At 43.9% G+C, this 70878-nt stretch overlaps 3 protein-coding genes and 2 pseudogenes across 3 annotated transcripts in view; all 5 read right to left on the reverse strand.

Annotated features, from left to right (window-relative positions):
* Positions 1–3570, reverse strand: part of LOC120049169 (fish-egg lectin-like) — a 4590-nt gene extending 1020 nt beyond the window's left edge. The window contains exons 1-5 of the mRNA XM_038995397.1: positions 3516–3570; positions 3140–3373; positions 2746–2963; positions 2496–2614; positions 1679–1844 (exon numbers count right to left, since the gene is read on the reverse strand). Of these exons, the coding sequence (XP_038851325.1) occupies positions 1679–1844; positions 2496–2614; positions 2746–2963; positions 3140–3373; positions 3516–3570 (792 nt within the window). The remainder of the gene's footprint in view (positions 1–1678; positions 1845–2495; positions 2615–2745; positions 2964–3139; positions 3374–3515) is intronic.
* A 10781-nt stretch (positions 3571–14351) lies between these two features.
* On the reverse strand, positions 14352–19854 carry LOC120049170 (fish-egg lectin-like). Its single transcript, XM_038995398.1, has 5 exons — positions 19800–19854; positions 19440–19673; positions 19047–19264; positions 18795–18913; positions 14352–14633 (listed from the first exon to the last, which is right to left on the reverse strand). Exons 1-5 carry the CDS (start codon positions 19852–19854, stop codon positions 14492–14494), a joined length of 768 nt encoding a protein of 255 aa, XP_038851326.1. The 3' UTR covers positions 14352–14491.
* A 6454-nt stretch (positions 19855–26308) lies between these two features.
* Positions 26309–37079, reverse strand: LOC120049421 (annotated as a pseudogene).
* A 17711-nt stretch (positions 37080–54790) lies between these two features.
* LOC120049422 lies at positions 54791–57068 on the reverse strand (annotated as a pseudogene).
* A 10917-nt stretch (positions 57069–67985) lies between these two features.
* Positions 67986–70744, reverse strand: LOC120049423 (fish-egg lectin-like). Its single transcript, XM_038995690.1, has 5 exons — positions 70464–70744; positions 70114–70347; positions 69720–69937; positions 69470–69588; positions 67986–68823 (listed from the first exon to the last, which is right to left on the reverse strand). The coding sequence occupies exons 1-5, from the start codon at positions 70516–70518 to the stop codon at positions 68682–68684; spliced, it is 768 nt and encodes a 255-aa protein (XP_038851618.1). The 5' UTR covers positions 70519–70744; the 3' UTR covers positions 67986–68681.
* Positions 70745–70878: the final 134 nt, after the last annotated feature.

Raw genomic sequence — 70878 nt, forward strand, 5'->3', positions numbered from 1 at the left:
CGAGCGGCTCTGGCAGCTCCTGACTGACGGACGGCTCTAGCGGCTCCTGACTGACGGACGGCTCTAGCGGCTCCTGACTGACGGACGGCTCTAGCGGCTCCTGACTGACGGACGGCTCTAGCGGCTCAGGACAGATGGGCGGCTTTGAAGGCTCAGGACAGACGGGCGGCTCAGACTGCGCTGGGCAGACGGACAGCGCAGGTGGCGCTGGGCAGACGGGCAGTGCAGGCAGCGCTGGGCAGACGGGCAGTGCAGGCGGCGCTGGGCAGACGGGCAGCGCAGGCGGCGCTGGGCAGACGGCAGACTCTGGCCGGCTGAGGCGCACAGTAGGCCTGGTGCGTGGTGCCGGAACTGGTGGTACCGGGCTAAGGACACGCACCTCAAGGCTAGTGCGGGGAGCAGCAACAGGGCGCACAGGGCTCTGGAGACGCACAGGAGGCTTGGTGCGTGGTGCCGGAACTGGTGGTACCGGGCTGGAGACACGCACCACAGGGCGAGTGCGTGGAGGTGGAACAGAGTTCTGGAGACGCACTGGAAGCCTGGTGCGTGGTGTAGGCACTGGTGGTACTGGGCTGGGGCGGGGAGGTGGCGCCGGATATACCGGACCGTGCAGGCGTACTGGCTCCCTTGAGCACCGAGCCTGCCCAACCTTACCTGGTTGAATGCTCCCCGTAGCCCGACCAGTGCGGGGAGGTGGAATAACCCGCACTGGGCTGTGTTGGCGAACCGGGGACACCATGCGTAAGGCTGGTGCCATGTATGCCGGCCCGAGGAGACGCACTGGAGACCAAACGCGTTGAGCCGGCTTCATGGCACCTGGCTCAATGCTCAATCTAGCCCGGCCGATACGTGGAGCTGGGATGTACCGCACCGGGCTAAGCACACGTACAGGAGACACCGTGCGCTTTTCCGCATAACACGGTGTCTGCCCGTACTCTCGCTCTCCACGATAAGCACGAGGAGTTGGCGCAGGTCTCCTACCTGACTTCGCCATACTCCCTTTTAGCCCTTTTTTTCTTTTTTTCCCCCCCTTTTTTAATGTTTGGGGCTGCTTCTCAGGCTTCCGTGCTAGCCGTGTACCTTGATAACGTCTCCGTTCCTCCATTCTCCTGTATCCCTCCTCGCACTGTTCCATTGAATCCCAGGCGGGCTCCGGCACTCTCTCTGGATCGATCGACCAGTGCTCTATTTCCTCCCTCTTGCGCTGCTCCTGCTGCCGCTGCCTGTTACCACGCTGCTTGGTCCTTGGTTGGTGGGTGATTCAGTAACGACTCTCGTCGTTGGTTGAAGGAGAGGAGGACCAAAGCGCAGCGTGGTATGTTTCCATATTTAATGGAAACACTTAACAACACGAACAAAAACAATAAACAGAAAATGAAACTAACGACGCTACAGACCTGAACATGTGAACATACAGACAACGAAGAACGCAATGAAGAGGAACACTCACCCACAAACAAACAGTGAGAACAGCCTACCTTAATATGGTTCCCAATCAGAGACAATGACAAACACCTGCCTCTGATTGAGAACCATACTAGAACAAACAATAAACCCAACATAGAAACACATAACATAGAATGCCCACCCAGCTCACGTCCTGACCAACTAAACAAGACTGAACAAAGGAAATAAGGTCAGGAACGTGACACAAGTGAACGTTAGTCAGATCCCGAACGGCCTTCAGATGCAGAGGAGAGGCTATCGTTGTGCACACCATGGTGACGCCAGTCTTGGAGATGACCCAAAGACGTCCCAGGTCGTAGGTCACGTGGCCCATGCGCATAGACATTGGGATATTGCTCCATCCGGTGCCCTCTGGTTTACTGGCTGTGATGCCGTCTCTGTGTTGAAGAAAGGGTTGGGGTTCATGTTTTAAAGCTTATGCAGTTTTTTTAAGTACATCCATTTTTGGACTTTAATAATTGATTATAGCCATTGATTTTTAAGAATATAACTTCTGCCTCTTGAGCTTTATTCAACCACATCAGAAGACAAAATGTAAGTTTTTACTCAATTGTTTGTAAACAATGTTATTGTAAACAAACAATGTATAGCTTTAAAAAACATGTTACATTTTTTTTTAAACAAATAATTGATGTGTCTTTGCATGCGTAGCTCCATGTATGAATTTGAGAGTAGTTACATGTCTCTAACTACATTCCTCAGCTGTTTACCAAAACAAGTGGTGGGGTGTCTGGGAAGTTGTTGTTTTTATCACAAACTGTAGCTTTACAAGACATCCCACTTTACATATTTTACCTTACACTGTCTACACATTTCTTTATAAGTCTATTATAAGTTTAGATCTGATTATATTTGACTAATTTTATTTATGTATCTACAGTATTTTAGTTTTTGTGTAAAGAGCTTCACAAAGCATGTACAGTAAGGATAAGATTTATACATAAAGATAGAATAATAATTACAAGAAATTATTACAAGTTGAGTGGGAAAAGGGTGGAACCATAGACATAGTTCAGTAGCAACCTTACCTGGTAAAAACACTACCCTCAGAGTTGACCCCAAAGACACTACCATCAGTTGCCACTTCAATCATGGAAAGCTTGCCATCAATTTGACTCCACCCCTTGTTTTGGCAGTCTAGATTCAGCTGGAAAAACAGATTCAATCAGGGTTTTAGAACAATTTTAACAGTTATAATATTAAACAGTTTTAAAATAACTGACACTCTCCATCCTCTACTACTCTGCTCCAGCTCTCACACTCTTTCCCAGATCTTACACTCATTATGTAGATATCATCATTCTTGTTGACTGCCCAGCACCCAAAGGGTCCACAACTGTAGTACTTCACAGCTCCTGGCAATCCTGTCCATGGAAGGGGTGAGCCTGGACCCTTGTAGCCAACTGTGGCACTACGTGTCAAACAGAATGGAGTATCGGCCATGTTAGCCCCCACAATAAACTGTTCACCTCCAGCATCCAACTGTTTCAGAAGGCCTGAAGACCACAAAGACAGACAGACGGACGGACAAGCAAACAAGAATTGCGTATCTGTGAGTCCTGCCAAATTACTTACAATGGCATTACGTTAAACTTGTAAAACATTAATAATTTCAGGAAAGTTAAGAAGCAGCTATCCTCTGGATACATATTGAGCAATGCTCTCCACTTACCTGCAGCTTGCACCCAGTTACCGGCCACACACTTGTGAATTGAGTCTGCCTTGTTGACACCCCAGATCCCTGCTGGTCCTACAGTGATATGCTTCAGGGAACCAGGCAGGGGGATACATTTATCACCTACCAGATAGTAGGGGATTTGACTTGTGTCCGTAGCAACCACTTGCCCCAGTCCTGCATCGATCTGCATCAGATTCTTGACATCCACTACAGTCTGACAGTTCCAGGCTATGGAGACACCAGATCAAAGACACATCAGTAGAGTACAGCAGCAAAAAGGAGGATGAAATTATGGAGCCAACTTGATGATCAATTCCAAGTTTAATGTAGAGCTGCCTGTAAAATCATTTTTCAGATGATGGTAACTTACCATGACTGATGACCAGGAGACAAAGGACCAATAGGACGGCTGCAGTGGCTCTCATGATGTCTCTGTTGATCTACAGTATAAATCCGGTTGCAGTTTGGTTGAACACATACTTTGTCCCCTCATATATACAGCCCTGCAAACAGCTTTCAACCCCCATAAAATAATTATTAATGAGCTATCTATATTTGACAAACATCCTGTTCCAAGGAAAAGTTAACAGGAGGAGGACAAACAACCTGTTCCGTTGAAAAGTTGACAGGAGGATATAACCCCACCCTCTCCCAGATAAAGACACAATAATAATATAAAAGCCTTAAAACCTGTTATGGCTAGGCGTGCCTCAAGCGACCCACCTCGACAACATCCGGTGAAATTGCAGAGCGCCAAATTCAAATTACAGATATAGAAATATTTAACATTCATGAACATACAAGTGTCATACATCAAAATAAAGCTTAACTGCTTGTTAATCCAGCCGCGGTGTCAGATTTCAAAAAGGCTTTACGGCGAAAGCACACCATGCGATTATCTGAGGACAGTGCCCCGCATACAAAATGCGGGGCAAAATTCAACCAGGCAGGTGCGCCACAAAAGTCAGAAATAGCGATATAATAAATGCCTTACCTTTGAAGATCTTCTTCTGTTGGCACTCCAAAAGGTCCCAGCTACATCACAAATGGTCCTTTTGTTCGATAATGTCCTTCTTTATATCCAAAAAAACTCACTTTAACTGGCGCGCTTCATTCAATAAACCACCGGTTTCCCTCCTTCAAAATGCATACAAAATGAGTCCCAAACGTTAGCAATAAACTTCTCCAAACAACTCAAACAACGTTTATAATCAAACCTCAGGTACCCTAATATGTAAATAAATGATAATAATGATTCTCTGTCTTAAATTTTGTCTTTACTGGAGATAAACAACAAAGAAAGTGCTCTCATCCACACACATGAAAACACTACAGCCAATGGGAACCAATTTGAAAAACGACAAATTCTAGCAAATTTTTCCAAAAACAAGCCTGAAACTCTTTCTAACGACTGTTGACATCTAGTGGAAGCCCTAGGAACTGCAATCTGGGAGGATTTAACCTCGTAATAAAAATGACAGCCATTGGAAACAGTGGTAGGCTGAATTGTTATTTTTTTTGATGGTTTGTCCTCTGGGTTTCGCCTGCCATATCAGTTCTGTTATACTCACAGACATTATTTTAACAGTTTTAGAAACTTTAGAGTTTTTTTATCCAAATCTACCAATTATATGCATATCCTAGCTTCTGGGCCTGAGTAACAGGCAGTTTACTTTGGGCACGCTTTTCATCCAGACGTCAAAATACTGCCCCCTAGCCCAAAGAGGTTTTAATGAGCAATTTATATTTGACAAACAACCTGTTCCAAGGTAAAGTTAATGGGAGGTGGATATAATCCCCCCCGCACACACACACAACCATGCGCGTACACACACACACACGCACAATATGAGATATGATCATATTGTGGCAAAATCTTGCACAGAGCCTTCAGCAGTAAGGAAGGAGGAGATAAAGACCGCTCTTTCAGCTCTCTGGGAGGAAGCTCTTGGTTGGCGCGACAGTTTGATTGTGTGTGCTATGCTGCAGAAGTCCTTGATTATTTTCAGCGTGTTTAGTTTATAAAGTGTTTAACTCAATCATCGTATGACCGCTCTAGGTCGTGGTTGTTATCGTTTGGGACCGCACCGGATATGGATCGTATGGATTAGTAGCAACATTGTTGAGAAGCTTTGACATACAAGCCAATAAACCATCAGACCATCAGACAGTACAACTGCAAGTCAACAGCTAAGATCTCTCTTTCTCTCTTTCTCTTCCCTCTATCGTTCCAGTGCTTTACACTGCAGCAGACTTTCTATTTTTCAAATGCACTTCCCGTTGATGTTCATTAGAGCTGGACTATTATTGCCCTGCCAGAACTATTTGGGTGGACATTTTAGTTAAAAGGGAGGTTGCTTGCAAGTTGTGTATTGTTAGTTGAACTGCATTGAGGTGGTGTGTACTAATGACATGTGGTCGAGAAGATTGTGGACATTTTAAGGCCTTTGTTTTGTCTATGAACACCCCCCACATTCATACCCTCTGCACTCCTCCACTGGAAGGTAATACAGATGATTGCAAATCCTCTGTTGATGACTGGGTTCTTTCTTGTAAATTGTTTCTATGAAGTTGCCGTTCAATTGCTCTGCCATTATTATTATTATTATTGTATGAGGTATTCTTGGTGGGGTTACCCCTGTGCTGTGATGTGGGTTTTATATGGTGTGTCTTCTCTTTTCTCTCCACTGGCTATCTGGTAAACATGCTATACTCTAGGCAGTCTCTTCTGCTGATGTGTGTGGGTCTGGTAGTGGTACTCTCTCTATTCTACTCTTTTCCTTTCGGCATGGTTAATACCTGCCTGGCGCCCGAACAAAACCTTTATCTTTACCCCTCTCTAATAAATACAGCTACAATATGATAGATGAGGTGTTAATCACCAGGGCCAAGCTTCCTGCCATCTAGGACCTCTATAGCAGGCGGTGTTATAGGAAGGCCCTAACAATTGTCAAAGACTGCAGCCACCCTAGTCATAGACTGTTCACTCTGCTACTGCACGGCAAGCGGTACCGAGCACCAAGTCTAGGTCCAATAGGCTTCTAAACCGCTTCTACCCCCAAGCCATAAGACTCCTGAACATCTAGTCAAATAGCTACCCAGACTTTTTGCATTGCCCCCCCCCCCCCCCACACACACACATCTTCTATGCTGCTGCTACTCTCTGTTATTATCTATGCATAGTAACTTTAATAACTCTACCTACATGTACATATTACTTCAATTACCTAGACTAACCGGTGCACCCGCACATTGACTCTGTACCGGTACCCCCTGTATATAGAACTCACTATTGTTATTTTACTGCTGCTCTTTAGTTATTTGTTACTTTGTGACACCTAACACATGTGACACAAAACATTTGATTTGATTTAATCAAGGAATAAAGATGAATGATTATTTAGATAGTCCCATATAGATGGTCATACTGTCAACAATTCATCTTGTGATCAGTAAAAGCATGCTAAGGTTACAGTTATTGTTCGTACAGACACCACCAGTCCATCTCTCATATGTGGTGGAGGGAATAACAGCCCCAGAGCTGGAATAGGTTATACAAGATGACCTCTGAAGCACAGCAAAACCAATCTGTGTTGTGAGCAACATGACCATGACCAAAAATGTTTACACCCTGATGAAAAAGCCTCCCAGAAGGCTCTATTGATGACATGTTGATATTAACACCATAACCACCACAGACTTTTGGGGGCGTTATGTAAGGGATAATCAACGAGGGGATATGCGTTCTATGGAAAATAATGAACAACGTGGAAGGAACTAGCGGCGTGAAACTGACCTTCCACGGAGTTGCATTATTTTACAGAGAACGCATAGAGCCTATAGTTGATTATCCATGTAATACCATTGCTGTAAATCAACACATTTTGCTGCTAGTAATGTGTTCATTTATAGGTAGAAATGTGTTCAACATCCACTGAAGTAGTTTACTAGATAGCTACCGTAGTTGTCTTGGTAACCAAACAGAGACTTACCAGTTTAGCTAAACAAACCATCAGTCCTAGTTTGCTATTATGAAAATCGAATTCAACAATGCCAATAATGTTTTCAATTTGACTTTTGCAGGCTCAAAAGCAGCTCAAACGTAGAACATGTAAGCATGAATTTGCCATTGAATTCTACCATGCTGATATACTATGCGCTATAGAGAAATAATGCACACTTTAGAATGCCCTTCAAGCCCTTACATTTTTTTATTCAACAATCATTAAAAAATATATATAATTTATTAGGACCCATAGCTGTTGCGAAAGCAGCAACTACTCTTCCTGAGGTCCACACAAAACATAAAACATGACATTGTCACGACGTGGCCCTTTTGGGTGTATATCGTAGCTCACCCCCTCTCTCACTCTCTCTCCCACCACAGGTTTTACAACAGTCATAAATTCTTGGGAGAAACTCTCTTCGCTGCCATGGAGTATTGAGGGAGTGAGCCTATCTCAGTCTCTCATTAGATCGCCCATTATCTCAGTCTCTCATTGGATCTCCCATTATCTTAGTCTCATTGAATCTCCCATTATCTTAGTCTCATTGGATCTCCCATTATCTCAGTCTTTTATAGTATTTACACAATGGTTTCACTTTCACACCTGCCTCTAATTTAACAAATTACAGTACTTTCTATGGATTATTATCATAACTAATGCACTGATGTGGTGAAATTATATATAGCCTGTCAAGATGTGTTGCATGAATTCACAATGGAAATATATTTACATTTAAAAATTATTTAATTATTAGGCCTATTGTCAATATTTCACAAATTTTCAGCATAGAATGGGAAAATATATGTTTGACAAGCATCTCCCTTGTCCCACCACTTGGCACCGCGCATAGGCATGGTCATGGTTGTTTGTAAGTTTACACACATTTTCTGCGTGGAAATTCATGGTTTACGCACAGATTTGTGCCTAAGCACGGTTGATAAATGAGTCCCCTGCAGCATTCCAGGACCTGGGTTGCCTACCCCTGCATTATAGTCTTTAGTCCAGCGTTTCCCAAACCCGGTCTTGGGGACCCCAAGGGGTGCATGTTTTGGTTTTTGCCCTACCCTACCAATACACAGCTGATTCAAATAATGAACTTATCATCAAGCTTTGATTATTTGAATTAGCTGTGTAGTGCTAGGGCAAAAACCAAAACGTGCACCCCTTGCATCCCCAGGACCGAGTTTGGGAAACGCTGCTTTAGTCACAGGTCGTCTAGAAGGGTGTGGTGGCAAGGATTGTTCCTATTTGAATTTTCTTCTTAAAGTTAACATGGCTGCCAAGAGTGCCCCTACCGTGCATGGTCAGATGAAACAACACCTTGAGAAAACAAAGGCGTTCCAAGGCTGTCTTCAAGTGTTTCCTTATTTATCTTGGCTGACTGTTTTTTTTCATGATTAGAGTTCTGTACAAATCCACTTTTTCCAAATCCTGGGAAAGTGTGTCTGCCAATTGAAGAAAGTGTAAAGCTCACACTGTTCATAATACCAGGTTAATGGAGAAAAACTGTATACTAAATTTAATACATAAGGAACTCCAGCCCACTGGTGATCTTGATTCTCTACACATTAATGGATTTTGTCAAACAGCATGCTGGTAGGATCTTAATGACTACAGCCTTGAAATAGGTTCAATCATGAATCAATTCATCCATACAAAAAAGGTTCCAAAAGGGTTCTTCGGCTGTCCCCATAAGAGAACCCTTTTTGAATCCACGTAGAACTGAACCAGCCGTCGCTGTATTTTGGACCCTGGTGACCAGCCTTCGCTGTGTTTTGGACCCTGGTGACCAGCCTCCGCTATGTTTTGGACCCTGGTGACCAGCCTTCGCTGTGTTTTGGACCCTGGTGACCAGCCTTCGCTGTGTTTTGGACCCTGGTGACCAGCCTTCGCTGTGTTTTGGACCCTGGTGACCAGCCTTCGCTGTGTTTTGGACCCTGGTGACCAGCCTTCGCTGTGTTTTGGACCCTGGTGACCAGCCTCCGCTATGTTTTGGACCCTGGTGAACAGCCATCGCTGTGTTTTGGACCCTGGTGACCAGCCTTCGCTGTGTTTTGGACCCTGGTGAACAGCCTTCGCTGTGTTTTGGACCCTGGTGAACAGCCTCCGCTATGTTTTGGACCCTGGTGAACAGCCTTCACTGTGTTTTGGACCCTGGTGAACAGCCTTCACTGTGTTTTGGACCCTGGTGAACAGCCTTCACTGTGTTTTGGACCCTGGTGAACAGCCTTCACTGTGTTTTGGACCCTGGTGACCAGCCTCCGCTATGTTTTGGACCCTGGTGACCAGCCTTCGCTGTGTTTTGGACCCTGGTGACCAGCCTCCGCTATGTTTTGGACCCTGGTGACCAGCCTTCGCTGTGTTTTGGACACGCATAATAATGGTGATGCTGGTATGCTGAGGACCAAGCTGGTCCATGCTCGTCCACGTTGGTCAAGCTGGTCTGACCAACATCCTCCGCTATGTTTTGGACCCTGGTGACCAGCCTTCGCTGTGTTTTGGACCCTGGTGACCAGCCTTCGCTGTGTTTTGGACCCTGGTGACCAGCCTCCGCTATGTTTTGGACCCTGGTGACCAGCCTTCGCTGAACAGCGGAGGCTGTTCACCAGGCTGTTCACCATCATTATCATATTTCCCAGCATTCTCTATTGCAGTTAATTTTTTGAATTGTTTGTTTTAATATTTTTTTTTCTTGCTGTGTTTTTGCATGTACATTGATTGATTAATTCATCTTATAAACTGAGTGGTGACAGCCGTGGTATATCAGACAGTATACCACAGGTATGACAAAACATATATTTTTACTGCTCGAAATACACTGGTAACCAGTTTATAATAACAATAAGGCACCTTAGGGGTTTATAGTGTATATGGCCATTATACCACGGTGTAACGGTTGTTCTCCTCCTCGTCTGAGGAGGAGCATGGATCGGACCAAAACGCAGCTTGTGGAGAATACATGTATGCTTTATTTTAAAGAAGACGAAACGGAGAATACTGACAAACTATACAAAACAAAAAACGACATCAGCAGACCTGAACATGTGAACTTACATATAACGAAGAACGCACGAACAGGTACAGACTAAACAAAACGAAACAGTCCCGTGTGGTACAAACACTGACACGGAAGACAATCACCCACAAACAAACGGTGTGAACGGCCTACCTTTATATGGTTCTCAATCAGAGGAAACGTCAAACACCTGTCCCTGATTGAGAACCATATAAGGCTAATTACCAATGCACCTAAACATAGAAACACATAACATAGACTGCCCACCCAGCTCACGTCCTGACCAACTAAACAAAGCTAAACAAAGGAAAATAAGGTCAGGAACGTGACACACGGTTAAGGGCTGTTCTTATGCAGGATGCAACACCATATACCACACCACCTCGGGTATTACTGCTTAAGTGACCAATTTTTGATCATGCCTGTGATAACGTTTCATTCCCTCTAAACATGTTAAATTCTCAAGAGTAAATCGTCTGTAATGCTTAAACCATATATGGTAGAAACATGGCTTCTGGAATATTGTTTTTCTGATGGAATTCTCTATTGAATGGAATTCTGTCTGCTAAAGTAAGCCCAATTTCTGTGAAGAACAGATTGAACTTGTGCGCTGTCCTCTTTTGCATCAGAAGTCAATGATTCGTCAACTAGGTATTCATTGGGGAGGGATTTGAATTGTATCCTTTTATTAAGGATTTCATTGATAGTGCCCCACATTGGTCTTGTGCTTCGATAGTTCACTAACATAGTATACTTTTTGGTTGTTTTAATATTTAGATTTAGTTTGTTTCTGTATGTTTTGAATCTCTCATGGTTGTATGGAATGCGTTTGAGAGTGGGTAGCATAATTTAGTCAGCCAGAGTTTTCTTATTTGACTATTTTAGTCATTTTTATTTTTTCAGAGAAAGCAAGAAAATACTCAAGACTGAGGATGGCTCAACAACATTGTAGTGACTCTACAATATTAACCTAAATGACAGTGAAAAGAAGAATACAAATATACAGAATATATGCAACAAGGCACTAAAGTAAAATTGCAAAAAACACGGCAAAGGAATACACGTTGTGGCCTAAATGCAAATCCTTATGTTTGGGGCAAAACAACACATCACTGAGGAACTGCCTCCTTATTTTAAAGCATGGTTGTGGCTGCATCATGGTATGGGTATGCTTGACATTGGCAAAGACTGGGAAGTTTTTCAGGATGAAAAGAAATGGGATGGAGCTAATCACAGGCAAAATCTGTTTCAGTCTGCTTTACACCAGTCAACAGAAGAGGAATTCACCTTTCAGCAGGACAATAACCTACAACACAAAGCCACATCTACACTGGAGTTGCTTACCAAGAAGACAGTTAATGTTCCTGAGTGGCCAAGCTAGAGGTTGACTTAAATCTGTTGAAAATTGCTGTCTAGCCATGATCCCCAACACCTTGACAGCACCTTTTTTTTCACAAATATGGGCAAATATTGCACAATCCAGGTGTATAAAGCTCTTATGAGACTTACCCAGAAAGACTCACATCTGTAATCACTGACAAAGGTGCTTCTAACATATATTGACTAAGAAGGTTGAATACTTATCTAATCAAGGTCATTTGTGTTTTATTTTTCATTCTGTAACGGCAGCCTTCCTCCTCTTCAAGAGAAGAGAAGGTGTAGCAGGTATCGGACCAACACGCAGCGTAGCCAGTGCTCAACATGTTTAATAGACGAAAACAGTGAACACTTACAACAATACAAAATAACACAAATGTGGCAAACCGATACAGCCCTATCTGGTGCAGAGAAAACACAAAGACAGGAAACAACCACCCACAAACCCCAACACAAAACAAGCCACCTATATATGATTCCCAATCAGACACAACACAAAACATCTGCCTCTGATTGAGAACCATATTAGGTCAAACATAGAAACAGACAAACTAGACACACAACATAGAATGCCCACCCAGCTCACGTCCTGACCAACACTAAAACACACAAGAACTATGGTCAGAACGTGACACATTCATTTACATTCATCTTCTTATTTTTTTGAAATTACAAAAATATAATTAAAAATATATATATTTTAATCCCACTTTGTAAAACAATAAAATGTGAAGAAATGCAAGGGGTGTAGACTTTCTATAGACACTGTATTTCAACATGTAAACACAGCAAACGTATTCAGAACATGTAAACACAGCAAACGTATTCAGAACATGTAAACACAGCAAACGTATTCAGAAGATGTAAACACAGAAAACGTATTCAGAAGATGTAAACACAGCAAACGTATTCAGAACATGTAAACACAGCAAACGTATTCAGAACATGTAAACACAGCAAACGTATTCAGAACATGTAAACACAGCAAACGTATTCAGAACATGTAAACACAGCAAACGTATTCAGAACATGTAAACACAGCAAACGTATTCAGAACATGTAAACACAGCAAACGTATTCAGAACATGTAAACACAGCAAACGTATTCAGAACATGTAAACACAGCAAACGTATTCAGAACATGTAAACACAGCAAACGTATTCAGAACATGTAAACACAGCAAACGTGAAAAGAAAAAAGCGCTTCATCACCAGGTGACATTACACAACCCTCCTCTCTCCCGGATACCAAGTCTTCATTGAACAGGTGGAACAGGAAGCCATCACTAGTCAAAGCTGTGTTCAGGTCTATAAAGTGCAAAGTCCTTCAAGGGGATAATTGAAGTCTAGTGTACAACCAGACTTATACTGTAGATCTACAGAGACATCATGAGAGCCACTGCAGCCGTCCTATTGGTCCTCTGTCTCCTGGTCATCAGTCATGGTAAGTTACCATCATCTGAAACATGCTTGATCAACTTGGAATTGATCATGAGTTTGGCTCCATAATTTCATCCTCCTTGTTGTTGGTGTACTCTACTCATGTATTATTCTCTTTGTGCTTTGTTTATGTGTCTTTGTGTCTGTGAGCTCTACTCATTAGGCTTTGGTGTCAAAAGAAGAAAATGACCTATATGGAGATAGCACTCCATGTAGCTGTCCATGCTGTCACTGAAACACTCCATGTAGATGTCCATGCTGTCACTGAAACAGTCCATGTAGCTGTCCATGCTGTCACTGAAACAGTCCATGTAGCTGTCCATGCTGTCACTGAAACAGTCCATGTAGATGTCCATGCTGTCACTGAAACAGTCCATGTAGCTGTCCATGCTGTCACTGAAACAGTCCATGTAGCTGTCCATGCTGTCACTGAAACAGTCCATGTAGATGTCCATGCTGTCACTGAAACAGTCCATGTAGATGTCCATGCTGTCACTGAAACAGTCCATGAAAATGATAGGATGTGTGCGCTCTAAATGCTTAGAAAGAGTAGAAATCTTTTGGGTTCCATGTAGAAACCTACAAGGAAAGGGTTCTACCTGGAAAAGGGTTATTCAACGGGTTCTCCTATGGGGACAGCCGAAGAACACTTTTAAGGCTAGTAGTAATAGTCAGGCTATTTACAGAGCAATATGGTCTGCAAAGAGTTCCACAATATGTTTACATTCTAGGAATCTAGTCATTTTTTAATAATAAATTACACATTTGCCTCAAAGAGTAGTGTAGTGATTAGTGGGTAGTTACCCATCTTTAATAGAGCACACTCTAAAAGGTGTTGTCAAATATGTACCTGACACTACATCAATAAGGCACCTGTCAATCAAACTATGCATCAGGGAACTAAAGGTTCACCAGTTCCTGCACACTGTAGCACTGTAGTACTGTAGCACTCTAGTCTTATTTCACTTTCTAAGTAAGAAGATTCACAAAACAGATCTTTCACTGGATCTTTGCAGAGCTACCTTAAATCCTCCATGTTCAATATGATTTAAAACACACTGAAATGAGTTTCAAAATTAATGCTTTATTTGCAGGAAATTATTATATAATGAGATAATGACAAGGATTCCATTCAATCCTATTGATGACCTCTGAACCACAGCAAAACCCATGTGGATCGTGACCGTGCCCAAGTTTACACTACGATCAAATAGCAGCCATGGCAAAGCTCTATTGAAGTGTTAATCAATAATACACTTTTATAACGCTGTTGCTTGTCAAATTGTGTAAGAAAACATAATTGATACATTCTTTATAATATCATTACGATCAGTGTTTATTATTGATAGAGATAAAGTACTGAAAATATAGTTAGAGCAATAGGTTTTAGAATGAAGGATTCTTGTGAATTAATGTTGAGAATTGAGATTGTTCCAGACAGAGAGATCAATGAGTTAGCAAGTGAGCTTGTCAGATTCTGAACGGCCTTCAGATGCAGAGGAGAGGCTAAGGTGTGCACACCATGGTGAAGCCAGAATTGGAGATGACCCAAAGACGGCCCAGATCGTAGGTCACGTGCTTCATTGGCATGTACATTGGGACATTGCTCCATCCAGTGCCCTCTGGTTTACTGGCTGTGATGCCGTCTCTGTGTTGAAGAAAGGGGTATGGTTTGCGTTCAAAGTTTATAAAACATTTTTGGACTTCAATAATTGAATATAGCTATTGATTTTTTAAGAATATAACTTATAACTCTTCAAGAAAGATCCAGTGTAATATATTATAAAAATAAAGCGAACTGGATGGAATATGGGGAAAAATGCACCAAATTCTTTTCAATCTTCAATATAGAAATGCTACCAAAATGTTTTATTAAAACTTGTTACAAATGATGGAGTCACGCATGATTCACCAAATGATATTTTGAAAGAGGAAGTAAAGTACTTTAAGAATATGTTTTCGTTTCAGGCTCCTCCATCTCCACTAACTGAAATTAATTGTATGGATTTTTTTCCTAATAATAATGTAAAATTAACATCTATTCAGAAAGACTCATGTGAAGACCAAATTACAGAGGAGGAAATGCTTGATGCAATTGGGGCCTTTAAGGATGGGAAAACTCCAGGGCTGGATGGCATACCAGTGGAAGTATACCATTTGTAACGGTCGTCGTAATCCTCCTCCTCGGACGAGGAGGAGAGGCGAGAAGGATCAGACCAATATGCGGAGTGGTTTGTGTCCATGATTATTTATTAACAAAATAAACGGAACACTAACGAAACAAAATGACAAAAGAGAAACGAACCGACAAACAGTCCCGTGTGGCACGAATACAGACACGAGATACAACCACCCACAACCACACACGTGAACCCCGGCTGCCTAAGTATGATTCTCAATCAGGGACAACGATTTACAGCTGCCTCTGATTGAGAATCATACCCGGCCGAACACAAACAACCCGACATAGAAAAATAACACATGGACAACCCACCCCAACTCACGCCCTGACCAACCAAATAAATACAAGATAAAGGAAAAACAGGTCAGGAACGTGACACCATTTTTTTTTATATACTCAAAGGACCATTATTAGCATGTTTTAACCACTCCTATATAAATGGTAGATTATTAGACACGCAACAAGAAGGTCTGATATCATTATTACTGAAACAGGACCCAAGTGGTATATATAAAGATCCAGTCCATTAAGAAAATTGGAGACCTCTTACACTTCAGTGTTGTGATGCAAAAATCCTAGCAAAATGCTTGGAATTAAAAAAGTATTGTCAGATATTATTCATCCTAATCAGACAGTTTTTTTTTACATGGACGATACATTGGAGATAATATAAGACAAGTACTGGAAACAATAGAATACTATGAAATATCGGGGACACCAGGCCTGGTTTTCATAGCTGATTTTGAGAAGGCTTTTGATAAAGTACAATTGGAGTTTATATATAAATGCCTAGAATATTTCCATTTTGGGGAATCTCTTATAAAATGGGTTAAAGTTATGTATAGTAACCCTAGGTGCAAAATGGTAAATAATGGCTACATCTCAGAAAGTTTTAAACTATCTAGAGGAGTAAAACAAGGTTGACCACTATCGGCATATCTATTTATTATTGCCATCGAAATGTTAGCTGTTAAGATTAGATCAAACAATAATTTTAAGGGATTAGAAATCCGTACGCTGATGATTCATGTTTTCTTTTAAAACCACAATTAGAATCTCTCCACAGCCTCTTAGAGGATCTAGATACTTTTGCTATTCTCTCTGGATTTAAAAAAAATTATGATAAGTGATTATGAATTATGATATATTACGTATTTGATCACTAAAAAATGCAAATTTTACATTTCCATGTAGTTTACCAATAAAATGGTCTGACAGAGATGTGGACATACTCGGTATACAAATTCCAAAAGAAAGAAATGATCTCACTCCAACAAATTTTTATAGAAAGTAAGCATACATAGATAAGATCTTGCTACCATGGAAAGGAAAATACCTGTCTCTTTGTGGAAAAATCACCCTGATTAACTCTTTAGTCATATCACAGTTTACCTATTTGCTTATGGTTTTGCCTACACCTGATTTTTAAATTATATGAACATAATATATTCAATTATATTTGGAACAGCAAGCCAGATAAAATTAAAAGGGCCTATTTATATAAAGAATATGAATTTGGAGGGCAGAAATTATTAAATATTAAAGCATTAGACCACTCACTAAAGGCATCAGTCATACAAAAGTTATACTTAAATCCAAACTGGTTCTCTAGTAAATTGGTACGAATGTCTCATCCTATGTTCAAGAAGGGCTTTTTTCCCTTTATTCATATTACACCTGCCCACTTTCGGTTGTTTGAAAAGGAAATTATCTCCAAAATATCTTTATTTTTTAAACAAGCCTTAGAAAGTTGGTTGCAATTTCAGTTTAATCCACCTGAAAAGAAAAGACAGAACAAATAATACAACAAATATTGTGGTTAAATTCAAATATACTAATTGATTAAAAAAAATGTATTTTTCGAAGATTTTTTTTAAAAAGGTATAATTTTTGTGAATGATATCATAAATAGGACTGGTGGAGTTATGTCACACATGCAGCTAACACAGACATATGGAAATGTCTGCTCTACCCAAAATTACAACCAATTAATTGCAGCATTACCACAAAAATGGAAGAGGCAAGTAGAAGGGGAAAAAAGTAAGGAACTTGTATGTCGGCCCTGTATTAAAGAACATAAATGGTTAAAGAAAAGTGTGATAAATAAAAACATATACCAATTTAATTTAAGGACCAAAAAACATTCCATAATACATGGTTTATGAATTGATACGCAAAACAACGCCAGATTCAAAACTTCAAATTTTTCAATTTAAATTACTATACAAAATTCTTGCAACTAATAGAATGTTATATATATGGGGGATACAATCTTCCCAGCTCTGCAGATTCTGCTGTGAGGAGGCAGAGTCATTAGATCATTTATTTTGGTATTGTCCATATCTAGCTCGTTTTTGATCACAGGTCCAGGAATGGCTGAAGAATTGCAACATTTGCCTAGAACTAACGCTGCAGATAGCAATACTGGGTGATTTGAAAAGCCATAGTCAATCAATCAATAATATAATAATTATTTTAGCAAAAATGTTTATTTTTAATTTCCAATCTGGAGAAGCTATGAGAATAGAAATGTTCAATTATTTTGTGAAGCATCACAGCACAGTTAAAATATATTGCAAATAGAAATCCAAAATGGATGATGTTGAGAGATAGATGGGAGAGGTTGAATGGAGCTGAAGGGTGGGACTAATAACAAGATAAACCATGTAAAACCTTTGGGGTCTGTAAAATGTATATAGGTTCAGAACTTTTGTGAAATAGCACAGTTACAAATAGAATAGAAATCAAACTGGATGGACATCAGAAATAGAGGAAGGACTAAAAACAAACAAAAAATAACTATTGTAAAATAGACTGTGTCTGTAAAATGTGTATAAGATGTATAAATATTAGTTTACTCCAATTGGGGGATCGGTGGTAGGGTTTGCAGGGAATAATAATAAAGGTATATTATTTTAAAAAGTATGTATGTCTATATAGGTATGTGTATGTATATATGTGTATATGTATGCATGCGTGTATGGATATATATATTTACCCCAAAAATATATGGGGGATTGGAAATGATGCAGACAATTACTTTGATGGAAGCAACATTCTTTCCTCAATATTAAGCTGATCCACCCCTTAAAAAAAACAACTTTAAAAAACATATGACTCTTGAGCATAACACAACCGCATCAGAAGCCAAAATGTAAGCTTTAATTCAATTGTTTCTTAACAATGTTATTTCAAAAAAATGTGTAGTTTAAAACATTTTTTTTCTCATGGATCCATATTGATTCAATGCGTAGCTCCATGTATGGATTTGAGAGTAGTTACATGTCTCTAACTACATTCCTCAGCTGTTTACCAAAACAAGTGGTGGGGGGTCTGGGAAGTTGTTGTTTTTATCACAAACTGTATCTTTAAAGGATACCCAACCTTTGCTAATTTTACTGTACACATTTCTTTATAAGTCTTATAAGTTTAGTTCTGATTTCTATTTACCAGATTTTATTTATGCATCTGTTTTTAATTTTTGTGTAAAGCGCTTCGAAAAGGACCAGAGCTATTAATAAAGGTATATCATTATTATTATAAGTTATCATTACAAGTCATTTTCAAGTTAATAATGTTGAGGGGTGAAAGGGTGGAACCATACACAAATTTAAGTAGCAACCTTACCTGGTATAAACATCACCCGCAGAGTTGACCCCAAAGACACTACCATCAGTTGCCACCTCAATCATGGAAAGCTTGCCATCAATGTGACTCCAGCCGTTGTTCTTGCAGTCTTGATTCAGCTGGAAACAAACAGATTCAATCAGGGTTTTAGGACCATTTCAACAGTTATAATATGAAACAGTTTTAGAATAACTGACACTCTCCATCCTCTACTACTCTACTCCAGCTCTCACACTCTTTCCCAGATCTTACACTCATTAGGTAGATATCATCATTCTTGTTGACTGCCCAGCACCCAAAAGGTCCGCAACTAGAATACTTCACAGCTCCTGGCAACCTTATCCCTCGAAGGGGTGAGTCAGCACCCATGAAGCCAAGTGAGGCACTTCTTGAAAGACACCCTGGAACATAGTCTATGTTGGCCACCACAACAAACTCGTCCCCCCCAGCATCCAGCTGCTTTACACTGGCTGAAGACCACAAAGACAGAGACAGACAAGCAAACAAGGAGTATGCATCTGTGAGTACTGCCAAATGACTTACAATGGCATAATGTTAACATGTATAATTTACCCTGATGGTAATCAGGAAAGATAAGAAGCAGGTGTTCTCTGGGTTCATCATTGAGTAATGTTCTCCACTTACTTGCAAATTGAACCCAGTTACCGGCCACATACTTGAACATGAGGTTTCCGTTGCTGACACCCCAGATCCCTGCTGGTCCTACAGTGATATGCCTCAGGGAACCAGGCAGGCGGATCCATTTATCACCTACCAGGTAGTAGGGGATTTGACTTGTGTCCGTAGCAACCACTTGCCCCAGTCCTGCATCGATCTGCATCAGATTCTTGATATCCACTACAATCTGACAGTCCCAGGCTATGGAGACACCAGATCAAAGACACATGAGTAAAGTACAGCAGCGAAAAAGGGGATGAAATTATGGAGCCAACTTGATGATTAATTCCAAGTTGATCAAGCATGTTTCAGATGATGGTAACTTACCATGACTGATGGTCAGAAGACAGAGGACCAATAGGAAGGCTGCAGTGGCTCTCATGATGTCTCTGTAGATCTACAGTATAAGTTTTGCTGAACACATACTTTGTCCCCTTATATATTGCAGCCCTGCAATCACCTTTCAACCCCCATCAAATAATTATTAATGAGCTATTTATATTTGACAAACAACCTGTTCAGAGGAAACATTAACGAGAGGAGGATATAACCCCACCCTTCCCACACAGACACACAATAATAATATATACTGAACTAAAATAAAAAACGCAACATGTAAAGTGTTGGTCCTATGTTTTATGAGTGGAAATAAAAAGATCACAGAAATGATCCATACGCACAAAAGCTTATTTCTCTCACCTACTGTACTTGGCAGGTGGCATATTTGTAGAGCTGTTTGATAAGGTTGCTAAGTGTTATAGGAGGACCGATGTAATGTTTATACTGTACAGACTGAGTGTAACACATTTATACCCCTACCATCCCCCTCATTGGAGAACAAATGTATTTTCATTTTTATTTATGGTATTTTTTATTTCATTTGTTATAATCTTTAAACACTTACACTACATGACCAAAAGTATGTGGACACCTTGCTCGTCAAACATTGCTCGTCTCATTCCAAAATCATGGGCATTAATATGGAGTTGGTCCCCTCTTTGCTGCTATAACAGCCTCTACTCTTCTGGGAAGGCTTTCCACTAGATGTTGGAACATTGCTGAGAGGACTTGCTTCCATTCAGCCACAAGAGCATTAGTGAGGTTGGGCACTGATGTTGGGCGACAAGGCCAGTCAAGTTCTTCCTCACCAATCTCAACAAACCATTTCTGTATGGGCCTCGCTCTGTGTACGGGGGCATTGCCATGATGAAACAGGAAAGGGCCTTCCCCAAACTGTTGCCACAAAGTTGGAAGCCCAGACTCGTCTAGAATGTCATTGTTTGCTGTAGTGTTAAGATTTCCCTTCACTGGAATGGGGTCTAGCCCGAACCATGAAAAACAGACCCAGACTATTATTCCTCCTCCAACAAACTTTATAGTTGGCACTATGCATTCGGACAGGTAGCGTTCTCCTGGCATCCGCCAAACCCAGATTTGCCCGTCGGACTGCCAGATGGTGAAGCGTGATTCATCACTCCAAAGAACGTGTTTCGACTACTCCAGACGATACTTGGAATTGCGCATGGTGATCTTAGGCTTGTGTGCGGCTGCTCGGCCATGGAAACCCATTTCATAAAGCTCCCGACGAACAGTTCTTGTGCTGACACTGCTTCCAGAGGCAGTTTGGAACTCATGTAGTGAGTGTTGCAACCGAGGACAGATGATTTTTGTACGTTAAGCACTTCAGTGTGGTGTGGCCTACCACTACATGGCTGAGCCGTTGTTGCTCCTAAACTTTTCCACTTCACAATAACAGCACTTACAGTTGACCGGGGAAGCTTTAGCAGTGCACAAATTTGATGAACTGACTTGTTGGTAAGGTGGCATCCTGTGATGGTGCCACATCAAAAGTCACTGAGCTCTTCAGTAAAGCCATTCTACTGCAAATGTTTGTCTATGGAGATTGCATGGCTGTGTGCTCGATTTTATACAACTGTCAGCAACAATAGCTGTAATAGCCAAATCCACTCTTTTGAAGGGGTGTCCACATAAACTGTATATAAAAGTAATTTTTATCCCCCTCTCCATCCTCGTTTCTCTGTATTTTGTCCTTCCCTCCTTAAAAGAGTATAAAACATATTGAATAGTGATACCCATTGTAAAGAACAGTTTCATCATAAAGTTAAAACAAATGTCATGACATTCAAATTACACATTGAATCACCTGCCAGTAAAAGCAAAACTATTTCATGAGGAAGTGGAAAGCACATAAACCGTAAGATGTCAAAGGCTTTTTGTAATCAACATAACAAATACCTGGGGCACATTAGTGTTGGCGGTAGCCTTGACATTAGAGAGGCAGACCAGTAACCAGAGGGGTTTCAAATGGCCAAACCAGAAGTTACTGGAGTTCTACAGCATGAAGAGGAAATCATCTCAATATTTGAATAACACAATATTTGTTTCAAACTCAATGTTTTATTTGTGGAAAATCGTGATGTAATATGAGAGATGATGAGCTATGACAAGGATTGGATTCACTGAAAAATAACTAAACCAATGTGCATTGTGAGCAACATGACGGTGCCTAAGTTTTGACACTATGATAATATCCTCTTGGAGGCTTTATTGATGACATGGTGTGAATCAGGGAATGTGAAGCAATGTTAACAGGCACCACCACGCTATCTCTCATATACGGTAACCTAACGTAGCAGGAGTAAACTAAACACCTGAAACTACTATACTGTCCTACCAAGCAAAAGAGCGGTATCTCCATATTTGGTCCAAAATTTGTTAGACATTTTTTAAACATCAAATACATGCTTTATCATGTGGACAAATATCCCGCCTCAATTATGTTGTATTATGGAGAAAATTGGGGTTCATGTTTACAGTAACTGCAAAAAGTTAAAGGGAAACCTAGGAAAAAAGGCAGAAACTGACATCACTCATGTCAGTTAGTTCCATTTACCTTGGTTTCACTGAGCTTTGGACTGTAGTGTCTATGGTAAACCTTGGTATTATTTATTATTCTTTGCTGATTCAAGTATCAAACTATATGACATTGACAGCCACATACAAATAAATATACTAACACAAGAAGGCAGTAACTGCCGTAGGGGATCATAGGTCATGTCAGAGGTCAGGGTCAATATGAATAAAAAATGACCTCATCGTAAGACAACATATAATCACATCTCCAATGATCTGCCTACAATTCACTTGGCTGGACAATAAAACAACTTTGAAGTAATTCTTCTCAGTTTCACTATGAGCGATTACTGCTCTTTTGCTTGGTAGGGCAGTATAGATCCACTACATCAAGGGGGTCAAACTCATTCCATGGACGGCCAAGTGTCTGTGTTTTTTTTGTTATTTTCTTTCAGTTAAGACCTACACAACTAGGTGAGGGGAGTTTCTTACTAATTAGTGACCTTAATTCATCAATCAAATACAAGGGAGGGGCAAAAATCTGCAGACACACTGCCCTCCATGGAATGAGTTTGACACCTTTGATGTAGGGGACCAATAGTAGTTTCAGGTGTTTCGTTCACGCCGGCTACATTAAGTGTCACGTTGTTAAACTCCAATCAACAATCTTATCACAGGCTCTTTCCATTTCCCCTGAATACCAGAACATCTGGTTGTTGGGGACTCGGCAGAGAATTTCACTTTCCTGCAGTATCAAACATTCCTGTCTCTTCTCTTGATTTTCACTACGATTTTAGCATGTAGCTTGGCATGATAAGTAGCTAGTGCATAGCTAGTGCTAGTGCACCCTGCATAGCTGCCTCCAGTACAAGAGTTGTCCCATTAATTGCCAACCTGCATTGACAAGACAGTTTCCACTAAATCAGGGGTATCAAACTCATTCCACGGAGGGCAGAGTTTCTGCAGGTTTTCGCTCCTCCCTTGTACCGGATTGATGAATTAAGGTCACTAATTAGTAAAACATCCCTCACCTGGTTGTCTAGGGCTTAATTAAAAGCAAAATCCAAAATCCAGCAGGCACTGGCCCATCCATGGAATGAGTTTGGTACCCCTGATTTAGTGGAAACTGTCTCGTCAAAGCAGGTTGGCAATTAATGGGACGACTCTTGTACTGGAGGCAGCTCAACAGGGTGGTCACTAGCTGGCACAGCCACAAAGTCATAAAATCTAATACTAACATTCATCACACTAACCTTATGACTATTCCTAACATGAAGACCAAAAAGCATTTTTTTTTTCATGAATTTTTATGATAGTAGCCAATTTTGACTTTGCATCTGGCCCAGCCAGCGAAAACCGCTCTGCCTTCAGGACAAGATTCATCCCAAGTGTCACGTTCTGACCTTTATTTCCTTTGTTTTGTCTTTATTTAGTATGGTCAGGGCGTGAGTTGGGGTGGGCAGTCTGTGTTTTTCTATGTTGGGGTTTTGTGTTCGGCCTGGTATGATTCTCAATCAGAGGCAGCTGTCAATCGTTGTCCCTGATTGAGAATCATACTTAGGTAGCCTGGGTTTCACTTTTGGTTTGTGGGTGTTTGTTTCCGTGTCAGTGTTTGTCGCCACACGGTACTGTTTCGTTTGATCATCGTTTATTGTTTTTGTTCCTGTGTTCAGTTTGGATTTATATTAAAGACATGAACACTTACCACGCTGCGCTTTGGTCCGATCCTTCTACCACCACAGACGATCGTTACACCAAGAAACGTCAACCTGTCATGCCAAATGGATATATCACAGTTATAAATTCCAAATCATGGCTATTCAACTCTTACCCTACGAGGTCCGGAGCCTGCTGGTTTTCTGTTCTACCTGATAATGAATTGCACCCACCTGGTGTCCTAGGTCTAAATAAGTCCCTGTTTAGAGGGCAACAACGAAAAAACACAGTGGAATTGGCTTCGAGGTCCAGAGGTGAGTTTGAGGGTCCTAGATGGTATGTGCCCCTTTCTACAGAAGACTGATAATGGCTTGCAAGTACTCAACCTACACCAGCTCCTATTCTAGCTTAATCTAGAGAAACTAGGCCAAATGAAGCAGTCTGTTGAAATGTAATGTAAAATGTTGAGTTAGGCAAACCGGGTGTTTTATGTATATGTTCCAAGGGGAGCTAATGTACTTACCGGAGTCTAAGGTGTGCTTGGTCAACATTCTGTTGTCAGCCAGCCCAACCAGGTTAATGATGTTCATGGTGACAAATAATATATAATTTGAGAACAAAAAGTATGCCTAACAAAAAGGATTCAAAAACATGTGGGAACCCCCTGCTGAGTTAGGAGTCTACTCTCAATCAGCTTCTCAAATTGTCAATCACCCATCAATCACTTTTCTTCTATGGTATAATGGCGTTCACAAAAGTTATGTGGATTCCGCCACCCACTGAGCAGGCAGATAATAAGGATCCCAAGAGGGAAAACATTATTTGAAAAAAAGTATAAAATCTCAAACTATCATAACAGAAAATAACTAAACAAAATCAAACTTCATCCACATCTTCATTATTGTTGACTCTTGCCCCTTCGACTCTCTTCACCGCCTCCACATAGGAGATCCGCTGACACCTCGACCTCCTTCACCCTAACAGGGTACTCAAGGAAGTACGGAGTATGATCCCCGCCACAGTTGCAACATTTTCCATTCACAGATTCTTCAATATCATACTTCTTTCGTCTGCAAACATTTGACACGTGACCATATCCTTTACAATTCCCACACTGTAATGGTTTGGACACAAATGCTCTCACCACATTCCTCCCATATCCAACCTTCACATACTCACGTAGTCTCCAACAATAATATCAACAGGCTTTTCTCCTTCCTTCCATTTACCATACGGGTCAGGCAACGTGCACTGACCACTCCTAGGATTTACTGACTAAGGTACTCGTCTTCTTTATCCAATGAGGCTCCAGCTGTAACTCCTTGGCAGGAGCCCTGCTCAGAAGATTAGTACATGTTACTTCTGACGTGGACAGTTTGACCAGATCCAGTGCACGCTTCTTCAATCACAGTCATCATTTCCTCCTCCAGCTTCCTTCCTGAGACTCCCCATCCATCACTGTCACCTGTGAGCCTTCAACCCTGTCGGCACTCAAAGCACCTGGCCTGGTTACTGCTGCTCCCTATGGGTGTGATAGGAATAGTGGAAATGGACTGTTGAACTGTGGTCCAGACACTTCCATACAGCTATTCCTAAAAGTGGGACTTCCTATGGCAGCATTTCCCAAACTAGGTCCTGATGACACCAAGGGGTGAACATTTGTTTTTTCCCCCTAGCACTACACAGCTGATTCAAATAAACAACTCCTCATCAAGCTTGGATTATTTGAATCATCCATGTGGTGCTAGGAAAAAAACATAATCACAAAACACATCTCTCAAGTTTCAGTTGGTCTTTGCAGAGTAACCTTATTCCTCTGTTCAAAACAGACATTAGTTTAAAAATGAATGCTAGATTTGTTTGTGGGAAATGATGATATAATATGAGATAATAAGCAATGCCAAGGATTACATCAACTCTATTGATGACATTGGAAGGTACATGTTTTTACACTACGATCAAAAGCAGCCACAGCAAACCTCTATTAAGTGTTAATCAAGGAGTCATCAAGAAAATAATACATCTTTTATAAGGCTGTTGGTGGTTAGTTTTGTGGGAGAAAACATCTACATTGATAAAAAAGAAATTAAACTTCAGTACAGTCAGTGATTACTATTGATAGAGATAAAGTACTAAAAATATATAGTTTTTCGAATGAAGCAAACGGTTTTTTTTTTTGAATGAAGGATTCTAATGAATTCATGTCCTCAATTCTCAAGCAGAAGACTGTTCCAGAAAGAGAGATCATTGAGTTAGCTAGTAAACTTTTGACAGATCCCGAAAGGCCTTCAGATGCAGAGGAGAGGCTAATGTGTGCACACCATGATGACGCCAGTCTTGGAGACGGCCCAAAGACGGCCTAGGTCGTAGGTCTCGTGTTTCATTGGCATGTACATTGTGATATTGCTCCATCCGGTGCCCTCTGGTTTACTGGCTGTGATGCCGTCTCTGTGTTGAAGAAAGGGTTGGGGATCATGTTTTAAAGCTTATGCATTTTTTAAAGTACATACAGTACATTTTTGGACTTTAATAATTGATTATAGCCATTGATTTTTAAGAATATAACTTCTGCCTCTTGAGCTTTATTCAACCACATCAGAAGACAAAATGTAATTTTTTTCCCAATTGTTTGAAAACAATGTTATTGTAAACAAACAATGTATAGCTTCAATAAACATGTTTCAAACAACAACAACAACTATGTGGGTCTTTCTTTGCATTCATAGCTCCATTTATACATTTGAGAGTGGTTACATTTGTCTAGCTACGTACCTCAGTTGTTTACCAAAACAAGTGGTGGGGTGTCAAACTGTAGCTTTAAAGGATATCCAACCTTTACTAATTTTACCATGAACTGTAAATTGTATTTATTTATCTGTTTTAATTTGTGTGTAAATCGCTTCACAAAGCATGTACAGTAAGGATCAGAGTTATTAATAAAGGTATATCATTATTATTATTATAAGTTATTGTTACAAGTCATTTTCAAATGAGTTAATAATATTGAGGGGAAAAGGGTGGAGCCATACACATAGTTCAGTAGCAACCTTACCTGGTATAAACACTACCCGCAGAGTTGACCCCAAAGACACTTCCATCAGTTGCCACCTCAATCATGGAGAGCTTGCCGTCAATGTGACTCCACCCCTTGTTTTGGCAGTCTAGATTCAGCTGGAAAAACAGATTCAATCAGGGTTTTAGGACCATTTCAACAGTTATAATATGAAACAGTGTTAAAATAACTGAGACTCTCCATCCTCTACTACTCTACTCCAGCTCTCACACTCTTTCCCAGATCTTACACTCATTAAGAAGATATCATCATTCTTGTTGACTGCCCAGCACCCAAAAGGTCAACAACCTCCCTCTTCCTGGCAACATTGACCCTGAATAGCTTAAGCTTCGACCCATGAAGTCAAGTGTGAAACTTCTTTTCAGACAGAATGGAATATCATCCTTGGTTGCCCCCAGAATAAACTGGTCCCCCCCAGCATCCACCTGCTTTGTACCGGCTGTAGACCACAAAGACAGAGACAGACAAGCAAACATGAAGCACATACTGTACATGTGTTAGTACTGCCAAATTGTTTACAATGGCATAATGTTGAACATTAATAATTTACCCTGATGGTAATCAGGAAAGATAAGAGCTTCTAGTCATGAAATCTATGCAGCCTACTCAATCACTTTTTATAGCTACTGTTTACAGGCCTCCTGGGCCATATACAGCGTTCCTCTCTGAGTTCCCTGAATTCTTATCAGACCTTGTAGTCATAGCAGATCATATTCTAATTTTTGGTGATTTTAATATTCATATGGAGAAGTCCACAGACCCACTCCAAAAGTCTTTCGGAGCCATCATCGACTCCGTGGGTTTTGTCCAACATGTCTCTGGACCTACTCACTGCCACAGTCATACTCTGGACCTAGTTTTGTCCCATGGAATAAATGTTGTAGATCTTAATGTTTTTCCACATAATCCTGGACTATCGGACCACCATTTTATTACGTTTGCAATCGCAACAAATAATCTGCTCAGACCCCAACCAAGGAGCATCAAAAGTCGTGCTATAAATTCTCAGACAACACAAAAATTCCTTGATGCCCTTCCAGACTCCTTCTGCCTACCCAAGGACGTCAGAGGACAAAAATCAGTTAACCACTTAACTGAGGAACTCAATTTAACCTTGCGCAATACCCTAGATGCAGTTGCACCCCTAAAAACGAAAAACATTTGTCATAAGAAACTAGCTCCCTGGTATACAGAAAATACCCGAGCTTTGAAGCAAGCTTCCAGGAAATTGGAACGGAAATGGCGCCACACCAAACTGGAAGTCTTCCGACTAGCTTGGAAAGACAGTACCGTGCAGTACCGAAGAGCCCTCACTGCTGCTCGATCATCCTACTTTTCCAACTTAATCGAGGAAAATAAGAACAATCCAAAATTTATTTTTGATACTGTTGCAAAGCCAACTAAAAAGCAGCATTCCCCAAGAGAGGATGGCTTTCACTTCAGCAGTAATAAATTCATGAACTTCTTTGAGGAAAAGATCATGACCATTAGAAAGCAAATTACGGACTCCTCTTTGAATCTGCGTATTCCTCCAGGGCTTAGCTGTCCTGGATCTGCACAGCTCTGCGAGGGCCTGGGATCGGGAGAGACACTCAAGTGTTTTAGTACTATATCTCTTGACACAATGATGAAAATGATCATGGCCTCTAAACCTTCACGCTGCATACTGGATCCTATTCCTACTAAACTACTGAAAGAGCTGCTTCCTGTGCTTGGCCCTCCTATGTTGAACATAATAAACAGCTCTCTATCCACCGGATGTGTACCAAACTCACTAAAAGTGGCAGTGATAAAGCCTCTCTTGAAAAAGCCAAACCTTGACCCGGAAAATATAAAAAACTATCGGCCTATATCGAATCTTCCATTCCTCTCAAGAATTTTAGAAAAAGCTGTTGCGCAGCAACTCACTGCCTTTCTGAAGACAAACAATGTATACGAAATGCTTCAGTCTGGTTTTAGACCCCATCATAGCACTGAGACTGCACTTGTGCACTCCTGCACTCTTTTAATGGCGTCAGACCGAGGCTCTGCATCTGTCCTCGTGCTACTAGACCTTAGTGCTGCCTTTGACACCATCGATCACCACATTCTTTTGGAGAGACTGGAAACCCAAATTGGTCTACACGGACCAGTTCTGGCCTGGTTTAGATCTTACCTGTCGGAAAGATATCAGTTTGTCTCTGTGAATGGTTTGTCCTCTGACAAATCAACTGTACATTTCGGTGTTCCTCAAGGTTCCGTTTTAGGACCACTATTGTTTTCACTATATATTTTACCTCTTGGGGATGTTATTCGAAAACATAATGTTAACTTTCACTGCTATGCGGATGACACACAGCTGTACATTTCAATGAAACATGGTGAAGCCCCAAAATTGCCCTCGCTAGAAGCCTGTGTTTCAGACATAAGGAAGTGGATGGCTGAAAACTTTCTACTTTTAAACTCGGACAAAACAGAGATGCTTGTTCTAGGTCCCAAGAAACAAAGAGATCTTCTGTTAAATCTGACAATTAATCTTGATGGTTGTAAAGTCGTCTCAAATAAAACTGTGAAGGACCTCGGCGTTACTCTTGACCCTGATCTCTCTTTTGACGAACATATCAAGACTGTTTCAAGGACAGCTTTTTTCCATCTACGTAACATTGCAAAAATCAGAAATTTTCTGTCCAAAAATGATGCAGAAAAATTAATCCATGCATTTGTTACTTCTAGGTTAGACTACTGCAATGCTCTACTTTCCGGCTACCCGAATAAAGCACTAAATAAACTTCAGTTAGTGCTAAATACGGCTGCTAGAATCCTGACTAGAACCAAGAAATTTGATCATATTACTCCAGTGCTAGCTTCCCTACACTGGCTTCCTGTTAAGGCAAGGGCTGATTTCAAGGTTTTACTGTTAACCTATAAAGCGTTACATGGGCTTGCTCCTACCTATCTTTCCGAGTTGGTCCTGCCGTACATACCAATACGTACGCTACGGTCACAAGACGCAGGCCTCCTAATTGTCCCTAGAATTTCTAAGCAAACAGCGGGAGGCAGGGCTTTCTCCTATAGATCTCCATTTTTATGGAACAGTCTGCCTACCCATGTGAGAGACGCAGACTCGGTCTCAACCTTTAAGTCTTTACTGAAGACTTATCTCTTCAGTAGGTCATATGATTGAGTGTAGTCTGGCCCAGGAGTGTGAAGGTGAACGGAAAGGCTCTGGAGCAACGAACCGCCCTTGCTGTCTCTGCCTGGCCGGTTCCCCTCTCTCCACTGGGATTCTCTGCCTCTAACCCTATTACAGGGGCTGAGTCACTGGCTTACTGGTGCTCTTTCATGCCGTCCCTAGGAGGGGTGCGTCACTTGAGTGGGTTGAGTTACTGACGTGATCTTCCTGTCTGGGTTGGCGCCCCCCCTTGGTTTGTGCTGTGGTGGAGATCTTTGTTGGCTATACTCGGCCTTGTCTCAGGATTGTAAGTTGGTGGTTGAAGATATCCCTCTAGTGGTGCGGGGGCTGTGCTTTGGCAAAGTGGGTGGGGTTATATCCTTCCTGTTTGGCCCTGTCCGGGGGTTTCTTCGGATGGGGCCACAGTGTCTCCTGACCGCTCCTGTCTCAGCCTCCAGTATTTATGCTGCAGTAGTTTGTGTCGGGGGGCTAGGGTCAGTTGGTTATACCTGGAGTACTTCTCCTGTCTTATCCAGTGTCCTGTGTGAATTTAAGTATGCTCTCTCTAATTCTCTAGTTCTCTCTTTCTTTCTCTCTCTCTGAGAACCTGAGCCCTAGGACCATACGTCAGGACTACCGGGCATGATGACTCCTTGCTGTCCCCAGTCCGCCTGGCCTTGCTGCTATTCCAGTTTCAACTGTTCTGCCTGCGGTTACGGAACCCCTACCTGTCCCAGACCTGCTGTTTTCAACTCTTAATGATCGGCTATGAAAAGCCAACTGACATTTATTCCTGATTATTATTTGACCATGCTTGTCATTTATGAACATTTTGAAAATCTTGGCTCTCTCTAATTTTCTCCTTCTCTCTTTCTTTCTCTCGGAGGACCTGAGCCCTAGGACCATACGTCGGGACTACCGGGCGTGGTGACTCCTTGCTGTCCCCAGTCCGCCTGGCCTTGCTGCTATTCCAGTTTCAACTGTTCTGCCTGCGGTTATGGAACCGCCACCTGTCCCAGACCTGTTGTTTTTCAACTCTTAATGATCGGCTATGAAAAGCCAACTGAAAATTATTCATGATTATTATTTGACCATGCTTGTCACTTATGAAGATTTTTGAACATCTTGGCATAGTTCTGTTATAATCTCCACCCGGCACAGCCAGAAGAGGACTGGCCACCCCTCATAGCCTGGTTCCTCTCTAGGTTTCTTCCTAGGTTTTGGCCTTTCTAGGGAGTTTTTCCTAGCCACCGTGCTTCTACACCTGCATTACTAGCTGTTTGGGGTTTTAGGCTGGGTTCTGTACAGCACTTCGAGATATTAGCTGATGTACGAAGGGCTATATAAAATAAACTTGATTGATAAGAAGAAGGTGTACTCTGGATTCATAATTGGGTAATGCTCTCCACTTACTTCTGAAGGTAAGTTACCCAGTTACCGGCCACATACTTGGAGATTTTGGTTTCGCTGTTGATACTCCAGATCCCTGCAGGTCCTACAGTGATATGCTTCAGGGAACCAGGCAGGCGGATCCATTCATCACCTACCAGGTAGTAGGGGACTTGACTTGTGTTCGTAGCAACCACTTGCCCCAGTCCTGCATCGATCTGCATCAGATTCTTGATTTTCACTACTTCCTGGCAGTCCCAGGCTATGGAGACACCAGATCAAAGACACATGAGTAGAGTTAACCAGCAAAAAGGAGGTATAATTATTAACTTATTAACTCCTCAGACAGCTATACAGGAGAGGGTGGACTAGCATTACAACCCCTCAGACAGCTTTACAGGAGAGGGTCAACAAGCATTACAACCTCTCAGACAACATACTGTACATACTGTAGAAACAACATGTGAGAATACCAATGTCTGGATGATTGATTTGAAGTTATTCATGTAGTAAGTGCATGGTAAAAGATAAATAAAACATCACAGAAGTTGTTTCTATGCATTTACATAATAAGTATCTTGTACTTATAAGGTCCTCAATACTAATCTTTAGTACTAAAGATGACTACTAAATAATTACATTGTATTACTTTGTATTTACTAAGTAAGAATGTACAGTTGAAGTTGGAAGTTTACATACACTTAGGGTGGAGTCATTAAAACTTGTTTTTCAACCACTCCACAAATTTCTTGTTAAAACCTGTTAAGGACAGAGGGCGCTATTTTCACTTTGGGGGAAAATCGTGCCCAATTTAAACGGTCTCGTACTCAATTCTTGCTCGTACAATATGAATATTATTATTACTATTGGATAGAAAACACTCTCTAGTTTCTAAAACCGTTTGAATTATATCTGTGAGTAAAACAGAACTCATTTTGCAGCAAACTTCCTGACAGGAAGTGGAAAATCTGAATTCGATGCTCTGTTCTAGGGCCTGCCTATAAATGTCCTTGATATATATTAGTATACATGCACTTCATACGCCTTCCACTAGATGTCAACAGGCAGTGAGAGAAGAAATGGAGTGTATAACATGATCTGAGGTGGAAAAAAAGCTCTTGGCATGACGTGACACCCATTTCCTGTTTCCTGGAACGCGCGAGAAGGGACCTGGTATTGCCTTCTGTAAAGCTGTCGTTATAGACGACTAATATCTCCGGCTTTGATTTTATTTGATAAATGTGACAATATCATCGTAAAGTATGTTTTTTCAATATAGTTTTATTAGATTATTGAAATTTATTCGGGACGTTAGGCGTGTTGCGTTGTGTGCCTTTGTTCAGGAAGGAGAGCTTTGCGCTACTTTGCTAGCTTTCCGTGCTAATTGACTGGAGAAGAGGACATTCTAAAACCAAACAACGATTGTTCTGGACAAAGGACCCCTTGTACAACATTCTGATGGAAGATCATCAAAAGTAGGACCCATTTTATGATGCTATTTCATATATCTGTCAAACATGTGAACTAGTAGTTTGCGCCCAGATTTTGGGCACTCTCTCGCTATAACTAAGCTGGATGTCGTAATGAAGTTATTTTTAGAATTCTAACACGGCGATTGCATTAAGAACTAGTGTATCTATCATTTCCTATACAACATGTATTTTCTAGTAACGTTTATGAATAGTTATTTGGTCAGAATAGTTGAGTGTCATAAAAATATCCGCACATTCTGGGAAAAAGATGCTACGTTAGCACAATGTATAACCACTGATTTCAGCTCTAAATATGCACATTTTCGAACAAAACATAAGTGTATGTATAACCTGATGTTATAGGACTGTCATCTGATGAAGGTTTATGAAGGTTAATGAAAATTAATATCTTTTGCTGGTTTATTCGCTATCGCTAACGTGCCTATTGCTATCGCTAACGTCCCTTGATGAATGAATGCGGTAGTGTGGTAGGCTATTGTAGTAAGCTAATATAATGCTATATTGTGTTTTCGCTGTAAAACACTTAAAAAATCGGAAATATTGGCTGGATTCACAAGATGTTTGTCTTTAATTTGCTGTACACCATCGATTTTTCAGAAATGTTTTATGACGAGTATTTAGGTATTTCACGTTGGTCTCTATAATTACTCTGGCTGCTTCGGTGCTATTTTTGATGGTAGCTGTGATGGTAGCTGCAATGTAAAACTGATTTATACCTCAAATATGCACATTTTTCGAACAAAACATAGATTGATTGTATAACATGTTATAGGACTGTCATCTGATGAAGTTGTTTCTTGGTTAGTTTGGTTGGATCTTGGTTAGTTATGTTGGTTTTGTGCATGCTACCTGTGCTGTGAAAAATGTCTGTCCTTTTTTGTATTTGGTGGTGAGCTAACATAAATATACGTGGTGTTTTCGCTGTAAAACATTTTAAAAATCGGACATGTTGGCTGGATTCACAAGATGTGTATCTTTCATTTGCTGTATTGGACTTGTTAATGTGTGAAAGTTAAATATTTCTCAAAAATATTTTGGGAATTTCGCGCTCTGCCTTTTCAGTGGAAGGTGGGAGGAGTTCCGCTAGCGGAACCCCGGAGCCAGACAGGTTAACAAACTATAGTTTTGGCAAGTCGGTTAGGACATCTACTTTGTGCATAACACAAGTAATTTTTCCAACAATTGTTTACAGACAGATTATTTCACTTATAATTCACTGTACCACAATTCCAGTGGGTCAGAAGTTTACATACGCTAAGTTGACTGTGCCTTTAAACAGCTTGGAAAATTCCAGAAAATTATGTCATGGCTTTAGAAGCGTCTGATAGGTTAATTAACATAATTTGAGTCAATTGGAGGTGTACCTGTGGATATATTCAAGGCCTACCTTCAAACTCAGTGCCTCTTTGCTTGACATCATGGGAAAATCAAAAGAAATCAGCCAAGACTTCAGTATTATTGTGTTGCTGACCTCCACACGTCTGGTTCATCCTTCGGAGCAATTTTCAAACGCCTGAAGGTACCACGTTCATCTGTACAAACAATAGTACGCAAGTATAAACACCTTGGGACCACGCGGCCATCATACCGCTCAGGAAGGTTTGCATGCCGGGGCTAGCAGAAGCGTCTTCACCGATGTCCGACAAAGGCCGGTTGAGGGAACTTCGGACGAAATTACGTCGGCAGACCAGACATGATGGATCGGCGGGGCTCCGTGTCGACAAAGGGTCCAGGCCAATTGGCAAAAGAGGTATTGTAGCTGGAGTAATTTTGTTTGCTAGCCGGGACATGCGCCTGGCTCGGGGCTAACTGGTGCTAGCTTCGGGACAAGGGCGTTAGCCAATATAGCCACTCGGTATCAGCTAGCTATTTGCGATGATCCGATGCATGGTCCAGAGCTTACGACAGGAATCAGGCGATGTAGTGGCTTCTAGTCGTGCTAGTGAAGAGTCCGGGGGGCATCAGCTGTGTAGCCGAGTGATCATAGGGTCCACTGAACAGGCCGGGAGATGGGCCTGGCTCAAAGGTGAGCTTCGGGGCTGGGCCACTCGGTAGCAGCTAGCTAGCTGTAGTGATCTGGAGTAATGGTCCAGTAATGGAGTAATCTGGAGTAATGGTGGAGAAAAGCAGTCCGATATTCTCAGGGTTGATATCGCACTGAGCAGACTGGCGGGTATTATCCAGGGTAAAAGCGTCTGGTGTCTGAGCTAGAGGTAAAGGCCGCTAGCAGTGGCTAACAATAACTAACTAGCTAGTAGCTAATTAGCTGATTAGCATCTGATGGAGGTTCTAGCTGTAAGTTCTAAAAAAATAGCGGATCCGTATCACATTGGGTGAGGCGGGTTGACATCTTGGATCACTATGTGATACTACTTTGAAGAATCAAAAATATTAAATATATTTTGATTTGTTTAACACTTTTTTGGTAACTACACGATTCCATATATGTTCATTCACAGTTTTGATGTCTTCACTATTATTCTACAATGTAGAAAATAGTCAAACTAAAGAAAAACCCTTGAATGAGTAGTTGTGTCCTAACTTTTGATTGGTACTGTAGGTGTATGGAAAGTTGTTGACTGAGACATGGGAATGAAGAAAGATAACATTCTGTCCAAACATGTTATTGTTGAATCTCATGGATCCTAAGGGGGGAAGCACAGGGCAAATGTCTGGTTTCAGTCACAGATAAGGGAGGACAGGCGTGGATTAAGGAGGAGAGAGGAATTCGGCCCAGGTCACAGGTCAGATGGAGTGAGAAGGAAAAGACCACAAAGGTTTTAGCGTCAGGCGGGGCCATGAGTACGCCAGTGAGAGGAACCAAACAAGTTATTGACTAGCAACATAGATGTATTGGCTGTCTAGATGTGCAAGGAGTTGATTCCGGCTAGTTGGAGGACAAAAATATGTGTGTTTGTGTAATCATGTTTTTGTATTTTGCAGTTGTTTAACCCAGTGGGTGAATGAACTTAGTTTGAGCTTTTCGTGAGTTTTTACTCTGTTTGTTCAGAACCTAACAACCTTACCTAGTATAAACATCACCCAAAAAGTTGATCCCACTACCATCAGTTGCCACTTCAATCATGAAAGCTTGCCATCAATCCACCCGTTGTGGCAGTCTTGATTCAGCTGGAAACAAACAGATTCAATTAGGGTTTTAGAACAATTTCAACAGTTATAATATGAAACATTTACATATGAAACAGTTGTAAAATAACTGAGGTTCTCCATCCTCTACTACTCTGCTCCAGCTCTCACACTCTTTCCCAGATCTTACACATTGAGTAGATATCATCATTCTTGTTGACTGCCCATGGAAGGGGTGTCTGGTGCCTTGTGCGTGTCCGACAGTATGGAGTATCGTCCAACAATAAACTGAACACCTCCAGCATCCACCTGTTTCAGAAAGCCTGAAGACAACAAAGACAGACGGACAGACAAGCAAACGGGAGCACGTATCTGTGAATTCTGCCAAATGACTTACATGTTAAAACTGTAAAACATTAATAACTTTTCAACACCCTGATGGTATCAGGAAAGCTAAGAAGCATGTGTCCTCTGGATAAATATTGAGTAATGCTCTCCACTTACCTGCAGCTTGCACCCAGTTACCGGCCACACACTTGTGAATTGAGTCTGCCTTGTTGATACCCCAGATCCCTGCTGGTCCTACAGTGATATGATTCAGGGAACCAGACAGGCAGATTCATTTATCACCTACCTGGTAGTAGGACATTTTTATTGTGTCCGTTGCAACCACTTGCCCAGTCCTACATCAGTCTGCATCAGATTCTTGATGTCCACTAGCTCCTGACAGTCCCATGCTATAGAGACAAAGACATATGAGTAGATTGCACCAATAAAATCTTGATCAATTCCAAGTTGATCAAGCATGTTTCAGATGATGGTAACTTACCGTGACTGATGACCAGGAGACAGAGGACCAATAGGATGGCTGCAGTGGCTCTCATGATGTCTCTGTAGATCTACAGTATAAGTTGAGATTTTACACCAGACTTCAATCGTTCCATTGCAGGGCTTTGCGCTTTAATAGCCCTGCACATAGCTTTAAAAGCAATGATGGCTTCCTGTTCCACCTGTATAACAAAGAGTTGATGGGAGGCTGGAACGAGACAGGCTTTTCTGGTTCTTCTGTAATGGTTAGGGTAAATACAGACACTTTATGGATAAGTGAAAGACCCCATTACCTAACTGCTACTGCTCCGCTACCTAACTGCTACTGCTCCGCTACCTAACTGCTACTGCTCCGCTACCTAACTGCTACTGCCCTGCTACCTAACTGCTACTGCCCTGCTACCTAACTGCTACTGCCCTGCTACCTAACTGCTACTGCCCTGCTACCTAACTGCTACTGCTCCGCTACCTAACTGCTACTGCCCCGCTACCTAACTGCTACTGCCCCGCTACCTAACTGCTACTGCCCCACTACCTAACTGCTACTGCCCCACTACCTAACTGCTACTGCTCCGCTACCTAACTGCTACTGCCCCACTACCTAACTGCTACTGCCCTGCTACCTAACTGCTACTGCTCCGCTACCTAACTGCTACTGCCCCACTACCTAACTGCTACTGCCCCACTACCTAACTGCTACTGCCCTGCTACCTAACTGCTACTGCCCTGCTACCTAACTGCTACTGCCCTGCTACCTAACTGCTACTGCCCCACTACCTAACTGCTACTGCCCCGCTACCTAACTGCTACTGCCCCGCTACCTAACTGCTACTGCCCCGCTACCTAACTGCTACTGCCCCACTACCTAACTGCTACTGCCCCACTACCTAACTGCTACTGCCCCGCTACCTAACTGCTACTGCCCCGCTACCTAACTGCTACTGCCCCGCTACCTAACTGCTGCAGTCCAGCTACCTAACTGCTACTGCCCTGCTACCTAACTGCTACTGCCCTGCTACCTAACTGCTGCTGCCCCACTACCTAACTGCTACTGCCCCACTACCTAACTGCTACTGCCCCACTACCTAACTGCTACTGCCCCACTACCTAACTGCTACTGCCCCGCTACCTAACTGCTACTGCCCCGCTACCTAACTGCTACTGCCCCGCTACCTAACTGCTACTGCCCCGCTACCTAACTGCTGCAGTCCAGCTACCTAACTGCTACTGCCCTGCTACCTAACTACTACTGCCCTGCTACCTAACTGCTACTGCCCTGCTACCCAGCTGCTACTGCCCTGCTACCTAACTGCTACTGCCCTGCTACCTAACTGCTACTGCCCCGCTACCTAGCTGCTACTGCCCTGCTACCTAACTGCTGCAGTCCAGCTACCTAATTGCTACTGCCCTGCTACCTAACTGCTACTGCCCTGCTACCTAGCTGCTACTGCCCTGCTACCTAACTGCTACTGCCCTGCTACCTAACTACTACTGCCCTGCTACCTAACTGCTACTGCTCTGCTACCTTGATGCTGCAGTCCTGCTACCTAACTACTACTGCCCTGCTACCTAACTGCTACTGCCCTGCTACCTAACTACTACTGCCCTGCTACCTAACTGCTACTGCTCTGCTACTTAACTGTTACTGCCCTGTTACCTAACTGCTACTGCCCTGCTACCTAACTGCTACTGCCCTGCTACCTAACTGCTACTGCCCTGCTACCTAACTGCTACTGCCCTGCTACCTAACTGCTACTGCTCTGCTACTTAACTGCTACTGCTCTGCTACTTAACTGTTACTGCTCTGCTACCTAACCACTACTGCCCTGCTACCTAACCGCTACTGCCCTGCTACCTAACTGCTACTGCCCTGCTACCTAACCGCTACTGCCCCACTACCTAACTGCTACTGCCCTGCTACCTAACTGCTACTGCCCTGCTACCTAACTGCTACTGCCCCGCTACCTAACTGCTACTGCCCCGCTACCTAACTGCTACTGCCCTGCTACCTAACTGCTACTGCCCTGCTACCTAACTGCTGCAGTCCAGCTACCTAACTGCTACTGCCCTGCTACCTAACTGCTGCTGCCCCACTACCTAACTACTACTGCCCCGCTACCTAACTGCTACTGCCCCACTACCTAACTGCTACTGCCCCACTACCTAACTGCTACTGCCCTGCTACCTAACTGCTGCAGTCCAGCTACCTAACTGCTACTGCCCTGCTACCTAACTGCTGCTGCCCCGCTACCTAACTACTACTGCCCTGCTACCTAACTGCTACTGCCCTGCTACCCAGCTGCTACTGCCCTGCTACCCAGCTGCTACTGCCCTGCTACCTAACTGCTACTGCCCCGCTACCTAGCTGCTACTGCCCTGCTACCTAACTGCTGCAGTCCAGCTACCTAATTGCTACTGCCCTGCTACCTAACTGCTACTGCCCTGCTACCTAGCTGCTACTGCCCTGCTACCTTGATGCTGCAGTCCTGCTACCTAACTACTACTGCCCTGCTACCTAACTGCTACTGCCCTGCTACCTAACTACTACTGCCCTGCTACCTAACTGCTACTACTCTGCTACTTAACTGTTACTGCCCTGTTACCTAACTGCTACTGTCCTGCTACCTAACTGCTACTGCCCTGCTACCTAACTGCTACTGCCCTGCTACCTAACTGCTACTGCCCTGCTACCTAACTACTACTACCCTGCTACCTAACTGCTACTGCTCTGCTACCTAACTGCTACTGCTCTGCTACCTAACTGCTACTGCTCTGCTACCTAACTGCTACTGCTCTGCTACCTAACTGCTACTGCTCTGCTACCTAACTGCTACTGCTCTGCTACCTAACTGCTACTGCTCTGCTACCTAACTGCTACTGCCCTGCTACCTAACCGCTACTGCCCTGCTACCTAACTGCTACTGCTCTGCTACCTAACTGCTACTGCTCGGCAACTTAACTGTTACTGCCCTGCTACCTAACTACTACTGCCCTGCTACCTAACTGCTACTGCCCTGCTACCTAACTGCTACTGCCCTGCTACCTAACTACTACTGCCCTGCTACCTAACTGCTACTGCTCTGCTACCTAACTGCTACTGCTCTGCTACCTAACTACTACTGTCCTGCTACCTAACTGCTACTGCCCTGTTACCTAACTACTACTGCCCTGCTACCTAACTACTACTGCCCTGCTACCTAACTGCTACTGCTCTGCTACCTAACTGCTACTGATCTGCTACTTAACTGTTACTGCCCTGCTACCTAACTGCTACTGCTCTGCTACCTAACCACTACTGCCCTGCTACCTAACCGCTACTGCCCTGCTACCTAACTGCTACTGCCCTGCTACCTAACCGCTACTGCCCTGCTACCTAACTGCTACTGCTCTGCTACCTAACTGCTATTGCTCTGCTACCTAACTGCTATTGCTCTGCTACCTAACCACTACTGCCCTGCTACCTAACTGCTACTGCCCTGCTACCTAACTGCTACTGCCCTGCTACTTAACTGCTACTGCCCTGCTACCTAACCACTACTGCGCTGCTACCTAACTGCTACTGCTCGGCAACTTAACTGTTACTGCCCTGCTACCTAACTACTACTGTCCTGCTACCTAACTGCTACTGCCCTGCTACCTAACTGCTACTGTCCTGCTACCTAACTGCTACTGCCCTGTTACCTAACTACTACTGCCCTGCTACCTAACTACTACTACCCTGCTACCTAACTGCTACTGCCCTGCTACTTAACTGCTACTGCCCTGCTACTTAACTGCTACTGCCCTGCTACCTAACTGCTACTGCCCTGCTACCTAACTGCTACTGCCCTGCTACCTAACTACTACTGCCCTGCTACCTAACTGCTACTGCCCTGCTACCTAACTGCTACTGCCCTGCTACCTAACTGCTACTGCCCTGCTACCTAACTGCTACTGCCCTGCTACCTAACTGCTACTGCCCTGCTACCTAACTGCTACTGCCCTGCTACCTAACTGCTACTGCCCTGCTACCTAACTGCTACTGCCCTGCTACCTAACTGCTACTGCCCTGCTACCTAACTGCTACTGCCCTGCTACCTAACTGCTACTGCCCTGCTACCTAACTGCTACTGCCCTGCTACCTAACTGCTACTGCCCTGCTACCTAACTGCTACTGCCCTGCTACCTAACTGCTACTGCCCTGCTACCTAAATGCTACTGCCCTGCTACCTAAATGCTACTGCCCTGCTACCTAACTGCTACTGCCCTGCTACCTAACTGCTACTGCCCTGCTACCTAACTGCTACTGCCCTGCTACCTAACTGCTACTGCCCTGCTACCTAACTGCTACTGCCCTGCTACCTAACTGCTACTGCCCTGCTACCTAACTACTACTGCCCTGCTACCTAACTACTACTGTCCTGCTACCTAACTGCTACTGTCCTGCTACCTAACTGTTACTGCCCTGCTTCCTAACTGTTACTGCCCTGCTACCTAACTGCTACTGCCCTGCTACCTAACTGCTACTGCCCTGCTACCTAACTGCTTCTGTCCTGCTACCTAACTGCTACTGCCCTGCTACCTAACTGCTACTGCCCTGCTACCTAACTGCTACTGCCCTGCTACCTAACTGCTACTGCCCTGCTACCTAACTGCTACTGCCCTGCTACCTAACTGCTACTGCCCTTCTACCTAACTGCTACTGCCCTTCTACCTAACTGCTACTGCCCTGCTACTTAACTGCTACTGCCCTGCTACTTAACTGCTACTGCCCTGCTACTTAACTGCTACTGCCCTGCTACCTAACTGCTACTGCTCTGCTACCTAACTGCTACTGCTCTGCTACCTAACTGCTACTGCTCTGCTACCTAACTGCTACTGCTCTGCTACCTAACTGCTACTGCTCTGCTACCTAACTGCTACTGCTCTGCTACCTAACTGCTACTGCTCTGCTACCTAACCGCTACTGCCCTGCTACCTAACTGCTACTGCCCTGCTACCTAACTGCTACTGCCCTGCTACCTAACTGCTACTGCTCTGCTACCTAACCGCTACTGCCCTGCTACCTAACCACTACTGTCCTGCTACCTAACTGCTACTGCCCTGCTACCTAACTACTACTGCCCTGCTACCTAACTGCTACTGCTCTGCTACTTAACTGTTACTGCCCTGTTACCTAACTGCTACTGCCCTGCTACCTAACTGCTACTGTCCTGCTACCTAACTGCTACTGTCCTGCTACCTAACTGCTACTGTCCTGCTACCTAACTGCTACTGTCCTGCTACCTAACTGCTACTGTCCTGCTACCTAACTGCTACTGCCCTGTTACCTAACTACTACTACCCTGCTACCTAACTGCTACTGACCTGCTACCTAACTGTTACTGCTCTGCTACTTAACTGTTACTGCTCTGCTACTTAACTGTTACTGCCCTGCTACCTAACCGCTACTGCCCTGCTACTTAACTGCTACTGCCCTGCTACCTAACCACTACTGCCCTGCTACCTAACCGCTACTGCTCGGCAACTTAACTGTTACTGCCCTGCTACCTAACTACTACTGTCCTGCTACCTAACTGCTACTGCCCTGTTACCTAACTGCTACTGCCCTGCTACCTAACTGCTACTGCCCTGCTACCTAACTGCTACTGCCCTGCTACCTAACTGCTACTGCCCTGCTACCTAACTGCTACTGCCCTGCTACCTAACTGCTACTGCCCTGCTACCTAACTGCTACTGCCCTGCTACCTAACTGCTACTGCCCTGCTACCTAACTGCTACTGCCCTGCTACCTAACTGCTACTGCCCTGCTACCTAACTGCTACTGCCCTGCTACCTAACTGCTACTGCCCTGCTACCTAACTGCTACTGCCCTGCTACCTAACTGCTACTGCCCTGCTACCTAACTGCTACTGCCCTGCTACCTAACTGCTACTGCCCTGCTACCTAACTGCTACTGCCCTGCTACCTAACTGCTACTGTCCTGCTACCTAACTGCTACTGTCCTGCTACCTAACTGCTACTGTCCTGCTACCTAACTGCTACTGCCCTGCTACCTAACTGCCCTGCTACTTAACTGCTACTGCCCTGCTACCTAACCACTACTGCCCTGCTACCTAACCGCTACTGCTCGGCAACTTAACCGTTACTGCCCTGCTACCTAACTACTACTGTCCTGCTACCTAACTGCTACTGCCCTGTTACCTAACTGCTACTGCCCTGCTACCTAACTGCTACTGCCCTGCTACCTAACTGCTACTGCCCTGCTACCTAACTGCTACTACCCTGCTACCTAACTGCTACTGCCCTGCTACTTAACTGCTACTGCCCTGCTACCTAACTGCTACTGTCCTGCTACCTAACTGCTACTGTCCTGCTACCTAACTGCTACTGTCCTGCTACCTAACTGCTACTGCCCTGCTACCTAACTGCTACTGCCCTGCTACCTAACTGCTACTGCCCTGCTACCTAACTGCTACTGCCCTGCTACCTAACTGCTACTGCCCTGCTACCTAACTGCTACTGCCCTGCTACCTAACTGCTACTGCCCTGCTACCTAACTGCTACTGCCCTGCTACCTAACTGCTACTGCCCTGCTACCTAACTGCTACTGCCCTGCTACCTAACTGCTACTGCCCTGCTACCTAACTGCTACTGCCCTGCTACCTAACTGCTACTGCCCTGCTACCTAACTGCTACTGCCCTGCTACCTAACTGCTACTGCCCTGCTACCTAACTGCTACTGCCCTGCTACCTAACTGCTACTGCCCTGCTACCTAACTGCTACTGCCCTGCTACCTAACTGCTACTGCCCTGCTACCTAACTGCTACTGCCCTGCTACCTAACTGCTACTGCCCTGCTACCTAACTGCTACTGCCCTGCTACCTAACTGCTACTGCCCTGCTACCTAACTGCTACTGCCCTGCTACCTAACTGCTACTGCCCTGCTACCTAACTGCTACTGCCCTGCTACCTAACTGCTACTGCCCTGCTACCTAACTGCTACTGTCCTGCTACCTAACTGCTACCTAACTGCTACCTAACTGCTACTGCCCTGCTACCTAACTGCCCTGCTACTTAACTGCTACTGCCCTGCTACCTAACCGCTACTGCCCTGCTACCTAACCGCTACTGCTCGGCAACTTAACTGTTACTGCCCTGCTACCTAACTACTACTGTCCTGCTACCTAACTGCTACTGCCCTGTTACCTAACTGCTACTGCCCTGCTACCTAACTGCTACTGCCCTGCTACCTAACTGCTACTGCCCTGCTACCTAACTGCTACTACCCTGCTACCTAACTGCTACTGCCCTGCTACTTAACTGCTACTGCCCTGCTACCTAACTGCTACTGTCCTGCTACCTAACTGCTACTGTCCTGCTACCTAACTGCTACTGTCCTGCTACCTAACTGCTACTGTCCTGCTACCTAACTGCTACTGCCCTGCTACCTAACTGCTACTGCCCTGCTACCTAACTGCTACTGCCCTGCTACCTAACTGCTACTGCCCTGCTACCTAACTGCTACTGCCCTGCTACCTAACTGCTACTGCCCTGCTACCTAACTGCTACTGCCCTGCTACCTAACTGCTACTGCTCTGCTACCTAACCGCTACTGCTCTGCTACCTAACCGCTACTGCTCTGCTACCTAACCGCTACTGCCCTGCTACCTAACCGCTACTGCCCTGCTACCTAACCGCTACTGCCCTGCTACCTAACCGCTACTGCCCTGCTACCTAACCGCTACTGCCCTGCTACCTAACTGCTACTGCCCTGCTACCTAACTGCTACTGCCCTGCTACCTAACTGCTACTGCCCTGCTACCTAACTGCTACTGCCCTGCTACCTAACTGCTACTGCCCTGCTACCTAACTGCTACTGCCCTGCTACCTAACTGCTACTGCCCTGCTACCTAACTGCTACTGCCCTGCTACCTAACTGCTACTGCCCTGCTACCTAACTGCTACTGCCCTGCTACCTAACTGCTACTGCCCTGCTACCTAACTGCTACTGCCCTGCTACCTAACTGCTACTGCCCTGCTACCTAACTGCTACTGCCCTGCTACCTAACCGCTACTGCCCTGCTACCTAACTGCTACTGCCCTGCTACCTAACTGCTACTGCCCTGCTACCTAACTGCTACTGCCCTGCTACCTAACTACTACTGCCCTGCTACCTAACTGATATTGCTGCAACTTAAAGGGAAATGCAACACTGTTTTGTCAATCTCTCATATCATTATCATTTAGAAATGGAATGGAATGTTGTAACTATTTCTCCAGGCACGACAAGACTGTGGCTTCTATGAAACCTGTCCCGAGTAACCACAGACCAGATAAACAGATACAACAATCTCACTAGTGTAGACAGGGCAAACCCGTTTTCACGATTTCTGTTAGTTCCATTTATAGTACAAAAAAAGAAAAACAATCAATAATCAATATGCAGAAACAGTTTGTGATCCGTTGAAAAGCTAATGTACTCAGATTACTAGTATTTTTTAACTAACACATTAACAACTGCATATGCGCCAAGAACCCTTTTGTTTTGACAAGTGGCATCTGATCAGATCTAACACAACTGACACATCTGGTGAATCATTTGTTTATCACTGGTAAGAAGAGAATTTGCTAAAGACAGTCATCTACATTTTAGAGTGTTGTATGGAGATTCAGGGAGGCTGCCGAAACAGGGAAGGAAGCCAAATCTGTTGCTTTTTATTTAACCACAATGAATCACAACCATACAGGGGATATCAACATTGACAAGACTTGGCTGTTATTTCAGTGATAGCACACTGGGAAATATGTTAACGAGACATGTACTTTCAGCCAACAGAGTATTCTAAAGTTGTCAGTCTCAGCAAAGTATACTCTCTTGTGTGATCAACTCAGCTATTTGTGTTGCAACGGCAAACTTCAATATATAAGTTCAAAATGGTTTTACATTGAGCAGAAATCATTGGGTTGATGGAGTATTCCATGTCAGCTGAACAACTACCCAATTTTAAGTACAGCCATATCGAAGCTCACTGGACTTTTTCCAAGTGAAATGTTTTAAAGTGTACTTTTAGGTAAGGTGTTTATGTCATGTCTGCGACCTAACTATTTGAACATTGATTGATGACTAGTTATGGGATGCCTATTATGCTGCCTAGTTATGGGATGCTGATTGCTCATCTAACATTGAACTATGAACATTTGAACATTGACTGAGTGCCTAGTTATTGGACACTGATGGTAGATCGGCTATGATCATGATGTAATATGAGAGATGATGAGCTATGACAAGGATTGCATTCTCAAATGCCTACTAATTACTCTCAATGTGTGCACTGCATGGTGAAGCCAGACGTGGAGATGACCCAAAGACAACCCAGGCCGTAGGTCACGTGATTCATGCACATCAGGGATTTACATTGAAGTCTGAAAGGCACCTGCCCATCGGGCAAGTCAGGAGTATTTTTCAAAGCAGTGGGGCTACCTCAGAGCAGTGGGGCTACCTCAGAGCAGTTGGGCTACCTCAGAGCAGTGGGGCTACCTCAGAGCAGTGGGGCTACCTCAGAGCAGTGGGGCTACCTCAGAGCAGTGGGGCTACCTCAGAGCAGTGGGGCTACCTCAGAGCAGTGGGGCTACCTCAGAGCAGTGGGGCTACCTCAGAGCAGTGGGGCTACCTCAGAGCAGTGGGGCTACCTCAGAGCAGTGGGGCTACCTCAGAGCAGTGGGGCTACCTCAGAGCAGTGGGGCTACCTCAGAGCAGTGGGGCTACCTCAGTATAGTGGTGCTACCTCAGAGCAGGCTTAACTTGCGTGACTGCTCAGTTCACTTGCCCCAGGAGGCAATAGGAAAATCCTTACCGTCAATCCCTACACATTGAGACATTGCTCCATCCAGTGCCCTCTGGTTTACTGGCTGTGATGCTGACTCTGTGATAAAGAAAGAGGTGGGGTACATCTGTTCAAAATGACTTGAATCCCACATGATCATTTCTGTGATTTAGTGCTTCCAACCCCTTTGAAAAATGGTGTGTTTGAGCAACATTGCATTGGTCTATTTATTCTGCATCCATTGAGACCAAGCATTAGCCTGTGTGATTAACGGGGGCTGATCTAGAACAATGTTTGTGAGACCAGGGCGGATCCTGAAAATGGTTATTCTCACAAAAACGTCTCTAAAGTCTGATTGGTTTGAGCAATGAATGAATACTGCCTTATTTTTCATGAAATAAACTTCACTCTGAGTTGTGTGCTTGTCTTAATTGTTTACAGCTTTATTTTACAGCAGTCTTACCCTGTACCTACCCTCTAAGCAGGGCCGGCCCACTCATTAGGCAGGATTATGCGGCCGTCTATAGAGGCACATGGACGATGGCGGCAATTTCTGAGCTAAACTGACCAAGACCCACCTTCACCAACAACAACACATTAAACCTCATGTAATTCTGCCCAAAAACCATTACAATTGCTCTCAACCAGTGGCATATGGGCTTTTTAGGTGAGAGCTGATGCCGCCCTGATAAGGCAGGGGCACAAAATATTTTCCTTGATCATTCCCAGCGGCTCCTCTGTTGGCATCGCTGTGACGCTCCACCAACATAAATCATGTAGCAGATAGAGCCAGGGTGAGACATGAGACATTCACAAGAACTGTAGGCTATTACACTACTTTTTAGGATTACTGCATGTTAGAGGCATGACAAATGAGCGAATGGACTTGAAAAATAATGGTATAGCCAACACTCAAATGTGATGTGGTTCAAGGAGAACACTGACATTTTGCCAAGGCAGAGATGAGTGGCCGGCACCGAAACGCGCGGCGACAGCAGTAGACGCATAAAATCTACCCTACTGACAATTGCCAAATTTGACATTAAACTTTTTGGTGTTTTGTGTAACAGATGTCTCTTTCCACTCACCACTATTTGGAAGCTGGAAATATCTTGCAAGTGGATAAATGTGTGTGGGGGGCCTATGAAGGAGCCCTTTGAAATTATAGTTTGACAATCAGATGAAAACATATTGATTTGTTCTGTTTACGCCACAATAAAAGGTAACATATTTGTTAAACATATACAGTGGGGCAAAAAAGTATTTAGTCAGCCACCAATTGTGCAAGTTCTCCCACTTAAAAAGATGAGAGAGGCCTGTAATTTTCATCATAGGTACACTTCAACTATGACAGACAAAATGAGAAAAAAAATCCAGAAAATCACATTGTAGGATTTTTTATGAATTTATTTGCAAATTATGGTGGAAAATAAGTATTTGGTCACCTACAAACAAGCAAGATTTCTGGCTCTCACAGACCTGTAACTTCTTCTTTAATAGGCTCCTCTGTCCTCCACTCGTTACCTGTATTAATGGCACCTGTTTGAACTTGTTATCAGTATAAAAGACACCTGTCCACAACCTCAAACAGTCACACTCCAAACTCCACTATGGCCAAGACCAAAGAGCTGTCACTGTAGGCTACACCTCAATAAGCACGGATCGATGCCGACACCTTCTGGACATCTTTTTTGTTGTTGTCCTGTCTGGACCGGCCTTGATTTCCATGTCCACGGAAATTGGTTTTTAGTCCGGTCCAAACCAAAATCTGAACCACTCATAGATGTCTATGTTTGGTTCAGATAAAATGACGTCAAAACGCGTTATACCGTAGCTAGCTAGACAAGCAGTCATCATTATGAATCACATTGCTAATCTACTGGGAAATCCTTTTCAATCCTTATCATATGAAGATACATTATAAATAAAACATCTCTGTGCTCATCAGCCACTGGACATAAACATTACACAACAAGTCGGAAATCACAAATTCAACAATGAGTGGTTTGGAAGGAATCAGTGGCTAACTGCAAGAAGAAAGAAATCACTATTTTGCTTCCCCTGCCTGCTATTCGGTGGAGAGGGTTTGTGGTCCAAGTCTGGGTTTAAGGATTGAAAAAATCTGTCTGAAAGGGTCTCATTATCAAGCTTAAAAGGATAAACATTCACACGAAACACTATGGTCCAGAAAAGGTTGAAATTATTGGCCATGCATCAATCCAGCATGACTTCATCCAGAGAATGCCAGACTTTGATGACAATGTTTGATGATGACAAAGTTTGCCCACAAGAGGGACTGCCACGCCACCTTCCTGTTCAAGTGAGCACAGCACAACAATGGTGAGTCCACAAATATTTATTTTAAACTGCTGCATAAATTATGTAGTATGCCAGAGAGATATGTAAACTGTAGCTGAGAAAGTAACACTAACTGTATGTTGTGTAATAAGCTGTTTAGCCCATGTGTCTCACCATAAGAATTTGGTCCCTCTCCCCCTCAAAACTTAGTCGAAAGTTCTGACGGGTGGTGCACCTGTAGCCAATAGCCAGTTTTAGAGAGCTGTCATCATCAAATATTGTAAGAGCTTTTATTGTCTGCTTATATGCCCCCGTCATTTATCCTACGGTTCTGACTTGGTGTATAGGGAGAATACTGTAAGAACGGCCCATTCTGTTGCTGTCCATTTCAAAAGTGGGGGGGCCAAGACATTTTTGGGGCTGCCTCTCGGGCTTCCAGCCGCGCTTTCGTGCTGCTTCCTCATACCGCCGCCTCTCCGCGTTCGCTGCCTCCAGCTCAGCCTTGGGGCGGCGATATTCTCCTGCCTGTGCCCAGGGTCCTTCTCCGTCCAGAATCTCCTCCCAGGTCCAGGAGTCCTGCGATCGCTGCTGCTGCCCGCTACCACGCTGCTTGGTCCTTTGGCTGTGGGTGATTCTGTAACGCACACGGGGGGTATAGCTAAGTCAGGTAGGAGACCTGAGCCAACTCCCCGTGCTTACAGTGGAGAGAGATGGTCCGGGCAGGCACCGTGTTATGCGGAGATACGCAAGGTGTCTCCAGTACGTGTGCATAGCCTGGTGCAGTACATAGCAACTCCTCGTATCGGCCGGGCTAGAGTGGTCATTGAGCCAGGTGCCATGAAGCCGGCTCTACGCATCTGGTCTCCAGTGCGTCTCCTCGGGCCGGGGTACATGGCACCAGCCCTACACATGGTGTCTCCAGTACGTGTGCATAGCCCAGTGCGGCCTACTCCACCTCGCCACACTGGCATGGCTACGGTGAGCATTCAGCCAGGTAGGGTTGGGCAGGCTCGGTGCTCGAGACCTGTAGTGCGCCTTCACGGTCCGGTCTATCCGGTGCCTTCTCCACGTATCAGCCCTCCTGTGGCAGCCCCACGTATCAGCCCTCCTGTGGCAGCCCCACGTATCAGCCCTCCTGTGGCAGCCCCACGTATCAGCCCTCCTGTGGCAGCCCCACGTATCAGCCCTCCTGTGGCAGCCCCACGTATCAGCCCTCCTGTGGCAGCCCCACGTATCAGCTCTCCTGTGGCGGCACCATGCACCAGCCCTCCAGTGGTGGCACCACGTACCAGGCCTCCAGTTCCAGCACCCCGCACTCGCCCTGAGGTGCGTGTCCCCAGCCCGGTACCACCAGTTCCGGCACCACGCACCAGGCCTACAGTCCGCCTCCAGGGTCCAGTATGCCCTGTTCCTGCTCCCCGCACTCGCCCAGTGATGCGTGTCCCCAGCCCGGTACCACCAGTTCCGGCACCACGCACCAGGCCTACAGGGCGCCTCAGCAGGCCTGAGTCTCCCTCCTGTCCAGCGCCGCCTGAGTCTCCCTCCTGTCCAGCGCCGCCTGAGTCTCCCTCCTGTCCAGCGCCGCCTGAGTCTCCCTCCTGTCCAGCGCCGCCTGAGTCTCCCTCCTGTCCAGCGCCGCCTGAGCCGCCCTCCTGTCCAGCGCCGCCTGAGCCGCCCTCCTGTCCAGCGCCGCCTGAGCCGCCCGTCTGTCCAGCGCCGCCTGAGCCGCCCGTCTGTCCAGCGCCGCCTGAGCCGCCCGTCTGTCCAGCGCCGCCTGAGCCGCCCGTCTGTCCAGCGCCGCCTGAGCCGCCCGTCTGTCCAGCGCCGCCTGAGCCGCCCGTCTGTCCAGCGCCGCCTGAGCCGCCCGTCTGTCCAGCGTCGCCTGAGCCGCCGGAGCCGCCCGTCAGTCAGGAGCCGCCGGAGCCGCCCGTCAGTCAGGAGCCGCCGGAGCCGCCCGTCAGTCAGGAGCCGCCGGAGCCGCCCGTCAGTCAGGAGCCGCCGGAGCCGCCCGTCAGTCAGGAGCCGCCGGAGCCGCCCGTCAGTCAGGAGCCGCCGGAGCCGCCCGTCAGTCCGGAGCCTCCGGAGCCGCCCGTCAGTCCGGAGCCGCCAGAGCCGCCCGTCAGTCCGGAGCCGCCAGAGCCGCCCGTCAGTCCGGAGCCGCCAGAGCCGCCCGTCAGTCCGGAGCCGCCAGAGCCGCCCGTCAGTCCGGAGCCGCCAGAGCCGCCCGTCAGTCCGGAGCCGCCAGAGCCGCCCGTCAGTCCGGAGCCGCCAGAGCCGCCCGTCAGTCCGGAGCCGCCAGAGCCGCCCGTCAGTCCGGAGCCGCCAGAGCCGCCCGTCAGTCCGGAGCCGCCAGAGCCGCCCGTCAGTCAGGAGCCGCCAGAGCCGCCCGTCAGTCCGGAGCCGCCCTTCAGTCCGGAGCCGCCCTTCAGTCCGGAGCCGCCCCTCAGTCCGGAGCCGCCCCTCAGTCCGGAGCCGCCCCTCAGTCCGGAGCCGCCCCTCAGTTCGGAGCCGCCCCTCAGTTCGGAGCCGCCCCTCAGTCCAGTGGGGCCCTTTATTAGGGTTCCCAGTCCAAGGTCGGTGGCGAGGGTCGCCGCTCCAAAGAGGTCACTGAAGCAGGCAATGACTATGGTGGAGTGGTGTCCACGTCCCGCGCCAGAGCCGCCACCTCGTCTGGCAGCAATACAGTTCATTTGGCCTAATTTACTGCATTTTATAAAAACATAGCTGATATGGCTGACTTGCTTAAATAAATATGGTGTCTACGGATTCCTTGTGGATTGGTGTAACTCGATAAGAATCACATTCTGCTTCAATAATATTGAATGCCGACATGAGTTTAGACTTTTGAACCATGCACAAACATTATTACATTTATGTTCAGTAAATTCATAATGTTTGTTCTGATCATTAGCAAACGAGCTGCGACGAGGTAGGCCTATTCCTTTAGTACTTTCAAAATGGACACCGACAGAAATTCAGATGTTATTTCAGATAAATTCAGCAATGTGTTGAGGCCTTAACTTTACTCTTCTTTAAATCACCACAGACACACAGAGAGAGAGAGAGAGAGAGAGAGTTAGCCTACCATTTGAAGTATTTTATTAGACATTTGTGGTCTAAAAAGGAATGAAAATACAATCACGAGGATTCACTTTCATAGGCAATATACCGAATCATAGACAGTGCATATGGCAAACAATTACAACCCTTGCAAAATCAACTGGAATTACATGGGTCTATTAATGAACTTTTTTTTTAAAACAAATATTTGAATGGAAAGAGACTGTCACTGGCAAACATGGTTACAGACCCAACATTGTATAGTGTCCCCTCATGGAGAAAAACACCTGAGCTAATTATAATACACAAAGTAAGCAAAACCAATAAATGCATCATTCCAACATTACCTAAAATTATGAATACGGTACTAAGGAGATAGACCTATTTAAGCAATATAACAATTGAGATGTACAAAATACGGCATAAGGGAACAATGAGCGGATAAGAGGGAAGCCATCATTTTGATTAAGACATTAATGAGCGAGTTTAAATGGACGTAGTTGATATGCCTATTTGTTTCATCACTTTTGAAATGGACTTTCTTTCTCTCTCTCGGAGGACCTGAGCCCTAGGACCATACGTCAGGACTACCGGGCATGATGACTCCTTGCTGTCCCCAGTCCACCTGGCCTTGCTGCTGTTCCAGTTTCAACTGTTCTGCCTGCGGTTATGGAACCCCTACCTGTCCCAGACCTGCTGTTTTCAACTCTTAATGATCGGCTATGAAAAGCCTACTGACATTTATTCCTGATTATTATTTGACCATTTTTGTCATTTATGAACATTTTGAACATCTTGGCTCTCTCTAATTCTCTCCTTCTATCTTTCTTTCTCTCTCTCGGAGGACCTGAGCCCTAGGACCATACGTCAGGACTATCGGGCATGATGACTCCTTGCTGTCCCCAGTCCACCTGGCCTTGCTGCTGTTCCAGTTTCAACTGTTCTGCCTGTGGTTATGGAACCCCTACCTGCCCCAGACCTGCTGTTTTCAACTCTTAATGATCGGCTATGAAAAGCCAACTGACATTTATTCCTGATTATTATTTGACCATTTTTGTCATTTATGAACATTTTGAACATCTTGGCTCTCTCTAATTCTCTCCTTCTCTCTTTCTTTCTCTCTCTCGGAGGACCTGAGCCCTAGGACCATACGTCAGGACTACCGGGCATGATGACTCCTTGCTGTCCCCAGTCCACCTGGCCTTGCTGCTGTTCCAGTTTCAACTGTTCTGCCTGCGGTTATGGAACCCCTACCTGTCCCAGACCTGCTGTTTTCAACTCTTAATGATCGGCTATGAAAAGCCTACTGACATTTATTCCTGATTATTATTTGACCATTTTTGTCATTTATGAACATTTTGAACATCTTGGCTCTCTCTAATTCTCTCCTTCTCTCTTTCTTTCTCTCTCTCGGAGGACCTGAGCCCTAGGACCATACGTCAGGACTATCGGGCATGATGACTCCTTGCTGTCCCCAGTCCACCTGGCCTTGCTGCTGTTCCAGTTTCAACTGTTCTGCCTGCGGTTATGGAACCCCTACCTGTCCCAGACCTGCTGTTTTCAACTCTTAATGATCGGCTATGAAAAGCCTACTGACATTTATTCCTGATTATTATTTGACCATTTTTGTCATTTATGAACATTTTGAACATCTTGGCTCTCTCTAATTCTCTCCTTCTATCTTTCTTTCTCTCTCTCGGAGGACCTGAGCCCTAGGACCATACGTCAGGACTATCGGGCATGATGACTCCTTGCTGTCCCCAGTCCACCTGGCCTTGCTGCTGTTCCAGTTTCAACTGTTCTGCCTGTGGTTATGGAACCCCTACCTGTCCCAGACCTGCTGTTTTCAACTCTTAATGATCGGCTATGAAAAGCCAACTGACATTTATTCCTGATTATTATTTGACCATGTCATTTATGGTACCAAACATGCCAAATTCAATGTTTTTTTTAATGGTTTATACCCCTAACATGAATATGGACATCAACGTACAATGACATTTTTATTATCGTCAGTAAAATAAATCCATGTATTTTTTAAAAACCATTGAATTTGGCATGCTTGTCATTTATGAACATTTTGAACATCTTGGCCATGTTCTGTTATAATCTCCACCCGGCACAGCCAGAAGAGGACTGGCCACCCCTCATAGCCTGGTTCCTCTCTAGGTTTCTTCCTAGGTTTTGGCCTTTCTAGGGAGTTTTTCCTAGCCACCGTGCTTCTACACCTGCATTGCTTGCTGTTTGGGGTTTTAGGCTGGGTTTCTGTACAGCACTTCGAGATATTAGCTGATGTACGAAGGGCTATATAAAATAAACTTGATTGATTGATTGAAATTGATTCCATCCATCTCTATGAATGACCTCTGAAGCACAGCAAAACCCATGTGGCTGGTGAGCAAGATCATTAAGATCAGTGATTACTATTGACAGAGATAAAGTACTGAACAGTATAGTTAGAGTAGTAGGTTTTAGAATGAAGGATTCTAATGAATTCATGTCCTCAATTCTCAAGCAGAAGACTGTTCCAGAAAGAGAGATCAATGAGTTAGCAAGTGAACTTTAGACAGATCCCGAATGGCCTTCAGATGCAGAGGAGAGGCTAATGTGTGCACACCATGGTGACGCCAGACTTGGAGACGACCCAAAGACGTCCCAGGTCGTAGGTCACATGGCCCATGTGCATGCCCATTTGGATATTGCTCCATCCAGTGCCCTCTGGTTTACTGGCTGTGATGCCGTCTCTGTTGAAGAAAGGGATGAGGTTCACATGTTTTAAAGCTTATCCATATTTTTAAGTAATTTTGGACTTTATTATTTATATAGCTATTGATTTTTGAAGAATATAACTTCTAAATGCCTATTGAGCTTAATACAACTGCATCAGAAGCCAAAATGTAAGCTTTTACTCAATTGTTTGTTTGTGTCACGATCGTCTATGGGTGAGAGAGAGGACCAAGGCGCAGCGTGTGCAAAATACATATTTTATTTTAGAGAAGGGAAAAACACGCAACGAACACTATTACAAAACGAAACAACAAACGATCGTGAAGCTAGACATAAGTGCAAACACCAGCTACAAACGTACAACATAGACAACTACCCACAAAAGCCTACTGCCTATGGCTGCCTTAAATATGGCTCCCAGTCAGAGACAATGAATGACAGCTGTCTCTGATTGAGAACCAATCTAGGCAGCCATAGACATAACTAGACAACTACACTCTAATCTGCCCCATACACATACAACACCCCTAGACACTACAAAACACATACATTCCCCATGTCACACCCTGACCTAACTAAAAAACATAAAGAAAACAAAGAATACTAAGGCCAGGGCGTGACAGTTTGTTTATAATAACATTGTTTACATGTTCCAAAATATACATGTGGGGTCTGTCTTTGCATCCGTAGCTCTATCTATGAATTTGAGAGTGGTTACATTTGTCTAGCTACATATCTCAGCTGTTTACCAAAACAAGTGGTGGGAAGTACATGTAGTTGTTTTTAACACAAACTGTAGCTTTACAGGACATCCCACTTTACATATTTTACACTGTCTACACATTTCTTTGTAAGTCTATTATAAGTTTAGATCTGATTTCATTTTCCAGATATTATTTATGTATCTATTTAAGTGTTTCTGTAAAAAGCTTCACAAAGCATGTACAGTGAGGATAAGATGTATACATAAAGAATAATAATTATAAGTTATTATCACAAGTTGAGTGGGAAAAGGGTGGAACCATACACATAGTTCAGTAGCAACCCTACCTGGTATAAACATCACCTGCAGAGTTGACCCCAAAGACACTACCATCAGTTGCAACCTCAATCATGGAGAGCTTGCCATCAATTTGACTCCACCCCTTGTTTTGGCAGTCTAGATTCAGCTGGAAAAACAGATTCAATCAGGGTTTTAGAACAATTTCAACAGTTATAATATGAAACCGTTTTAGAATAACTGACACTCTCCATCCTCTACTACTCTGCTCCAGCTCTCACACTCTTTCCCAGATCTTACACTCATTAAGAAGATATCATCATTCTTGTTGACTGCCCAGCACCCAAAGGGTCCACAACTGCAGTACTTCACACTTCCTGGCAATCCTGTCCATGGAAGGGGTGAGTCAGGTCCCTTGTAGCCAACTGTGGCACTACGTGTCAGACAGAATGGAGTATCGTTCATGTTGGCCCCCACAATAAACTGTTCACCTCCAGCATCCAACTGTTTCAGAAGGCCTGAAGACCACAAAGACAGACAGACGGACGGACAATCAAACAAGTAGCACTTATGTGTGAGTACTGCAAAATGACTAACAATAACAATGTTAAACTTGTAAAACATGAATAATTTTTCCAAGAACACCCTGATGGTATCAGGAAAGCTAAGAAGCAGGTATCCTCTGGATAAATATTGAGTAATGCTCTCCACTTACCTGCAGCTTGCACCCAGTTACCGGCCACATACTTGTAGATTGAGTCTGCCTTGTTGACACCCCAGATCCCTGCTGGTCCTACAGTGATATGCTTCAGGGAACCAGGCAGGCGGATCCATTTATCACCTACCAGGTAGTAGGGGATTTGACTTGTGTCCGTAGCAACCACTTGCCCCAGTCCTGCATCGATCTGCATCAGATTCTTGATGTCCACTACAATCTGACAGTCCCAGGCTATGGAGACACCAGATCAAAGACACATCAGTAGAGTACAGCAGCAAAAAGGAGGATGAAATTATGGAGCCAACTTGATGATCAATTCCAAGTTTAATGTACTGTAGAGCTGCCTGTAAAATCATTTTCCAGATGATGGTAACTTACCGTGACTGATGGCCAAGAGACAGGGACCAATAGGACGGCTGCAGTGGCTCTCATGATGTCTCTGTAGATCTACAGTATAAGTTTGGTTGCAGTTTGGTTGAACACAGACTTTTCCCATTATATGCAGTAGCCCTGCAAACAGCTTTCAACCCCCATAAAACTTTTAATGAGCTATTTATATTTTACAAACAACCTGTTCCAAGGAAAAGTTAATGGGAGGATGATATAACCCCACCCTCCACAAACACACAAACCCTTTAATAATATACACTGAACAAAAATATAAACACAAGTGTTGTTGTTTCATGAGCTGAAGTAAAAAGATTGCTGAAATTTTCCATATGAACAAAAATCTTATTTCTCTCAAATTTAGTGCACAAATTTGCTTACGTCCTTGTTAATGAGCATTTTTCCTTTGCCAAGATAATCCATCCACCTGACAGGTGTGGCACTAAATTTAATTAAACAGCATGATCATTACACAGGTGCTGGGGACAATATAAGGTCAGTTTTGTCACACAACACAATGACACAGATATCTCAAGTTTTGAGGGAGCGTACACTTGGCAAGCTGACTGCAGGAATGTCCACCAGAGCTGTTGCCAGATCATTTTATGTTAATTCCTCTACCATAAGCCGCCTCCAATGTCTTTTTAGAGAATTTGTCAGTATGTCCATCTGGCCTAATGCAGTCCATCTCTATGGCATTGTGTGGGCGAGTGTTACGTTCCCCAGTTTCTGTGTTGTAGCTTGTGCATTTGAGTGTGTGCGTTTCAGGAGATGGCTTCCTGAAATTCTCCCCAAGCAGCTGATTGGTCGGCCCCAATTGATGATTGGAGAGCTGACCCCGCCCCCTCGTCAAGACGCAGCTGTCTCTAATTACCAATGCCTTTGGAAGCTATAAAAGCCAGTGTTCTGTTGATCAGAAGAGAGAGATCATAGGCAGGCTTAGATCATTGTAAGCTGAAGTCATTGCTGGAGAGATTGAATGTGATATAGATCATTGCTGAGAGAGGAGGTTGATGGCTGAGGGTTATAGCATGTTGGTCATTGGTATGTACTGTGTTAGTTGTTGCTGGGAGCAGTTGGTATGTTCTGTGTGAGATTGTTACTCAGATAGAGCTTATTTGATGTCCTTTGTTTCTTAGTTTGTTTGACATATTGTTTGATATTCTGTTTCATTTGTTCCCTGGGGGGAAGGGGAAGGCACCTAGGGAGTGCTGAGGCAAGAGGCCCACGGGCATACATATACCCGTAGTATATTCACTGTCTAGGCACACTAGGTAAGACCTGGGCCGCCCACCCCCTGTATTTTGGTTAGTGTACCAGGCGGTGCTAAATTAGGTAAGTAGTGGGTAGGCAGGTTAGATAGGAGAGGGGGAGCTTTGATATTTACTTTCTTTGCTTTGGTTCCGTCCAGCCCCTTTTCCCCATATTACTGTGTAAAGGAATAAAATCCTAGTAAACGGTCAATTCTGCCTTTTGTTGTCCTTTGTCACACCTACAGTCCATACTTCTTTCACTTCACGGGGAGTTGAGTTGTAGCAGGGTGTTGCGTTCCCTCTTCACAGAGGCGTGCGTACCATAATGGGGGCTCATCCGGGATTCCATTAAACCCACCGGACCTTGCTGCACTGAGCTCTCTGTGGTTAGTGATTGAGGTGTGATGGTAGGTTGTGAGTTTGGATGACTTGCTTAGTTTGTGTGTTCAGTAGATTGTTGTGTACAAGATGTCTGCCCCAGCCATCTCCAAGTTCATTGAAGCGCCCTCTATTGATTGTTTGTTGAGGTTTCGTAAAGTAGACCTTTTAGCTATAGCTGACCATTATGGATTCATTATCCTTGAGAAAGCCCTGAAGGCTGAGCTTTTGGTGCTAGTCAGGAAGGGTTTAATGAGAGAACGTATTCTCTCATTGCAAGGAGAGGAGACGGGTAGACTTTCCGATGCCAAGTCGGAGGACAGGGTGGAGGAAGGGGTTGCTCGTAACCCCTTTACATTTCCTCGATGTGATCCTTTATCTTCTGCTTCAGGTCGTTCAGACGGGGTCGCTAGGCTGAAGGTGAGGCTGGCCCGGTTAAAAAGGCAGCAAAAAGATAAAGAGAGACAGATGAATTTTGATCTTGAAATTAGGAAAATAGAAGCCGACAAGGAGGTGAGGATCCGACAACTGGAGCTAGATGCTGGCTCCAGTGCGACTCCACAAGCTGCTCATCAAGCCCACTTCGATGTGAGTAAAAATATAGCTTTAGTCCCACCATTCCGAGAGTCGGAAGTTGATTCCTATTTCTCTGCGTTTGAGCATGTGGCCGCTGCGCTGCATTGGCCACTCGAGGTTTGGCCGCTCCTGTTACAATGTAAATTGTCTGGGAAAGCCCAGGAAGTAGTAGCTGCTCTCTCGCTGGAAGACAGTTTACACTACGATACAGTTAAAACTACCGTGTTGCGGGCTTATGAGTTGGTGCCTGAAGCTTATAGACAGCGCTTCAGGAACCACAAGAAACCCTCTCACCATACTTTTGTTGAGTTTGCAAGGGACAAAGAGTCTCTGTTTAATCGATGGTGTTCAGCCAGCAAAGCTAACACATTTGCTGATATTCGGGAGTTGATGCTGTTGGAGGATTTTAAAAGCAACCTTCCTGATAGAATTGTAGTTCATTTAAATGAACACATTGGCGACATTGGCCCAGGCAGCAGTGTTGGCAGATGAGTACGCTTTGACACAAGACTGTCTTTGGTGCACCTCGTTTTGAAGGCCGAACGATTACGTCATCAGTGCCTCGTTCAGGTCGCTTTTCCTCTGAGAAGCCTTTTCATGAAATCCGTGAATGTTTTTACTGTCACCAAAAGGGTCACGTGATTGCGGACTGCCCGGTTTTGAAAAATAAACCGAAACAGTCCCAGTCACTGTCCCCAAAAAGGAAAAGTTTGGGTTTAGTCAAGTCTTTGGCTCGTCCATTGGATCGAGTTCTTGATTCAGCATTTGAGAAACCGGATCCTGTCTATCTCTACCGGTTGTGTTTCCTTAACTGGAGAACAAGCTGATCAAAAGCCCATTCAAATCTTATGAGACACCGGGGTGGCGCAGTCAGTAATCATTACTGATGCTTTACCCTGGTCTCCTGAAACGTATTGTGGCTCGCATGTCATATTACAGGGGATAGAGACAAAAACAGTACCTGTACCATTACACTGGGTCCACTTAGTGTCAGACTTGGTATCAGGTATCACTTAGTGTCAGACTTGGTTTCCGTGTTGGAGTAGTGTCTACACTTCCAGTAAAAGGAGTCACATTGCTACTAGGGAATGATATTGCTGGTGGTAACGTCACTCCTGTGTTAGAGGTAGTAGAAAACCCAGAAATCAGAACTACAGATGAGAAATTGGTTCAAGCATTTCCACATGTTTTTCCTGCTTGTGTGTTAACGAGGGCACAATCTCGCAAGCTTGGAGATGTGGTGGATTTGGCTAGTTCCATTTTTGAGAATGTTGAGTAGAAGACAATGCACCGAGTATTCCTTCTGCAAGGCCGACAGTTTTTACTCCTGGTAAAACTAAGGAAGGGGACTGCGAAATCGCGCCCCAATTACATGACATTCTTGTCTGTCACCCCTGAGAAGGTGATTGAATGTCAAAAAGGTGACACCAATCTTAGAACATGACGTGGATGTAGGGAACGCTGCTCCTATACGTCAGCATCCGTACCGGGTTAATGCAAAGAAAAGAGAGGTAATGAAAAGTGAGGTAGCTTATTTATTACAGAATGACATGGCAAAACCCAGTAACAGCTCCTGGAGTTCCCCATGTATTCTTGTTCCTAAGCCTGACGGTACGTCCCACTTATGCACGGACTATCGTCGTGTAAATGCAGTTACAAAGTCTGATTCTTTTCCTCTACCTCGATTAGATGACTGCATTGATAGAATTGGCTCTGCTGCTTACGTTAGTAAGTTAGATTTGTTAAAAGGTTATTGGCAGGTGCCTCTGCCCTCTCGAGCTTCGGACATATCAGCTTTCGTTACGCCTGATAACTTTGTACAATACACTGTGATGCCCTTTGGCATGTGTAATGCACCTGCTACTTTTCAGCGTCTAGTTAACATTGTGTTTGCAGATGTGCCAAATTGTACTGCATACCTTGATGATGTGGTGATACATTCGTCTACTTGGTCTGATCATCTCTCCACTTTGTAAAATGTGTTTCAGCGGTTGGAGAATGCTGCTTTAACCCTCAATTTGGCCAAGTGTGAATTTGGGAAGGCTACGGTGACTTACTTAACGAAACAAGTGGGACGAGGTCAAGTGCGCCCAGTATCTGGCAAGGTGGAGGCAATTGTTGCTTTTCCTGCTCCCACGACTCGCCGCCAGTTGCGCAGATTCCTGGGGATGGTCGGGTACTATCGTACATTCTGTAAGAATTTCTCCACGGAGTAGCTCCCCTTTCATCTCTGCTTAGTCCCAAGGTACCATTTAAGTGGTCCAAGGACTGTAACTATGCTTTTGAGTCCGCTAAAGCGCTACTTTGTAGTGCCCCAGTGCTTGCCGCCCCCAACTTTGACAAACCTTTTAAGTTAGAGGTTGACGCTAGTATAGTGGGGGTGGGTGCGGTTCTCTTACAGGAAGATGAAGACGGAGTGGATCGGCCCGTCAGTTTCTTCTCCCGTAAGTTCAACTCGTGTCAGTCGAGGTACTCTACAATTGAACAAGAGATGCTGGCTTTATTGCTAGCCTTACAGTTCTTTGAGGTATGTGGGCTCCAGTGCCTTGCCTGTTATGGTCTTCACGGACCATAATCCATTGGTGTTCTTGAAACAAATGTACAATCAGAACCGCCGCCTTGTGCGGTGGGCTCTGATTGTACAAGGATATAATGTACAGATAGCCTATGTGAAGGGCTCGGCGAATGTGGTTGCTGACGCTCTATCACGGGTTAACTAACTGGGGATGCGTTGGTTTTTGTTATTACAAACTGTATGTTTGCAATTTTTGTGGTGTTACGTTTGTTCCCAGGGGGGAAGGGGCCATTATGTTATGCACGCCTCTGTGAAGAGGGAACGCAACACCCTGCTACAACTCAACTCCCCGTGAAGTGAAAGAAGTATGGACTGTAGGTGTGACAAAGGACAACAAAAGGCAGAATTGACCGTTTACTAGGATTTTATTCCTTTACACAGTAATATGGGGAAAAGGGGCTGGACGGAACCAAAGCAAAGAAAGTAAATATCAAAGCTCCCCCTCTCCTATCTAACCTGTCTACCCACTACTTACCTAATTTAGCACCGCCTGGTGCACTAACCAAAATACAGGGGGTGGGCGGCCCAGGTCTTACCTAGTGTGCCTAGACAGTGAATATACTACGGGTATATGTATGCCCGCGGGCCTCTTGCCTCAGCACTCCCTAGGTGCCTTCCCCTTCCCCCCTGGGAACAAATGAAACAGAATATCAAACAATATCTCAAACAAACTAAGAAACAAAGGACATCAAATAAGCTCTATCTGAGTAACAATCTCACACAGAACATACCAACTGCTCCCAGCAACAACTAACACAGTACATACCAATGACCAACATGCTATAACCCTCAGCCATCAACCTCCTCTCTCAGCAATGATCTATATCACATTCAATCTCTCCAGCAATGATCTCAGCCTACAATGATCTAAGCCTGCCTATGATCTCTCTCTTCTGAACAACAGAACACTGGCTTTTATAGCTTCCAAAGGCATTGGTAATTAGAGACAGCTGCGTCTTGACGAGGGGGCGGGGTCAGCTCTCCAATCTACTCACTGCCACAGTCATACTCTGGACCTAGTTTTGTCCCATGGAATAAATGTTGTAGATCTTAATGTTTTTCCACATAATCCTGGACTATCGGACCACCATTTTATTACGTTTGCAATCGCAACAAATAATCTTCTCAGACCCCAACCAAGGAGCATCAAAAGTCGTGCTATAAATTCTCAGACAACACAAAAATTCCTTGATGCCCTTCCAGACTCCTTCTGCCTACCCAAGGACGTCAGAGGACAAAAATCAGTTAACCACCTAACTGAGGAACTCAATTTAAGCTTGCGCCATACCCTAGATGCAGTTGCACCCCTAAAAACGAAAAACATTTGTCATAAGAAACTAGCTCCCTGGTATACAGAAAATACCCGAGCTTTGAAGCAAGCTTCCAGAAAATTGTAACAGAAATGGCGCCACACCAAACTGGAAGTCTTCCGACTGGCTTGGAAAGACAGTACCGTGCAGTACCGAAGAGCCCTCACTGCTGCTCGATCATCCTACTTTTCCAACTTAATCGAGGAAAATAAGAACAATCCCAAATTTCTTTTTGATACTGTTGAAAAGCTAACTAAAAAGCAGCATTCCCCAAGAGAGGATGGCTTTCACTTCAGCAGTAAGAAATTCATGAACTTCTTTGAGGAAAAGATCATGATCATTAGAAAGCAAATTACGGACTCCTCTTTAAATCTGCGTATTCCTCCAGGGCTTAGCTGTCCTGGATCTGCACAGCTCTGCCAGGGCCTGGGATCGGGAGAGACACTTAAGTGTTTTAGTACTATATCTCTTGACACAATGATGAAAATAATCATGGCCTCTAAACCTTCAAGCTGCATACTGGATCCTATTCCTACTAAACTACTGAAAGAGCTGCTTCCTGTGCTTGGCCCTCCTATGCTGAACATAATAAACAGCTCTCTATCCACCGGATGTGTACCAAACTCACTAAAAGTGGCAGTAATAAAGCCTCTCTTGAAAAAGCCAAACCTTGACTCGGAAAATATAAAAAACTATCGGCCTATATCGAATCTTCCATTCCTCTCAAAAAAAATTGAAAAAGCTGTTGCGCAGCAACTCACTGCCTTCCTGAAGACAAACAATGTATACGAAATGCTTCAGTCTGGTTTTAGACCCCATCATAGCACTGAGACTGCACTTGTGAAGGTGGTAAATTACCTTTTAATGGCGTCAGACCGAGGCTCTGCATCTGTCCTCGTGCTACTAGACCTTAGTGCTGCCTTTGACACCATCGATCACCACATTCTTTTGGAGAGACTGGAAACCCAAATTGGTCTACACGGACAAGTTCTGGCCTGGTTTAGATCTTACCTGTCGGAAAGATATCAGTTTGTCTCTGTGAATGGTTTGTCCTCTGACAAATCAACTGTACATTTCGGTGTTCCTCAAGATTCCGTTTTAGGACCACTATTGTTTTCGCTATATATTTTACCTCTTGGGGATGTTATTCGAAAACATAATGTTAACTTTCACTGCTATGCGGATGACACACAGCTGTACATTTCAATGAAACATGGTGAAGCCCCAAAATTGCCCTCGCTAGAAGCCTGTGTTTCAGACATAAGGAAGTGGATGGCTGAAAACGTTCTACTTTTAAACTCGGACAAAACAGAGATGCTTGTTCTAGGTCCCAAGAAACAAAGAGATCTTCTGTTAAATCTGACAATTAATCTTGATGGTTGTAAAGTCGTCTCAAATAAAACTGTGAAGGACCTCGGCGTTACTCTTGACCCTGATCTCTCTTTTGACGAACATATCAAGACTGTTTCAAGGACAGCTTTTTTCCATCTACGTAACATTTCAAAAATCAGAAATTTTCTGTCCAAAAATGATGCAGAAAAATTAATCCATGCATTTGTTACTTCTAGGTTAGACTACTGCAATGCTCTACTTTCCAGCTACCCGGATAAAGCACTAAATAAACTTCAGTTAGTGCTAAATACGGCTGCTAGAATCCTGACTAGAACCAAGAAATTTGATCATATTACTCCAGTGCTAGCTTCCCTACACTGGCTTCCTGTTAAGGCAAGGGCTGATTTCAAGGTTTTACTGTTAACCTATAAAGCGTTACATGGGCTTGCTCCTACCTATCTTTCCGAGTTGGTCCTGCCGTACATACCAATACGTACGCTACGGTCACAAGACGCAGGCCTCCTAATTGTCCCTAGAATTTCTAAGCAAACAGCGGGAGGCAGGGCTTTCTCCTATAGATCTCCATTTTTATGGAACAGTCTGCCTACCCATGTGAGAGACGCAGACTCGGTCTCAACCTTTAAGTCTTTACTGAAGACTTATCTCTTCAGTAGGTCATATGATTGAGTGTAGTCTGGCCCAGGAGTGTGAAGGTGAACGGAAAGGCTCTGGAGCAACGAACCGCCCTTGCTGTCTCTGCCTGGCCGGTTCCCCTCTCTCCACTGGGATTCTCTGCCTCTAACCCTATTACAGGGGCTGAGTCACTGGCTTACTGGTGCTCTTTCATGCCGTCCCTAGGAGGGGTGCGTCACTTGAGTGGGTTGAGTTACTGACGTGATCTTCCTGTCTGGGTTGGCGCCCCCCTTTGGTTTGTGCTGTGGTGGTCATCTTTGTGGGCTATACTCGGCCTTGTCTCAGGATTGTAAGTTGGTGGTTGAAGATATCCCTCTAGTGGTGCGGGGGCTGTGCTTTGGCAAAGTGGGTGGGGTTATATCCTTCCTGTTTGGCCCTGTCCGGGGGTTTCTTCGGATGGGGCCACAGTGTCTCCTGACCGCTCCTGTCTCAGCCTCCAGTATTTATGCTGCAGTAGTTTGTGTCGGGGGGCTAGGGTCAGTTGGTTATACCTGGAGTACTTCTCCTGTCTTATCCAGTGTCCTGTGTGAATTTAAGTATGCTCTCTCTAATTCTCTCGTTCTCTCTTTCTTTCTCTCTCTCTGAGAACCTGAGCCCTAGGACCATACGTCACGGCAAACCGGGCATGATGACTCCTTGCTGTCCCCAGTCCACCTGGCCTTGCTGCTGTTCCAGTTTCAACTGCTCTGCCTGCGGTTATGGAACCCCTACCTGTCCCAGACCTGCTGTTTTCAACTCTTAATGATCGGCTATGAAAAGCCAACTGACATTTATTCCTGATTATTATTTGACCATGCTTGTCATTTATGAACATTCTAATTCTCTCCTACTCTCTTTCTTTCTTTCTCTCTCTCGGAGGACCTGAGCCCTAGGATCATACGTCAGGACTACCGGGCATGATGACTCCTTGCTGTCCCCAGTCCGCCTGGCCTTGCTGCTATTCCAGTTTCAACTGTTCTGCCTGCGGTTATGGAACCCCTACCTGTCCCAGACCTGCTGTTTTCAACTCTTAATGATCGGCTATGAAAAGCCAACTGACATTTATTCCTGATTATTATTTGACCATGCTTGTCACTTATGAACATTTTGAACATCTTGGCATAGTTCTGTTATAATCTCCACCCGGCACAGCCAGAAGAGGACTGGCCACCCCTCATAGCCTGGTTCCTCTCTAGGTTTCTTCCTAGGTTTTGGCCTTTCTAGGGAGTTTTTCCTAGCCACCGTGCTTCTACACCTGCATTGCTTGCTGTTTGGGGTTTTAGGCTGGGTTTCTGTACAGCACTTCGAGATATTAGCTGATGTACGAAGGGCTATATAAAATAAACTTGATTGATTGATTGATGGATCAATTGGGGCCGACCAATCAGCTGCTGCGGAGACAGCAATCTCCTGAACCGCACACACCCAAATGCACAAGCTACAACACAGAAACTGGGGAACGTAACAGCGAGCGGTTTGCAGTGAAAAGAGTGCAGGTAGGGTTATGGTATGCGCAGGCATAATCTACAAACAACGAACACAAGTGCATTTTAATGATGGCAATTTCAATGTAAAGAAATACCATGATGAAATCCTGAGGCCCATTGTGAGGCCCACTTTTTTAAGGCATCTGTGACCAACAATCTGTATTCGCAGTCATGTGAAATCCATAGATTAGGACCTAATGATTTCCTAAAATTAACTGTAACTCAGTAAAATCTTTGAAATTGTTGCATGTTTTTGTATAGATAGCTACAATAGTTGGCTTGGTAACCAAGCAGAGACTTACCAATTTAGCGAACCAAACCATCAGTCGTGGCCTGCTATTATGATAATCAAATTCAACAATGCCAATAATGTTTTGAATTTAACTTTTGTAGGTTCAAAAGCAGCTCAAATGTAGAACATGTAAGAATGAACTTGCCATTGAATTCTAATGTTTTGATATACCGTTCGTTAGAGAGAAATAATGCACGCTCTAGAATGCCCTTCAAGACAATTAAAAACGAGTATTCAACAATGCCACAGTATAAGTGATTTTAAAGCTTCTGTTTTTTTCCTTTGTGACCCACCTACTGTACTTGGTAGGTGCTATATTTGTAGAGTTGTTTGATAAGGTTGCTAAGCACCAAAGTGTTATAGTCCAGCACATGAGGAATTGAAAAATTGTATGGTTGAGAGGGATGAGGCAAAAGAGATGGCAAATAGGTCTGGCTGTACAAACAATTGGCAAACATACTGTACTGTAAATTGAGAAATCTTGTGACTAAACTGAATAAAAAGAAGAAACTACACTGTGAAAGAAAGATAAATAGCATAAAGAATTATAGTAAAAAGTTTTGAGCACCTTCAATGAAAATTTGGGCAAGAAGGCAAACTCCTCTCCATCATTCATTGAATCAGATTGCTCATTCATCACAAAACCCACTGGTATTGCCAACTACTTTAATGATTTTTTCATTGGCAAGAATAGCAAACTTAGGCACGACATGTCAACAACAAACAGTGTTTTTTAAATTGTCTATCAACAATGACAAGCCACCGGGATCTGACAACTTGGATGGAAAATTACTGAGGATAATAGCGGATGATATTGCCACTCCTATTTGCCGTATCTTCAAGTTAAGTCTATTAGAAAGTGTGCACCCTCAGGCCTGGAGGGAAGAAAAAGTTATTCCCCTACCTAAGAATAGTAAAGCCAACTAGCTAACGTTAGCCAACTAGCTAGAATTTGTAACATATTGTACACTTTGCAAATTCTTAACATATAATACCAATTGTAATTCATAACATATCATACAAAATGGTAATGGACATCCACAAATGAATACATACCATACTAAATTGAGTGTTTCGGATTTACGTACAGAATAATACTAAATACACTGAGACCAGGTTGCCAGGCTCCGCTGAGAGCTAGGTGTAGTGGTGGTCAGGATTCACTCCATGGTGCTGAAAGGAAAGCTCTGCTGTTGGGACAGCTTTATGTAGGATCTATCAGTTTGTGGGCAGTTTGTGTTGTGCAGTGGCTTTGCTGGCATGTATCTAAAAAAAAATTGGTTGAGTTTGCCCCACCATGATTTCGATGCTAAAATCACCTTTGGCAGAGCAACCTAAAATCCCTCTGTTCAATATGATAACAAAAAAAACAACACAGAAATTACAATAGTTTCAAAAGGAATGCTTAATTTTTGCAAGAAATTATTATATAATGAGATAATAAACAATGACAAGGATTCCATCCAACCCTATTGATGACCTCTGAAGCACAGCAAAACCCATGTGGATTGTGAGCAACATGACCGTGCCCAAGTTTACACTACAGTTAAATAGCAGCCATGGCAAAGATCTATTGAAGTGTTAATCAAAGAGTGATCAAGAAAATATCAAATACATTTTTTTTAAATGTCAAAAAGATCGTTGAAGAATTGAAAATAATAGGTAGAGCAATAGGTTTTAAAATTAAGGATTTTTATTAACTAATGTTGAAATTTCCGGAGAGATCAATGAGTTAGCAAGTGAACTTTAGACAGATCCCGAATGGCCTTCAGATGCAGAGGAGAGGCTAAGGTGTGCACACCATGGTGACGCCAGACTTGGAGACGGCCCAAAGACGGCTCAGGTCGTAGGTCACGTGGCCCATGCGCATACACATTGGGATATTGCTCCATCCGGTGCCCTCTGGTTTACTGGCTGTGATGCCGTCTCTGTTGAAGAAAGGGATGAGGTTCACATGTTTTAAAGATTATCCATTTTTTTATGTACATCCATGTTTGGACTTTAATAATTGATTATAGCCATTGATTTTTAAGAATATAACTTCTGCCTCTTGAGCTTTATTCAACCACATCAGAAGCTAAAATGTAAGTTTTTACTCAATTGTTTGTAAACAATGTTATTGTAAACAAACAATGTATAGCTTTAAAAACATGTTACATTTTTTTTAACAAATAATTGATGTGTCTTTGCATCTGTAGCTCCATGTATGGATTTGAGAGTAGTTACATGTCTCTAACTACATTCCTCAGCTGTTTACCAAAACAAGTGGTGGGGTGTCTGGGAAGTTGTTGTTTTTATCACAAACTGTAGCTTTACAAGACATCCCACTTTACATATTTTACCTTACACTGTCTACACATTTCTTTATAAGTCTATTATAAGTTTAGATCTGATTATATTTGACAAATTGTATTTATGTATCTACAGTATTTTAGTTTTTGTGTAAAGAGCTTCACAAAGCACGTACAGTAAGGATAAGATTTATACATAAAGATAGAATAATAATTATAAGAAATTACCACAAGTTGAGTGGGAAAGGGTGGAACCATACACATAGTTCAGTAGCAACCCTACCTGGTATAAACACTACCCACAGAGTTGACCCCAAAGACACTACCATCAGTTGCCACCTCAATCATGGAAAGCTTGCCATCAATGTGACTCCAGCCGTTGTTCTGGCAGTCTAGATTCAGCTGGAAAAACAGATTCAATCAGGGTTTTAGGACAATTTCAACAGTTATAATATGAAACAGTGTTAAAATAACTGACACTCTCCATCCTCTACTACTCTACTCCAGCTCTCACACTCTTTCCCAGATCTTACACTCATTAAGTAGATATCATCATTCTTGTTGACTGCCCAGCACCCAAAGGGTCCACAACTGTAGTACTTCACACTTCCTGGCAATCCGGTCCATGGAAGGGGTGAGTCAGGTCCCTTGTAGCCAACTGTGGCACTACGTGTCAGACAGAATGGAGTATCGTTCATGTTGGCCCCGACAATAAACTGTTCACCTCCAGCATCCAACTGTTTCAGAAGGCCTGAAGACCACAAAGACAGACAGACGGACGGACAAGCAAACAAGGAGCACATATCTGTGAGTACTGCCAAATGACCTACAAATTACAATTTAAAAAAAATCAACAGCCTGATGGTATCAGGAAAGCTAAAAAGAAGGTGTCGTCTGGAAAAATATTGAGTAATGCTCTCCACTTACCTGCAGCTTGCACCCAGTTACCGGCCACATACTTGTAGATTGAGTCTGCCTTGTTGACACCCCAGATCCCTGCTGGTCCTACAGTGATATGCTTCAGGGAACCAGGCAGGCGGATCCATTTATCACCTACCAGGTAGTAGGGGATTTGACTTGTGTCCGTAGCAACCACTTGCCCCAGTCCTGCATCGATCTGCATCAGATTCTTGATATCCACTACAGGCTGACAGTCCCAGGCTATGGAGACAAAGACGTGAGTAGAGCACACAGACAACAAGGAGGATGAAATTATGGAACGAACTTGATGATCAATTCCAAGTTGATCAAGCATGTTTCAGATGATGGTAACTTACCATGACCGACGGCCAGGAGACAGAGGACCAATAGGACGGCTGCAGTGGCTCTCATAATGTCTCTGTAGATCTACAGTATAAGTTTGGTTGTACGCCAGACTTCAATTGTCCCCTTGCAAGACTTTGCGCTTTTATAGTATTGTGGAAAATATTGAATCAAATATTTCACCAATACCGGAACTTGTGAATTCAATTAGACTTTATTACAAAGTAACAGAGCCGAGCAATTCCATGGAACAACTGACTCTTCATTCTTATTACTTGGCTTTTATACAGTCTTATCCTTCCATAACATCATCACTCCACTTTATGAATCGTGTTGTCTTACTTAGTTTCCATTCTCTTATTGGCTCAGACATTGGGGCATAGGCTCTATTGGTGACGTGACATGCACACTCCTACTGGTGCCTATCAC

Source organism: Salvelinus namaycush, chromosome 6, assembly GCF_016432855.1.
Source record: "Salvelinus namaycush isolate Seneca chromosome 6, SaNama_1.0, whole genome shotgun sequence".
Taxonomy (NCBI): Eukaryota; Metazoa; Chordata; class Actinopteri; order Salmoniformes; family Salmonidae; genus Salvelinus; species Salvelinus namaycush.

Coding starts and splice junctions, on each gene's coding strand:
- LOC120049423 (XM_038995690.1), bottom strand. CDS start 70,518: ATGAGAGCCACTGCAGCCGTCCTATTGGTCCTCTGTCTCCTGGCCGTC. Junction 70,348..70,463: donor TCTCCTGGCCGTCGGTCATG/GTAAGTTACCAT, acceptor TTGTCTCCATAG/CCTGGGACTGTCAGCCTGTA. Junction 69,589..69,719: donor ATGATATCTACTTAATGAGT/GTAAGATCTGGG, acceptor CTGTTTTTCCAG/CTGAATCTAGACTGCCAGAA.
- LOC120049170 (XM_038995398.1), bottom strand. CDS start 19,854: ATGAGAGCCACTGCAGCCTTCCTATTGGTCCTCTGTCTTCTGACCATC. Junction 18,914..19,046: donor ATGATATCTACCTAATGAGT/GTAAGATCTGGG, acceptor GTTTGTTTCCAG/CTGAATCAAGACTGCAAGAA. Junction 14,634..18,794: donor GCGGGTGATGTTTATACCAG/GTAAGGTTGCTA, acceptor TCTTCAACACAG/AGACGGCATCACAGCCAGTA.